Source organism: Oryza sativa, chromosome 4 (assembly GCF_034140825.1).
Source record: "Oryza sativa Japonica Group chromosome 4, ASM3414082v1".
Lineage (NCBI taxonomy): Eukaryota > Viridiplantae > Streptophyta > Magnoliopsida > Poales > Poaceae > Oryza > Oryza sativa.
In genome coordinates this window covers 16,600,698-16,672,786 of record NC_089038.1, presented here as the reverse complement: position 1 = coordinate 16,672,786, position 72,089 = coordinate 16,600,698, and the positions used below count along the sequence as shown (strand labels likewise).

Sequence of the window (72,089 nt, the reverse complement as noted above, 5' to 3'; positions counted from 1 at the left end):
AATTTCTTCTTGGAAAGCTCTCTTTAAGAGTGATCTTTCCCTTTTAGTTTTTAGATTAAATGTTTCTGAGAGACAGTCCCTTTTGAATTGGTTATATCTTTTGTAATTTTTTTTCTATAATAAAGCTATTTAACTGTGGGGGCTTCCCCTACAGTGCATTCCCCCCTAAAAAAAAGGGACATTTACAGGGGTACATAATGTTATGGAGGCTTATGGGCCTCTGATGGGCTGTCGGGCGTTCGCCGGCCCTATAGCCCCTAGGCTTGATGGGCCGGAAAGGCTTCTTCGGCCCTCGCGAGGGCGAACTTGCCATGGCGAAGTCGTCTTCCTTCGGCAGATAATCTTCGCCTTGCACCCTTCGCCTGGGACGCCTCTGGCTTACTCGCACGACCCCTCGCCTCTCGCCGTTCTTGCTCCATTGTCTTCGCCATGGGTTTCGGCAGATTTGGTCGAAGGGCCTCATGCCATCCGCCAACAATAGGTTATTGCAACGATTTTTATTTAGTTGTAATAAATTTTGATATTGCAATAAAATGGATGTGGCAAAAAATATATATTGCAATACTTCACATCGTTGCAATAAATAACTATTGCCACCACTCCATGTGTGGCATTAGTTCTACGTACCAAATTAAATGTTTCAATATTAATTTATCAACCTAACTATTTTCTTTTGATATCCATTTATGGCTGGGATTCGAACCCAAGATCTCTCCCTCACGCGCGCTCTCTCCATGACCAACTCACCTACATATCAATTTTGTTTAAAAATACATATAATTCTATTTGAGACTGCCTAACTGAGATTTGAATCATGAATTTGAGTATTTAAAAGATTTCAAATAAAAAATTTAAGTTGTAGATCTCATTGAGTGCTATAAATTCCATATAAAATTTGTCCTAATCCGTGTGCATATGGAAATAATAAGTTAAATTATGAGATGATAAATTTTTTATTGCAACAAATTTGTTGATCATGGCAATAGAAAATAGAGAAAAGTACCATGTACTATACAAATTGCCACAAAATTAAATTTGTGGCGATAGAACATGTTTTTTGCAATAGTAATGTTTTTTTATGGCGATAGCTCATTTTTTATTGCAACAAAAATACTGAATAAAACAACGATTATAAATCGTTGCAACAAAGTATAGTTATTTAAAAAAAATTATAACTGCGATAGTATAATATATTACCATGAATTATTTTTTATTGTAATAAATTGATGACGATAGTCGATTATCTTGTAGTAACAGTCAATATCCTCAAATACATAGTACACCGGTAACCTTGACACACACAGAAGATCTAAATCCCATGTCAACTGGTTCCCTCGACGCACAGATAAGATGGTGTAGCAGCTCCCTCGACGTTCACGACGAACATCTGTCAACCCCAATGCAGTTTGGTAGTTTGATCGGCTAGGGGTTGGCGTAAAAACTGAGGCTGTGTATAGTTGGATCTTAAGTTTGGATTTTGGTTAAAATTAAAAATAATATGATTAAAAAGTTATGCGTGTATGACAGATTGATGTGATAGAAAAGAACTGAAGTTTGGATCCAAACTTTGAATCTAAACACATCCTGAATACCGCACTCGAAGAGATACAAGGACCGAGAATCCCAAAAGCCAAAAGACACAGTGTTCGGTCATTAGTTTGGTTAGAGGATTGGAAAGACCGACATCGGCACGGTGAGTTCGGTCATCGTATTATGCAAATCGAACTGACCGGACTAATTCAGGCAGCCCAAATTCCCATGAATGATTTGTGTACATTTTCCTGATTTAATTTTGTAAGAAGAATGTTTTGGTTGCTGACAGGTGGGTCCATGGTCGAAGCTGACCAGGTCAAGCTTGACTACAATAGTGGTACGAGGCCCACGTGGCTCTGACATGGAGTTTAATGTGGGTTTTAAGTAGCTTCTATAAAAAATCAGGACCCACATGTCGTTCTAAGAACTAGTCTTGGGTTTACCTTAACGGGATTGTTAGCATTAGTTTCTAAATAGAAAGATAGCCCGCGCATATACGTGGGCACCTTCTTATATATTATAAGTGAAATTTTATTATGAATATTTATGTGTAGGTGAAAACGACGTAATATAACGGGCTAAGACATTTAGGGTTAGCTTTCTCAAACAGCTATAGCGAAAGCTATATCGAGCTAAATGGACCTATAGCGGTTAATTGTATACGAGAGCAAATAGCTAAGAACTCTTTTTAAACTTCATTAGCCGAAGATAGCGGCAACTATATATAGTTGGAGATTTAAAACCACTACGCCAGATCCTCACACCTCTGACGGGATACCTGTGACGGGCAAACGATTTGGTCATTGGTGACCATCACCTTTGACGGGTCATACGGGATGTCGTCATCGGTGAGACATCCGGCCGCGGCCCGTCACAGGTATCCCCTGTGACGGGCCGAAAGGAAAACCCATCACAGGTGAGTCAGTGACGAGTTTTGCTTCCAACCCGTCACTGGTATCCCCTCACCTGTGACGGGCCGAGGCCTTATAAGCCGTGAGAGGTGATGGGCCGCCACCTGTGACGGCTTTCTTTTCTGGCACGTCACAGGTGAGGGGATACCACCTGTGATGGGCTCTAACTATGGGGCCGTCACAGTTGATATCACCTGTGACGGGCCAGAGTATTGGGCCCGTCACAGGTAGCCTCACCTGTGACGGCTCACAGTTAGAGCCCGTCACAGGTGAGTTTGACTACTCGTTGACCTAGAGTTGGACATCTTCTAGATCGATCCAGATCCGGCACCCAGTCACCCACTCTCACTCACTCACTCTCTCGACCGCCGCCTCGCCTCTCTCGACCGCCGCCCTCTACGCCCTCCTCTCCACCGCCGCCTCGACCTCTCCACCGCCGCCCTCGCCACCGCCCTCTCCGCCCTCTCCGCCGCCCTCTCTGCCGCCATCTCCGCCCTCTACGCCGCCCTCTCCACCGCCGCATTGACCTCTCCACCGCCGCCCTATCTGCCGCCATCTCCGCCCTCTACACCGCCCTCTCCACCACCCTCCTTCCCGCCGCCCTCTCCACCGCCGCCGTCCATCTCTTAGTCGCCACGCTAGGACCGTCGTCGCCGCCACCTGGATCTCCTCTCCACCACCTCCTCCTCTCGACCGGGACCTCCACGGTGAGCCCACTCCCCCGCCTCCCCTCGTTTAATATTGGCCGCCGATTAACCCCCTCTTCTCCTCCTCAGCGCCGCTGTGCCAAGAAGCCGCCGCCGCGCCGCCGTGCCGAGAAGCCGTGCGCCGTGCGTTGGCCGGGACTCGTCGTCGCCGTGCGCCGCCTCCTCTGCTCGTTGTCTCCTCTCCAGGTACCCATCTCTCTCTGATGCCTCTGAATGGAATGGTGCAGTGGATGGATGAATAAATGATGCAATGGAATGGATGAATGAATGATGAACTTTAGATGAACGACGAATTTTGGGGATTTAAGTGCCATTTTGACATGTAACCATTCATGGAGTGTATACTGCTTTATATGTTGTTTTGTTCCCTTTTGCTAGAACTATTGAATTTTGGGGATAATGTTTACATTTAGCTGAAAAAGGATGGATTGATAGATTGGCAACAGTGTTTCCAGCTAGGTAGGGTAGCTAGCTAGAAATAGGATGGATTGATAGATTGGTCGCAGATTTAATGTAGTTCCGAGGTTATCAAACCATCACAGAATACAAAATGCATGGGGAATTTTGGTGGATTGGTCAGTGTAGTCCATGGACAGAACCAACCTAGACACCAAAATTCTCCATGCATTTTGTTTTCTGTCATTCTTTGATAATTAAGGAACTTTATTAGGTTTAGGGTTTGAAATTTAGTTCAAATGAAAGAATTGATAGATTGGCCGCAGATTATCTACACTTGTTTATTTATATACCCTTGTTGTCTATGAATAGGTGAATTGCATTAATTGTTGTTTATATACATGATTTATATACCCTTGCTGCTGCTGCCACATAAATGATTGTGGGCTGTTTTATTATCTACACTTGCTTGAATTGAATGGATGAATTGCTGTTTATATACATGATTGTTGTTCATTTTTTTTAATCTACAATTGCTATTGCTGCTGCTGTGTTCCTTGTTAAATGGCCAGTGATGAATTGCTCAATAAGAACAGATTATCTACACTTGTTCATTTTTTTTAACTATACTTGTTCTTTTTTCTGGATTGATATGAGGAGACTATCTAGACATGTTGTTGTAGTTAATTTGCCCCTGTTGTTGCTGTCCCTGTGGAGTATCTTTGCCCCTGCTGTTGCTGCCCAATGTGTTCCTTGTTAAATGGCCAGTGATGAATTACTCAATAAGAACAGATTATCTACACTTGTTCATTTTTTTTATCTATTCTTCTTTTTTCTGGATTGATAAGAGGAGACTATCTAGACATGTTGTTTTAGTTTCCCTTTTCCTGTTGTTGCTGCACCTATGGACTACTTGTTCACCCTGCTATTTTATGTGAATTTCCCCCTGCTGTTGCTGCCCCTGTGGCATAAATACTCCTGCTGCTGCTGTTTTATGTCAATAACATTCTATATGTACCTTTGCTGCTGCTGTTTTTTAAATTTGCATGATTGATTCAGTGGTTATATACCTCTACACTTGTTCTTTATGGATAAGAACAGAGTATCTACACTTGTTCTTTTTTATGCATAAGAACAGATTTTCTGCACTTGCTCTTTTTTCTGGATTGATGCATATTTCTGAGCAAAACTAAGGCCATATCTTTCAGAGTATACCCCGTATTACATTGGATCTAATGCTATTTAGTATAATGGTAGGAAATTTATAAGCTTTTTCGCGAAAATTAGACCATGACAACGTCCGGCGCAAACCCGCCCTCCCCAACACCTGCGAGGATCCAGGAATAAGCAAACCCAGCCACGGAGACAGTTGCCGAAGGTCATCCCTCGACAACGGCGGTCGAACAACCCGAAATTCATGGTAATTTATAGGACAAATTTTCACCACATGACCACATAAATTTTAGCTAGCACCCCTTAGCAAATGTTGCCTTCTGTTTGTGCTGCAGAATTGCCGCAAGAACAACATACATCAATGTCGGGCAAGACAAGTGCAAGTAGGTCGAGTAGAAATCCCCGGTCACAAAATATATGGCCGACCACAGTGCCAGTTATAAGAGAGATTGACGCTAGTGGTAGGCCCACGGCGCCCAGGACTCATTGGAAGATGGTCTAACTGCTGCGGGCTGGCGGCATGTGAGAACTTCGGGATCCTCCATAAAGATATCGGCAAGGTCACAGAAGCCGAGAAAGAGCAAGCTTGGACGGCAATGGAGAAATGGTTCACATTTCCGGCTGAAGCAAAGGATAGGCTCAAGCGGAAGGCATTCCAAAAGATGGGTCAAGCTTGGAAGAACTAGAAGTCGAAGCTCTTCACCGAGTTTGTCAACCCGCCCGGCAATCATACGCCGTTCGATGAATACCCTCAAATAACCAAGGCGGTGTGGGAGGAATTCTGCTCTCAGAAGAACACCCAAGAGTTTAGGGAATCAAGCGAGGCACATCGCCAACTGCAACAGTGGAATGAGCACCCACATCGGCTGGGCACCGCAGGGTACATCGGCAAGGAGGCAATATGGGCCCAAGAAGATGCAGCCGCTGCAGCAGCGAATGTCCCTGCCCCGTTTTTAGACATCCCTGAACAAAGAGCTCGCAACTGGGCGCGGGCAAGGGGTAAGGTCAACCCAGACGGCTCTATCACATTTTAGAACAAAAGTTATGCCGTCGTCTATCAGGAACTGGTGAGTTCACTACTTAACCTAACTAATTTCCATTCGTATAAAGTAGAAGTTTATATAAATGACTCCTTTTTTTCTAGATGGGCTTGGTTGCTGAACAAGCTTCACAAAGCGAGGTTGAGTCCGCGCTGAAGAGGCGCGAAGATGACATCCTCACAAAGGCGCTCGGAACCAAAGAACATCCTGGCCGAACTAGGGGAATTGGTAGCGATGTGCCCTGGAAGCATGGACTCCCGCAGTACAGCTCCCAATACAGGAAACGGAAAGTCTCCAAGGAAGAGAGGGACACTCGTTTGAAGGCCGAACTTAAGGTTGAGGTCATCCAAGAACTAGAAGCTAGCATGAACGCTAGGGTGGAAGAAAGGGTTAAGAAGGTCCTAGCCGACATGAATATACCCCGAGGCACAACACCTGCTGTGCATCCAATTCCTCGTGCACAACACGACGCGAGTCCGTCACAACATAGGAGTAGTTGTGCATCCACAGAGGTGCCGGCCCCTGGTCTCCCGGTCGCACCACTAGCTGCAGTGGACCACATAGAGGTAATTGATGTTATCCAATCCATATCTAATAAAAAAACCTTTACATGTTCCAATATTAAATTCAGACTTTCACATATGCAGGGCGTAGCACAGTGTGTCCTACTGGCGAGGGTCCACCCAACTTTCGCTCCCGAAGTCGCTGAGGGCATGGCTTTCAAGCCCTCGGTTACAGACAAGGTCCACGGCGCAGACCTGCTAGCTGGGTATGCCAAGGTGTCCATCGATACAGTCAAGGACACCTGGTCAGGCTATCCGCTGCCCGTGCCCCCCAATGATGAAATCATGACTTTGGGTGATGCGCGCAAAACGTTCATACAATGGCCCAAACAAGGCATATGTCACGTCCCAAAACGACCCTAAAATATATCCTTTAAAATTATGCCTAGAATAATTAAAATCCTTGTGAAAGCCTCCAAAAATTAAAATGTGCAAAGTTAAAAGTCAAATAAGGCTTGGAGGATTTTTGTATATTTCCTAAAAGCCTAAAATGTGTAAATAAATTTTAGTGGAATTTTCAGAGCACAAATAATAATTATTAAGAAATAAACAAAGTTGAAAAGGTTTTATAAAAAGAAAAACCTTAAAAACCCCTCTCCCCTCTGATGGGCCGGTTTGGCCCATCTCCCTTCCTCTCTGTCTCCTCTCCCCCGCGGCCCACTCGGCCCCTCCGGGCGCGCGCGCCGCTGACGGGCGGGCTCACCCGCCACCCTCACTGACGGGTAGGGCCCACCTGTCATCCCCGTCCTCCCGCCGCTCCCGCCGCCCGCCCGCGCCAAGCGCCGCCGCCGCCGCCGAATCCGCCGCATCCCGCCGTCCCCGCGTGCAACTAAGTGGGGGGAATGATTCCCCGTGATCCCCTCCCCCTTTCCCAACATTTTTCCCTCTCTCTCTCGCATTCAAACGGCCGGATTTGCTCCCGCAAATCTCACCGGCGCCATTGATGGCGGCCGGACCTCCCGCGCCGGTTTCCTTCCCCGCCGGCCGCCCTCTCTCCCTCCCAACCCTATTTAAACCCTCCCAGCACCTCCCTCAGCCGTTTCCGCCACTTGCCGCACCTTCTCCCCGCCGGATTCGAGCTCGCGCCGTCGCCCTCTCTCTCCTCCGTCGCCGACGACCTCCGGCCGGCCCTCTCCGCTCGCCGGGACCGTCTCCCGCCTCGGCGTCGCCTTCTCCGGCTTCGCCACACCGCCGCCGACCCCGTCCACCACCTCGCCGAGCTCGCCGACCGCCATAGCACCGTCGTCCCCGTCCACCCGAGCCGCGCCACCGCCTCCCTCCGCTCCGGCCGCATCCCTTGTCGTCGCCGTTGACCCGGGGTGAGTCGTGGACCGCTGCCTCCTCTCCCTTCCCCTTCCCCTCTCTTGGCCGCCGCTCCGCCGTGCCTATGGCCGCCGCCGGCGACCATAGGGGCGCGGGAGCTGCCTCCAGCCGGCCGCGCCGACGTGGCCGCCTCCGGGTGCGCCGTGCGGCCGCAACGTGAGGCCCGGCTGTCAAGCGCTCGTGCCCTCGGGTGCGGCTGACGCGTGGGGCCCACGGCGCCGGCCGGTGTGAGCCCGGGTGCACCCGGTCCACCGAGGACTGAGAGGCTGCCACGTGGGTCCCACTCTTGTGGACCCGGTCCACGCGCCCCGTCCCCTCGGCTGACGCAATAAATCCTTTTTAAATTAAAATTTAAATGAAGAAATTCGCAAATATTCACTTAAAGAGCACACAAACTTCAAATGGCCATAACTTGGTCATTTGAACTCGGAATTGGACCGTTCAAGTCTCTAATTTTTCCTTAAGAATTCAAGAACCCATTTTTGTGCTTTGTTCCTGCTTGTTATATAGAGTTTATTAGAGTAAAAGACTTTTTCCTTTCTATTGGTTGTGTAGACGCTGCAGCTTCGGAAGATCCGCTCTACGTGGAGGTTGAAGCCGACGTTTGGGAAAGCGAGCAAGGCAAGTCACATCATCCTTGAGCATATTGAATCCCCGTTTCTAAAATTATTTTGATTTAAATTATTACATTATCGCTTTACTTAAATTCCCGCGTTATCACTGTTTTATTTAGCCATGCCTATTTACCTTTGTTATGACCTTATTATTATTGTTATTGTTATTATTACCTTGTTCACCCTAGAATAAACAAAACCTCAGCTAGTGGGTACTCTATTCATGGTACCACTAGTACTCTATTCATATCACTTGGACATTATGGAATGGTTGGATTATTGTGGAATTGGATGCACACCTTCCCCTCTATTCAAAACCCTCGAAATGGTTTTAGGCTGGGCTCGGGGTGCATGGTTTTGATAGTAGCACCTCGGCCATATAAGGACCGGTCTTCGGGCCTCTGTTACAAAGCACTACCGTACTTCCACATGACTAGTGGGTAAGGCTTAGTTCGTGGCTCAGTCTGGTTATAAACAAAAGTACACGGATGGAGATGGATGAAGTCGGGGGTCGATGGACATCTCCAGGACAAATGAAGGCTACACGAGCTGCGGCCCGGTAGTCGAGATGTCATGGCATAGGGCTGGTGTCCTGCTGCTAGGGGCTCGGTCCTGCCTACCTGTCCCGGCGGTTCCGGCCATCGGTGGGGCTGGGTCGGTACTCTTGTCTATGGCTAGGATGGGTTGGGAACTATGTCACGTCTTTCGTCCGTATGCCGTGGTGGTATGTGGCACGTGGTTACACGCGAGGAAGATGTGTCTTGTGGGTAAAGATGTACACCTCTGATCAGAGTATAACCTATTCGAATAGCCGCGCCCTCGGTTATGGGCAATCCTAGCAATGTACCCAAGTTAGTGTTTTAAATTCTTAAAACCTGCTTAACAACTAAAATGTGGAATGGTTGGCCTGGGTTGGCTTGGGACGAGCTGGGACCTAGGGTCGGGTTGCCAGTTCGGTCTGAATCATCGTAGGCCTTGGGTTAAGGCAGGTTCATGTGGGTCCACGGCCTTGATTAATAATATTATATAGCTCTAGGATCGTGTTTAAAAGGTAGCTTTGAGCAACTAAGTGTCTTTTAATGTTGTTTATTGCAAACCCTAACCCCCTATATTATAACTCCCTTGTACTCATTTGCATTTGTTCTGCACTCGTGGGTGTGTCTTGTTGAGTACGGTGGTTGTACTCAGTCTTGCTCAATTTTTTCAAACCCAGAAGAGGAGTTCCTGGAAGATGAAGGCTTTGGTGTCTAGCTCGTGCCTGCCGTCAAGCGCCTGTGGTCGTCGCCCTAGTCTTCCGCTGTTTTTCGCTTATCTTCATGTGTGCTCGGCCTTCGCCGCCCATGTAATAAATTAACTATTTATACTTCCGCTTGTTAAACTCTGTATTGTATCAACTTTTGGTGTACCTTGCCACCTGGGACAAGGAATACTACACGCACGTAAGGAACGCCCATTGGGTTATTTCCGGTCGTGACAAGTTGGTATCAGAGCCTCCTTGACCCTAGGACGAGCCTTAGATCCCAAGCCTTAGCAATATTTTCGAAATAAAAATCCTTTCTTACTTGTGAAAATCCTCTAGTGTCTCTTTGTCCTGCTGCTTCATTTATCGTCAAAAGCTGATCTTTAAAATGTTTTTCTCTTTTGCCTTTGTTTGTACATGGCCGGCAGCATCAACCGTCGTGGCCTAGATCTGACTGGCTTTGTTTTGAAGCTGCGGGGCATGTGCGTTGTCCTGGGGTATCCGCATGGAGTGGACTACCAGGGCAGGAAGCTTCCGGAGCAGGATGGTGACGATGCAGAGCCCCGCGCCGCTTGGGAGGTCACTGCGGTGATCCTCACCGGCTCTCCCGAGAGGATTTCGTTGGCAGTCACCGCGGGCGGAGATTCTTTCCCCGCCGCTTGCCAGAACGCCGCGCTCCTCACCATCGGCACTCTTCACCAGCGCTATCCGGATGAGTTGCAGCACTCGCCCTACCGCTACCACCCTCGTCGAGGAGGAGCCCGCGACTACGCCACCTTCAGGGATGCTAGCTCGGAGGATGACGCTACCATCATGCACCTGGCGTGCATGGTGGAGGCGTACGACGCGGCCCGTATCGACTTCCATCATATGGTGCGCCGTGGGTTGGTCGAGAACAACATGAAGATCCTGGAGCTGCGTCAGGAGAATTTGCAGCTGAAGAAGGACTTGGACGCGGTGAAGGCGCAGCTGTGTCAGCTCAAGATTGCTCAGGGAGAGGTCTGCCGCCCCAAGCGCCGCCGCGTTTGCCGCAGCCTGAAGATCACCGCCCGCAAGAGTACCTCCAGGCCTGAGCTTGTTCGTCAGTCCTTGGCGTGGACCTGCTTCGTGGAGACCCCTTGCGCAGAGCCCGCGCCCTCGGTTCCTCGGGAAGAGGGAGCCTCTGGCGTTGGCAGCACGGAGGATGTGCTATTGCTCACCTTCCGCCCTGGCCCGTCGCAGAAGTAGACGAGCAGCTAGTAGGCTCGCGCGTGTGTTCTTCTCGTTTGTTTTCCTGCTTGAGTCGTGTGGGGCATGGTTATACCGGTGTGTGGTATAACTGTGTCAGAGCCTGTCTTTATTTTATTTGCATAAGCAACTTGAACCTTAATGAACCAATTTAATAGCAGAAATAAATTCAAGAATTATGGTAGTCGTGGGTGGTTAGTTTTAATAGTCAGCTCTCTCTGTTTGCTGGTTCTGTGTGGGATCTTCAGATGGTGACAACAAGGAGAAGCGCTGTTACCGGCGAAGGTAGTCATCCCGAAGGAAGCAACCCTAACAAACATGGCAGCCCACCCCCACCTCCTCCCCAGCCACCACCACCGCCACCTGACACCAACCCCATCCTCACCCAAATCCTCGCCCAGCAGGCCAACATGATGGCTGCTTTCCTCCACCACATCCAGAATCCGCCGCAACACAATGCTCCACTCCCACCACCACCCCCGCAGCACTATAAGCTTGCCGAGTTCCTCCGCACCCGCCCGCCTACCTTCTCTAGCTCCAATAACCCCTTTGATGCTTTGGAATGGTTGCATGCCATGGGGAAAAAGTTGGACACCGTACAGTGCAATGATGAGGAGAAGGTCATCTTGGCCACCCACCAACTGCAGGGGCCCGCATCTCCATGGTGGGACCACTTCCAGGCTACGCAGCAAGAGGGACAGCCTATCACCTGGGCCCGCTTCACTGCCGCCTTCCGGAGGACCCATGTGTCCGCCGGAGTCATGGCCCTTAAGAAGACGGAATTTCGGGAGCTGAAGCAAGGCAACCGCTCCGTGATGGAGTATTTGCAGGAGAAGTTCCTGGCAGGAATGGACCCTGAGCTGTTTGTGCGTCTGGTCTCCGGGGATTATCCTGATTTCCAGCGCCTGGTGGACAAGAGCATCCGCCTAGAAGCCAAGCACAAGGAATTGGAGTCGCACAAGCGTCGCTTGGCGAATTTCCGCAACCAACAGGGGGCTAACCAAAGGATCCGCTACACCAATCCCTATCTAGGGGGATCCTCCTCGCAGCAGCAGCAGCAGCAGCAGCAACCATGCTCCGCGCCCCGAACTCAATTCGTGGTGCGCGTCCCACAGCCGCAGCAGCAGCAGAATCAGCAAGGGACCCGTGCACCCCGCCCTCCTGCATCGGCCGTGCAGCCTGGACAAGGCCGCAGGGATGCTAAAGGTCAACAGCGTCTGTGCTTCAACTGCTTCGAGCCCGGGCACTTTGCGGATAAATGCCCGAAGCCGAGGCGCCAGCAAGGCCAAGCGCCTCCCCGCCCCAACAACGGTGGTAAGCATGTCACTTGGGGTCGTGTGAACCACGTGACTGCCGAGGATGTGCTGACAACTCTAGACGTCATCGTTGGTACGTTCCTCATTCATTCCATCCCTGCTACCATTTTGTTCGACTCTGGAGCTTCCCACTCATTTGTATCTGTGCCATTCGTGGGGATAAATCAGCTAGGGGTAGAAAGGCTTAGGAACTCTCTGCTCATCACCACCCCTGGAGGGGTTATGATGTCACGCCCAGAAATTCCCGAATAGAATTCCAAGCAGAATGTGCATTAAAATCCCCGTCCAGGACCAGCCGGGGTACACAAACGACAATGTTGACATTCAGATCCACGTCTTACAAACATCATAAAAGTCTTACAAAAATGCAGCGGAAAACAAAAGATAACTGGAGCTAAGCCTTGACTAAACTGCAGCGGGAACACCACTCCACAGGCATCCTCGACGGCACGGACAAAGCCTACTCCTCGGAGAAACCTTCATCTGACCCGAACTCGAACTCTGGGGTTGGGAAAAGTAGAGCAAGACTGAGTACTACCCACTGTACTCAGCAAGTCATACCGGAACGGGGGTATGATGCAGGGATTCCACAAGGGATAGCTAAGCAGGTTCATTTGCATAAATACTGCCATTTATAAACAGGAATTGAATGCGAAAACAGTTGTAATAATTAAGCAGTATTAATCATCCACTGTCCAACGCTACACCACGTTGCGACAGGCCCAACCATCCACCTAAACTATCCAAATTCAAAAGATTACACTAGGGTGAGACTAATCACGGTGAATCTGGTTGACCGCCCATAACCGCGGGCACGGCTATTCGAATAGTTTTACTCTGATCAGAGGTGTACAACTGTACCCACAAGACACAGCCCCACGACACGTTTCCGTGCGCCGACATGCCACCACGACATCCCGGAAAGAGGCCGTGACAGGACCATTCGCATGACCCCCTCTAACCAAGCACACCACACCTCAGGTTTCACCCCCACTCCTCGCAAGGCAGCGGGCAGTCCCCTCTCGTGCCTAGGTGAATCCGGAAGCCGCATAGGCCGTCGCAGGGCCCATCCAAACTCCATCACGCCCACCCTTGCCTGGATGCGTCGGCTAGAGGAAAGCCACACTACAAGCCCAGCCGTTGCCCACGCTGGCTTGTGGTAAGTACGATGAATTCTTCCAGGGCATCCCGCGAACCGGTCCTTAACTGCCATGGGTGCGACCAGCAGAACCATGCACCCACAGCCCACCATGTGATTCATTTTAATTAACCAACACCCAAGCGGTGTCACTAATCCAACATTATCACATAAACCTATAGTCTAGGTTTTAAATGAGATCTTCCCATTGTGTGCTAGTTGAACTAAGCATGGCTAAGCAAACCCTAGTCCTAACTCTAATCATGTTATAACCCAAGCTAACAAAGGAGCATGGTATCAAAATAGCATGGCTGTAACAATAGGTAACCATCCCATAGTAATATTGCAAAACAAATGCGGTATTTGAAAGAAAACATTAGGACATTTGCAATATAGGATCAATATGATCAAGTGACAAGCATGACTTGCCTTGCTCTGCTGCTGGAGGAACCTCGGCGACTATCTCGAAGTACACCGGAGCGTCGGAATTGCCGGAATCTAGCGACATACAAGGCAAACATTGCAAACAGGCTATAAGACTACTGAAACAGGGAACAAAACCATTTTTAATGGATTCTACACATTTTTCTTGATTTACTAAGACTTGAATGGGATTAAACGGAGCTCGGATGAATTAGTTATGAATTTTAGAAGATTCACTGTGTTTATTACTATAACAAAAATCCTTAAATAATTTATTACGCAATATTAACCAGGGCTGTCGTCAGCACGGGGCGCGGCGCCGACATGCGGGGCCCACCGGTCAGCGACTCGGGAGAGGGAGGAAGGGCGCCGACACGCGGGACCCACTGGTCAGCGGCGCGGGAGAGAAGGGGCGGCGGCACCGGCTCGGCTTGGCTCACGGCCGGCTGACCGACCGCGGCGACGGCGACGGCGCGCGCGCGAATGCGTTGCCGGCGACGGCAACCGGCGGCGAAGGCGACGGCGCAAAGGCGATGCGGAGGCGGCTGCGCTAACGGCGGCTAGGAAGGGGAGGGAATGGGCGGCGATAAAGGCGGCCGCCGGCTCAGCTCGGCATCAAAACCGACCGGCCGGCTAGGTCTAGCGGCGACGGCACGCGGCCGACGACGGCGGCGACCGGCGGCACGGGAGGCGGCGGCGGCAGTCGAAGGCGACGGCGCGCGACACTAAGAGGAGAGGAAGGGGAAAAGAAGGGAGGGGTGCCTCACCGAGGGTGGCCGGCGCGGAGGAAGACGATGGCGAACGGCGACGGCAAGCCACGGGAGGACGACGTCGGCGAGCGGACGAGCTTCGGGGTGCCCTAAGGAAGGAGGAGAGAGGGATTAGAGAGAGGGAGATGAACCACGGCGACCGGGAGCCATGGCCGAAGGCGGCGGTAGAGGTGGTGCTCACCCGAGTGCGAGGGAACGAGGGCTCCGGCGACGAACCTCGACGGAGGAGAGTTGGACGGGGTGGATCTCGGCCACGCGAATCCGACGGCGGCGACGGCGCGGCCTGGCGGCGACCCTAACGGCGGCTAGCGGCGGCCGGAGTAGCGGAAAATGGCGGCTGCGGAGGTTGCACGACGCGGGGGCGATGGGAAGCTCGAGAGAGTGCGGCGAAATGGGGAAAAAGTGAGAGGGGGCGACGGCGGTGCTTAAAAAAAGGGGAGAGAGAACCGGACGTGGCCGGGAGAGGCGGGAATCGCCGGCCGACGTGGGGAGTGGGGGAGGAGAGAGAGGCGGGATTCGAAAATCGAATCCCGGCCATCTCGGGCGCGGGCGCGAGCGGGAGAGAGAGGGGAGTGGGCGCGGCAGACGCGGCGCACGCGCGGGCGTGGTCGACGTGGCCCGGGGAAGGCGGGGACGTGGGCGCGGCGGCGGTTTCGGCGCGGCGGCGCGAGCGCGAGATCGGCGGGAGGAGGGAGACGGGCCCGACAGGTGGGCCCCACCTGTCGGCGACCCCGAGAGAGGAGGCGGCGGGCTGCCTGGCTGGGCCTCGACCTTCGGCCGGCCCAGTAAGGTCGGAGGGAAGGAAGGAGGGAATGGGCCGGCGGCCCATTCGAAAGAAAGGAGGAAAAAGAGAGGAAAAAGAAAAAGAAAAAGGAAAAAGGATTTTCCCTGGAATTAAAATATTGCTTGCTCAATTTTAATTGGTTAAAATTATTTCTAGAGCTCTGAAAATTCCACTAAAAATCCTGTTAATGAATTTCGACCTGTAGAACTCAAGAAAAAGTTCCACATGTCAAATCCGATTATTATTTGCATTACTTTCGTAGGGTTTTCTCCTGATTTGCACCGGTATTTTCTTAGGGTCATTTATAAATTACAATTTTGGCTTGGGAGGAAAACTTCGGGGTGTGACATATGACCACAAAGTATTATAGCCCTTCCGTTCCTATAGAAATCCAGGGAATTCCTTTCCTCTCGGATCTGATTCTTCTGGACACCAAGAACTTGGATGTGATCCTCGGGATGAATTGGTTGGCTCAATTCCAAGGAGTAGTGGATTGCGCAAGGCGCACTGTCACTCTGTATTGGGGGCCTGATCAACCGGTTGTTTTCTTTGCACCCCCAACTTCTGCCGGCAGTTTAGTATTTCATCAGCTAGGATTGCCAGAAATACCCATCGTCAGTGAGTTCGAAGATGTGTTTCCGGAAGAGCTACCCGGTATGCCGCCCAAGCGAGAGATTGAGTTCCGGATAGATCTTGCTCCAGGAACCACTCCTCTATACAAGCGACCCTACCGTATGGCAGCAAATGAATTGGCCGAAGTCAAGAAGCAGTTGGAAGAGTTGAAGGAGAAGGGGTATATCCGGCCGAGCACTTCCCCCTGGGGTGCTCCCGTGATTTTTGTGGAGAAGAAAGACAAGACAAAGAGGATGTGCGTTGACTACAGAGCCCTCAATGAAGTTACTATCAAAAACAAGTACCCTCTTCCCCGGATCGATGATCTGTTCGATCAGCTTAAAGGTGCGACTGTATTCTCCAAGATTGATCTTCGTTCCGGATATCACCAGTTGCGCATCCGTGAAGAAGATATCCCAAAGACCGCATTCACCACGCGATACAGACTGTATGAATTCACGGTGATGTCATTCGGTCTGACCAATGCTCCTGCCTTCTTCATGAACTTAATGAACAAAGTGTTCATGGAATACCTGGATAAGTTTGTTGTGGTCTTTATTGACGGCATACTGGTGTACTCACGGTCAGAGGAAGACCATCAGCAGCACCTCCGTTTAGTGTTGGGAAAGCTCTGGGAGCACCAATTGTATGCCAAGCTCAGCAAGTGTGAGTTATGGTTGTCCGAAGTCAAGTTCTTAGGGCACGTGATATCTGCTAAAGGAGTTGCTGTGGATCCCGAAACGGTGACCGCCATCACTAATTGGAAGCAACCCAAGACAGTCACTCAGGCTCGCAGCTTTTTGGGTTTGGCAGGATACTACCGAAGATTCATCGAGAATTTCTCCAAAATTGCCAGACCCATGACGTAGCTGCTGAAGAAGGACGAAAAATTTGTATGGAGTCCACAGTGTGAGAAAGCATTCCAAACTCTCAAAGAAAAGCTGGTTACCTCGCCAATGTTAATCTTACCGGATACTCGCAAGGACTTCCTGGTGTACTATGATGCTTCGCGCCAAGGATTGGGGTGCGTATTAATGCAGGAAGGTCACGTGGTAGCCTATGCCTCACGCCAGCTACGGCCCCATGAAGGCAACTACCCTACCCATGATTTGGAGTTGGCCGCTGTGGTTCATGCTCTAAAAATCTGGCGGCATTATCTCATTGGAAATCGCTGCGAAATATATACCGATCATAAGAGTTTGAAATACATCTTCACTTAGTCGGATCTGAATCTTCGGCAGAGAAGATGGTTAGAGCTCATCAAGGATTATGATGTGGGAATCCACTATCACCCTGGTAAGGCCAACGTGGTCGCCGACGCGCTAAGTCGAAAAAGCCATTGCAACACTCTTGGCGTCCGTGGCATTCCACCGGAGCTTAATCAACAATTGGAAGCCTTGAACCTAATCATCGTTAGCCATGGATTCTTGGCTACACTGGAAGCCAAGCCTACCTTGCTCGATCAAATCCACGAGGCTCAGAAAAATGATCCAGATATGCATGGGATCCTCAAGAATATGAAACAGGGTAAAGCCGTTGGTTTCACAGAAGATGAACACGGAACCCTATGGAACGGAAATCGTGTATGCGTTCCGGACGACAAGGAACTTAAACAGTTGATACTCCAGGAAGCTCACGAAAGTCCTTATTCCATCCACCCTGGTAGTACGAAGATGTACTTAGACTTGAAAGAGAAATACTGATGGGTTAGTATGAAGCGCGAAATTGCAGAGTTCGTGGCCCTTTGTGATGTGTGCCAGTGTGTCAAAGCAGAGCACCAACTACCGGCCAGACTTCTCCAACCTCTCCAAGTACCAGAATGAAAATGGGATGAAATTGGGATGGATTTCATCACCGGGCTTCCAAAAACCAAAGGTGGATACGATTCTAAATGGGTAGTCGTGGATCGACTAACCAAGGTAGCTCGGTTTATTCCTGTGAAGACCACCTATGGAGGGAACAAATTAGCTGAACTCTACTTCGCTAGGATCATGAGTCTCCATGGCGTTCCCAAGAAAATTGTATCTGATAGGGGAAGCCAATTCACCTCTCACTTCTGGAAGAAGCTCCAAGAAGAGTTGGGTACCCGATTAAATTTCAGCACCACGTATCACCCGCAAACCGATGGACAGACCGAGCGTCTGAATCAGGTCCCAGAAGACATGCTCCGCGCCTGTGTTCTAGATTTTGGGAAGACCTGGGATAAGAGTCTCCCCTATGCCGAGTTCTCCTACAATAACAGCTACCAAGCCAGCATACAAATGGCACCCTATGAAGCGTTGTATGGCCGCAAATGCCGAACACCACTATTGTGGGACCAAGTCGGGGAAAGCCAAGTGTTCGGGACTGATATCCTGAGAGAAGCTGAAGCCAAAGTCAGAACCATTTGGGATAATCTAAAGGTGGCACAGTCCCGGCAGAAGAGTTATGCAGATAACCGACGCCGTAACCTGGAATTCGCAGTGGACGATTTTATGTACCTTCGGGTCACGCCGTTGCGGGTTGTACACAGGTTTCAGACAAAAGGGAAGCTCGCACCTAGGTTTGTGGGGCCTTTCCGCATCATTGCTCGACGCGGAGAAGTAGCTTACCAGTTGGAGCTGCCCGCATCCTTGGGCAATGTGCATGATGTGTTCGATGTGTCACAACTCAAGAAATGTCTTCGAGTGCCGTCCGAGCAGGCCGATTCAGAGCAAATTGAAGTTCGCGAAGACTTGACCTATGTAGAGAAGCCGGTGAAGATTCTGGACACCATGGAGCGCAGGACCAGGAACCGGGTAATCCGTTTTTGCAAGGTCCAATGGAGCAACCACGCCGAGGAAGAAGCTACTTGGGAACGTGAAGACGAGCTGAAGGCAGCCCATCCCGATCTCTTTGCCAGTTCTTCCGAATCTCGGGGTCGAGATTCCGTTTAAGGGGGGTAGGTTTGTCACGTCCCAAAACGACCCTAAAATATATCCTTTAAAATTATGCCTAGAATAATTAAAATCCTTGTGAAAGCCTCCAAAAATTAAAATGTGCAAAGTTAAAAGTCAAATAAGGCTTGGAGGATTTTTGTATATTTCCTAAAAGCCTAAAATGTGTAAATAAATTATTAAGAAATAAACAAAGTTGAAAAGGTTTTATAAAAAGAAAAACCTTAAAAACCCCTCTGCTCTCTGATGGGCCGGTTCGGCCCATCTCCCTTCCTCTCTCTCTCCTCTCCCCCGCGGCCCACTCGGCCTCTCCGGGCGCGCGCGCCGCTGACGGGCGGGCCCGCCCGCCACCCTCGCTAACGGGTGGGGCCCACCCGTCATCCCCGTCCTCCGGCCGCTCCCGCCGCCCCGCCCGCGCCAAGCGCCGCCGCCGCTACCGAATCCGCCGCATCCCGCCGTCCCCGCATGCAATTAAGTGGGGGGAATTATTCCCCGTGATCCCCTCCCCCTTTCCCCCCATTTTTCACTCTCTCTCTCGCATTCAAACGGCCGGATTTGCTCCCGCAAATCTCGCCGGCGCCATTGATGGCGGCCGGTCCTCCCGCGCCGGTTTCCTTCCCCGCCGGCCGCCCTCTCTCCCTCCCAACCCTATTTAAACCCTCCCCGCACCTCCCTCGGCCGTTTCTGCCACTTGCCGCACCTTCTCCCCGCCGGATTCGAGCTCGCGCCATCGCCCTCTCTCTCCTCCATCGCCGACGACCTCCGGCCGGCCCTCTCCGCTCGCCGGGACCGTCTCCCGCCTCGGCATCGCCTTCTCCGGCTTCGCTGCACCGCCGCCAACCCAGTCCACCACCTCGCCGAGCTCCCCGTCCACCCGAGCCGCGCCACCGCCTCCTTCGTCGTTGCCGTTGACTCGCGGTGAGTCATGGACCGCCGCCTCGTCTCCCTTCCCCTTCCCCTCTCTTGGCCGCCGCTCCGCCGTGCCTATTGCCGCCGCCGGCGACCATAGGGGCGTGGGCGCTGCCTCTCGCCGGCCGCGCCGACGTGGCCGCCTCCGGGTGCGCCGTGCGGCCGCCACGTGGGGCCAGGCCGTCAGCCGCCCGTGCCCTCGGGTGCGGCTGACGCATGGGGCCCACGGCGCCGGCCGGTGTGAGCCCGGGTGCGCCTGGTCCACCGAGGACCGTGAGGCTGATGCGATAAATCCTTTTTAAATTAAAATTTAAATGAGAAATTCACAAATATTCACTTAAAGAGCATATAAATTTCTAATGGCCATAACTTGGCCATTTGAACTCGGAATTGGACCGTTCAAGTCTCTAATTTTTCCTTAAGAAGTCAAGAACCCATTTTTGTGCTTTGTTCCTGCTTTTTATATGGAGTTTATTAGAGTAAAAGACTTTTTCCTTTCCGTTGGTTGTGTAGACGCTGCAGCTTCGGAAGATCCGCTCTACGTGGAGGTTGAAGCCGACGTTTGGGAAAGCGAGCAAGGCAAGTCACATCATCCTTGAGCATATTGAATCCTCGTTTATAAAATTATTTTGATTTAAATTATTGCATTATCGCTTTACTTAAATTCCCGCGTTATCACTGTTTTATTTAGCCATGCCTATTTACCTTTGTTATGACCTTATTATTATTGTTATTGTTATTATTACCTTATTCACCCTAGAATAAACAAAACCCCAACTAGTGGGTACTCTATTCATGGTACCACTAGTATGAATTTAGGTAGATGTTTCGCTGTTTAATTAGGCAACATTAGGTGGTTTTATAACTCTAGACTTTGAGAATATTCATATTACTTGGACATTATGGAATGGTTGGATTATTGTGGAATTGGATGGACACCTTCCCCTCTATTCAAAACCCTCAAAATGGTTTTAGGCTGGGCTCGGGGTGCATGGTTTTGATAGTAGCACCTCGGCCATATAAGGACCGGTCTTCGGGCCTCTGTAGCAAAGCACTACCGTACTTCCACATGTCTAGTGGGTAAGGCTTAGTTTGTGGCTCAGTCTGGTTATAAACAAAAGTACACGGATGGAGATGGACGAAGTCGGGGGTTGATGGACATCTCTAGGACAAATAAAGGCTACACGAGCTGTGGCCCGATAGTCGAGATGTCATGGTACAGGGCTGGTGTCCTGCTGCTAGGGGCTCGGTCCTGCCTACCTGTCCCGGAGGTTCCGACCGTAGGTGGGGCTGGGTCGGTACTCTTGTCTATGGCTTGGATGGGTTGGGAACTATGTCACGTCTTTCGTCCGTATGCCGTGGTGGTATGTGGCACGTGGTTACACGTGAGAAAGATGTGTCTTGTGGGTAAAGATGTATACCTCTGATCAGAGTATAACCTATTCGAATAGCCGCGCCCTCGGTTATGGGCAAGCCTAGCAATGTACCCAAGTTAGTGTTTTAAATTCTTAAAATCTGCTTAACAACTAAAATGTGGAATGGTTGGCCTGGGTTGGCTTGGGACGAGCTGGGACCCAGGGTCGGGTTGCCAGTTCGGTCTGAATCATCGTAGGCCTTGGGTTAAGGTAGGTTCATGTGGGTCCACGGCCTTGATTAATAATATTGTATAGCTCTAGGATCGTGTTTACAAGGTAGCTTTTAGCAACTAAGTGTCTTTTAATGCTGTTTACTGCAAACCCTAACCCCCTATATTATAACTCCCTTGTACTCCTTTGCATTTATTCTACACTCGTGGGTGTGTCTTGTTGAGTACGGTGGTTGTACTCAGTCTTGCTCAATTTTTCCAAACCCTGAAGAGGAGTTCCTGGAAGATGAAGGCTTTGGTGTCTAGCTCGTGCCTGCCGTCAAGCGCCTGTGGTCGTCGCCCTAGTCTTCCGCTGTTTTTCGTTTGTCTTCATGTGTGCTGGGCCTTCGCCGCCCATGTAATAAATTAACTATTTAGGCTTCCGCTTGGTAAACTCTGTATTGTATCAACTTTTGGTTTACCTTGCCTCCTGCGACAAAGAATAATACACACACGTAAGGAATGCCCGTTGGGTTATTTCCGGTCGTGACAACATAGTTGTGAAGATGACTCCTCGTCCAAGTCGACCGACGGAGCTTACACCTCCCAAGTGTAAGCTATCAATTGAGGCTCCCCGTGGACCGGCATTGTCAGTACCTCATTCTCCTGGTGGAGCTGATATGGACTTAGCAGATATAGCTCAAAGCTTGGCTCCAATAAAGACTACAAGAAAGGCCGATAGCTCCCCACCACTTGTCAAAGGCCAGAAGCGTGAACGCGGCAAGGGGAAGGTCGGGGAGTTGGCGCCGGAGCCAAAAAAGGGCAAGGCTGCGATGTCGATGCCGCTGAGCAAAGCGGGGAAGGTCATGAGGGCGCCAGCCCAATTTGAGCTAGGCATGCCATTGGTGGAGGACAATGTGTTAGCTGTGATGGGTATTGCTTGCCGAGAGCTACATAAGCAATACATGGAGCTAAGCAATGCCAAGCGGAAAATGAGGGAGTCATCCATAGTTGGACATCACGAGCACCAACCGTTCCTATCGTCGCCTGCCTATATAACTATAGGCTTTGATGACCTCTTCGACCTTTTCAGGATCCGGAAGTTGGACACTGGTCTTCTAAAATGCTACACCTTGTAAGTGCATACCTTCTATACTTGTGGTATGATTGGACTATATCTCCTAATTAAATTACTTCTAATACGTAAATGTTTTAAGGTTGTGTTGGATCGAGAGTCGTCGCCTTGGTAATCAGGTTGGGTTCCTTGATCCATCCATGGTGAACGAGGTTAATTTACAACAGAGCTTCACTGAGGTGATTGACTATGTCAACCGGCGTTTATGGGCCCATCAAGACAAGGAGTAGATCATGTGCGCACACAACCAAGAGTAAGAGGCCAACCAAGGTTCTTAGTACTAATGCTACATAACCACTGCGCAGGCGACATTGGATTCTCCTAGTCATCGTACCTAAGTGGAGTAAGGTTACCTACCTTACCTCCAATAAGTCCAAAGATTATGATTTCACTGAAATCACCAAGGCATTAAATATGGCTTGGGGCCCATATGTGGAAAAGGGTGGTAGGCACAAGGAGGGCAAGGACGAACTTTACCATGACACCAAGTTCGCATGCGCACAACAGATCGGAGACCAATGTGGTTTCCACGTGTGCCACAACATGTCAACACTTCTAAGAGAGGTGAAAGATTTCGACCCTGAGGTTGTTGCTAATGGCGAATAAGCTCATTTCAATACCAACATTGCTATTCAAAATGTGCTAACATCTTGTTTATTAAACAGAAAGGTAGAGCTGGCCTCAAGATCTCACCCATCAACCCCCCGCTATCAGAGGCGAAGTGTGCGCCTTCATTCTGGCAGAAATAATGAACAAGAAAGGACGTTTTCACGTCAAATAGACTCATGAACTTGTCTAGATAATTTATTGTGATGTAAAAAAGATGTTTTCATAATTTCTTGTGATGTAAAAAAATATGTTTTTATGGAGTACAATGTAATTTACTTTCATATGTGCAATATTTATGGTAGTTTACTAAAGTGTCATCAAATTTGATCAACTACAATTTACGTTGTACTATTCATCTGTTTTCTCTTTTTTTTCCTTATTGACAAGTTGTGGAGGTTAGGACATTATGGCTTTAATCCATTTGGTAAGTATATATGCGGTTATATGAGCAACGACCAAAATTGTGGCTTTCAAGGGGTGTGATTTTGCTGTGCAAAATTGTGGCATTTGAACTGCATATGTGAATGATGAATGGAATGGATGAATTTTTGATATGGATCTGTGTTGTTGGGGATCTGTGATGTTTGAGATGGATCTGTGATGTTATATTGTGGGGGGGAGGGGGTGACCGGAATATTTCTGTGATGTATCTGTGTTTCAGAGGGCATAGTTAGCAAATCCTGAGGCTAGCCAATATTTAGCATTTATTTTTTTCTGGAATTAACTCATCAGTGACGGGTCGGAACAAAAATCCGTCAAAGGTAACAGCACCTGTGACGGACTAGAAAATAAAGGCCCGTCAGAGGTGACCTACCTGTGACGGGCCTTTACTTTTGGGGACGTCACAGGTAGATCGCCTGTGACAGCTTCTAACTACGGAGACCATCACCTCTGACGGCCTTTATTTAAAGGGCCGTCAGAGATAAGTCACCTGTGACGGGTCCCAACTCGCCCTAAGCAAGCAGAGACCAACACCTCTAACGGCCTTCTAGTAACATGCCCGTCAGAGGTGGGAGTCACCTGTGACGGCCGGCCACCCGTCAAAGGTGACTGGACTCACCAGTGACCACTGATCACTGATCATGCATGAAGCCGTCAAAGATGAGGGTTTGGGCCCGTCACAGGTGATCTTGGCCAGTGTAGTGAACCCTGCTGCCTGGAAGGGTGAAAAAGGTTGAGGCGAAGCTGCTTGGTGTGGAATGGCCTGGTCACGAAAGAAGGGCCGTTCGGGGTTTATGGTCGCGGGTGAGCGGAGCGGGTTGTCACCATGAGCGCATGCACCTCCTGGTTAGGTGCAGCAGCGGCACCAATGGGGAAGGCAAGCTCCAGGGCGGCTACCAGAGTCCTAGGGACACATACCGGCGAGGGGGCGATCGATCGACCTACCTGGCTTGCTCGGGCGACGGCAAGCTAGCGCCGCTCCGGTGTCAAGACGTTTACCGATCCGTGGTGGTCCATACATAGGACGCGCGGCACGTCAAGCATGATGGCCCTAGGCCCTAGCGATCCTCTGGCCTAGCGGCAACGATGCTACAGCTAGAGGGCGGAGAGGAATCATCTTGAGGAAGCCGAGAAGCGGCACTGTGTTGGGTGGCGACGTATGTACAGGCTTGGATCGGAATGGTATGTTGGTTGATCGTTTTAGTGTTAATTTTTTCATTTATCCTCTATAACATAAATTAGATATAAGGAATTTATTTGTGACCAGTAACAATAATCTAACGCAATCCTTATCGGGATATATTGGTCACCAAATTAAACTCACCAGCGTATCTATATGTATAACTAATATAAATATTTATATTTTTCCGATCGTCACCTCATAGGTGCAGTGATTTTTTTGTCCCCCTCGCCTCCCCCAAATCCCACTCGGAATTCCATCACCCCCACCCAAAAAGAATTCCCAATCGGAATTCAATCAATCACACAAATAAAATAAAATCGGAGGAAGCATTATACACACAAATATATCCTAAAAAAAAAGATCAAAGGGGAGGTCGCCGTCGAGCCGCTGCTGCCGTCGCAGGGACGCCAGGCCGCCACAGCTCCCCTCCCGCTGGATCCGGCGGAGGGGAGGGGCGCCACCGACGCCTCCCCGGGCACCGCCGGTGGTGGGGGAGGACGCGGCCGCGCTGCGGGTGGTTGGGGAGCCGCCATCACCGCTAGCGGGAGGAGGGCTCCGCCGCCGCCGCTGCTCGGGGGGAGGGTGCCACCGCCGCCGCTTGGGCTCGGCGAGAGAGGAGCCGCCCCCGCCGCCGCTGCTCGGGGGGAGGGCACCGCCGCCACTATCGTTGCTCGGGGGGAGGGCGCCGCCGCCGCCGTCGCTCGGGGGGAAGGCGCCGCGCCGCCGCCGTCGGTGGTGGGGGAGGGCGGCACCGCCGCCGCTCGGGGGCGCGAAGGGGAGGGCGGCGAAGAGAGAGATGCGAGGGAAGGAAATGGGCTAGGGTTTCAGCGGCTGAGGAGAGGGAGGGGGTTTTGTTTCCCCGATATCGACGCTCGGCCGTCCAATCAAAACCCTAGAGATCGGACGGCTGGCGTCGGCCGGGCTGAAATCGGCCTAAGAGGGATTGAGGGTGAGGCCACTTTTCCGACCCAAGCACAGGTTGCGGCCTGGGGAGGGGAAGTGCGCCCGCGCGTGCGCAAAAGGCCGTGGGCCGACCGGCAAGGGCCGAAAATAAGTCTATTTTTTTTGTCCCTCGGGCCGAAAAAAAGAGAATCAGTTCATTTTTAGTGCTTCATTTTTTCAAAAGCATTACAATTATAGTTATTGAATGTGTTTATTTCGAAGCAAACCTAAAAGGAAGTATTTTCTTTCTTTTTCCAATTAAATAATTGTTAAATGATGTTTGTATTAATAAAATTAGCAATTAAGCTCTAAAAATTCCAATAAAATTTCAAAGAGCGTAACTAATCATGGAGAATTTTATAAAATTAAATTTAACCATATCATTTTATTTCTCACACTTGCTTTACTTGTAAATTTATTTAATTATACACACCTACTTAAAAATACCAAATATTTCAACGAATTTGTATTTTAATTAATTGCATATTTTTCTGATATGTACGCTTCACATTACAACGCACGGGTACTTTTGCTAAACGAAACAACACTTTTGGTCAATATACACACTCCGTAATCACCCGGTGCAACGCACGGGCACTTTTGCTAGTCATATATAAGAGAAAAGGCAATGGGAGGAGAGGGACACTAATTCTTTGGTTGATCGATCAATCTTAGGCGCTGGAAGGGGTTCGAAGTGCCAAACCCTAATCAAGCCTACCTAGTTCAAGGCGGCAGTCAAGGAAGAAAACGAGTAGCAGACAAGAAGGCATCGGCATGGCATCTCAAAACAGTCGGTCGTCACCAAATTCTGCAATCTGGGTGATGATGTTGGGCAAAAAAAAAAAAATCATGCATCAGTAAAATAAAATTTTAACACGGCCAAGCTCGTGGTTAGAGTTTCGTTCACGGCTGCAGCATCGTCCTTCATGCGTGGATTGTCCTCGTCCCACACCTGAGTCAGCAGGGCTCATCAAGCGAAGGCGGCATTGCGGCTGTAGTGTGGTGGCGCAGAGCTGATGAGATGGGTCGAGCGCACACCAGGTGCTCGACATGCATATTTTCCGGCGTCGTAGTGGCAACTCGCGCTGTACGCCCTCCTTTTCTCTGGATAAGGCGTGGCCTTCCGGTGTTGCGATCCTGATTAGGTGGAGCTGCAGCGATGGCGGTGGCGTGCTGTGGTGTGTTGCGCTGAACCAAGCAAAGCCGAGCACAGACTAGGTGCTTGACGCGTGATCTCTGGGCGTAGCTGAGACATGTGGTGGGGAGATATACATATATAGCACAATTGCTATACGTCATTTGAGTGAAATTTGGGAATGAAATCTTACGGATTTTGGACCATTGGATCCATGTCAAGATTCACGCATCGGCTTCTCTCCTCCAATTCCGGCGGGCTCTCCTTATTCTTCTTCGGCGCCAGCGACACCCCCAACTCCGGTAGGGAGCTACGGGTTAGGGTTTGGGGTTGGAGTCAGGTAGGAGGGGGGTTGGGGGAGGGGTAAGAGGGGGGTTTCCTCGAGGCTTAGAGGGGTGGTTGTTGGCGGAGGAGGACCGGCGGTGGGCGGTGGACTTCGGTGGGCAGCGAGGCAGCGCCGGCGCCGCCAAAGCCGCAGGGATGGAGGAGGGCGGTAGGCCGGCGTCAGCGGCAAGGACAAAGCAACCTTATGGTTAGGAAGCGGTAGGCGGTGGTTACGGATCCGGCGGCGGGGAGCTGCCAGAGACGGGGAAGACGGCGTGGAGGGGGCACCTCGCCGTCGCCGCCTTGAGGAGAAAGAGAGGGGGAAGGGGGAGAGGAGAGAGGGAAGTGGGAGGGGGCTCCGCCGTGGGGGCCTCGCTAGCGCCGGCGCGGTGGGGCGGTGGCGGCTGCGGCGGTTGGAATCGCACGAGGGACGGGAGGAGGATAGTGACGGCGCGATCTGAACGGGGGGAGGAGGAGAGGAGTTACGTTGGCTCTGCACGAATCTTTAAAGCATATTCAATGGTCCAAATTTTGAATGATAGGAGGTGTAATTTTTTGTCACAAGATATATAGACAGCCCCTACATTAAATTCAAGATTATAAAGTAGTATCATAGGATTGCTATATGATGGCATGTTAATATCATAAAAAAACTCGCTAGCACTTAATAATCAAAACAAAGCATACTTGGCCAAGTTGTTGCACTAAAATATTAAATTATCATGTTCCTACGCTATAACACACTTACCTAGTTACATTTCTTCTACTGTATCGTATCCACATGCTAATTAGTTATTGTACTATAGATATAATTCTAGGACGGTACTCCTCATGTCTCTAAAATAAAATATAAAAAATTTAGGATGAAAAGCTTATCCATCGAAAATTTCTTATGTTTTGGCACGGCTATATTTTAAGACCAAGCAAGTAGTACTTTTTGGCATGGCATCATCAGGTCCTTAGGTTTGCCGTCCATCTCATCGACTCCTTACACATTTCTAACGCCGGAGCTAGTGGATGTGCATCTGAAAACATGTGGACATGTGGTTTGATAGGAACGACCAGCTAAATGGAACTATATAATTTCGTGACATTTAATGCATGATTGACTAATATCATGCTTTACTATAAATAAATATGAATTATCCGCATGCTAGGACTGTTTAGAACATGTGAACAAATTAATTGTGATTTTTTTAAAAAAATATCTAGCTGTAATATCTTCGTACTTATAATAAATTTATACTTTAGGGATGAAATAAGATAGAATCAATATGGTGGTGTTTAAAAGTCCTGAAGACGAAGACGAAGATGAAGATTAAGTGTTTTACGCAAAACAAGGTTGTAATAACGTGTAATTACGCAAAACAAGGATGTAATAAGGTTGTAATAAGATAGAATCAATATGGTGGTGTTTAAAAGTCCTGAAGACGAAGACAAAGATGAAGATTAAGACGAAGATGTGGCCGGTCAGACCGTGCTACTCTACAACGGCTAGTTTTCTAGCCGTTGTAGGGCTGTCATTGGGCCCCACAGCCCTGGCCGGTCAGACCGACATGGGGTGGCCGGTTAGACCGGCCTAGGCTCGGTCAGACCGCCCTCAGCTCGGTCTGACCGAATATGGCTCCGGCAGCTCGGGATCGCCACACCGAGACAACACCATCCTGGCCATATGGCCGGCCGGTCAGACCGCACGAGTGCCGCCAGTCAGACCGGGCAAACATGCCAGTTAGACCGCCACTAGGTGGCCCGTCAGACCGGCCTATGACTTGCGGTCAGACCGGCTTGGGCCACATGGTCAGACCAGCCCGGGTTTGGCCGAACTCAGTGAATGCATGAGTGTGTGTGTGAAGAAATGTTAGCACAAGTCTAAATGCATAATGACCCAATGTGGCAATGAAAATCATCTCTTTTGCTAGGTCATTACCCCTCTTAATAGTACGGCGAAGCTAAAATTAAACTAGGAAATTTGATCGCCCTACGCCTCGATCAATTTAACATTTAAAGCACTAGTTTACCGTCTTCTTTTCGTTCGCTTTGCGTCATCAATTTTAATCCTTCGGTGATCATCCATGTGCACACAATAAGTGAACCTAACTCAAATAAATATCTCAAAAACAACAGTTAATCCACAATTAGTGTTTGTCATTAATTACTAAAATTAACAATGGGGGCCTAGATGCTTAAGTAGTGAACATAGCAACTTCTACACCTATTTTTATGTAATTTCTTCACATACTTTTTTCATAAACGAGTAAACTTTAAAAATTGTCACTATATATAAATATATATTGGTGTAAGTAATAAAAAGATTCATGTTAGAAGTAAAGTGGAAAGTATGTATGAATGTGGGAATGTATCTTCCAAGATAGACAAAAGGTGACTGTGATATAAGTTTATAGAGCTACTAGCTCCGTCCCAGAATATAAGGATTTGTAGGGTTTGACACGAGTATTAAGAAAATAGATAAAATTTAATGGAAGAAGATTGTGATTGATTGGAACGTGGAGGTACATGTCAAAATTGAATGGTGAAGGGTTGTAATTTTCATTTACCCATCTCTCAACAACTTCCTTATAATTTTCATTTACCCCTCTCTCAACAAGCCTTTCAAGAGCTGGATGCTCTGTTAGTCATTTTAAATGATGTGAACCTGTCTCATGATAAGCATATATGGGCATATATTTGGGGTAATTTGAAGTATTCTTCTCAGAAATTGTATGCTCTGAACTTTAGAGCAATGCAGCCGCATCCTCATTCTCTGGTTATGGAAGTGTAAGGCAACTTCGAAAGTCAAAGTCTTTGGGTGGCTGTTATTGATGAATAGACTGAATACAAAGTATATGTTGGATCACAAGCACTGTGCTCCTCCTGATTGTGATCTAAGTTGCATGCTCTGCTTAGTTAATCCTATGGAAGATTAGATTCATCTCTTTTTTCAATGTTCGTTTGCCCAGAGTTGTTGGAATGTTCTTGGTATTTCTTGTGATACTTCTATGAGTATGGAAAGTATGATGGTCAATGCAAAATCACTTTACCAGGGTCAGTGCTTCATGGAAAAAGTTTTATATGGGGCTTGGAATATCTAGAAGTAGAGGAATGGTTTTTTTTTAGCAGAAAATTCATTCTTTGAATTCTTGGAGGCAGCTCTTGAAGCGTGATCTCCTCCTGTGTTGTTTAGAATTAAGGAGAGAGATAATGATGCAATTCTGAACTGGATTAGTTTGTTGTAATTTTCATTTTATTTTTATATTAATATTTTTTTAACAGCGGGGGCTTCCCCGCTGTGATCTCTGAAAAAAGGTTGTAGTTGGTTGGGAAGAAAAATATTGATAAAGAAGTTGTTATATTTTGTGATAAATCTTAATGGACAAAAATTGTTATATTTTGAGATGGTGGGAGTTGTTGTCAATGGGTAGGTAGACATCGTTACATTGTGCTGTGCTATGCGCCATGGAAAAAAAATCAAGAAGATTCACGTGGTCAGTACTATAGTTTGACGTTTCTACAAGCATGTACCCGGAGCTGGCCAGACTTCAATCTATTTTGGCTGTCTCATGACCTTAATCTATCTTAATTATATGCATGTAATAAAAACAATGTTTAATTCTGAATAGATGCTCAACACCTAAACAATGCATGCCTACTGAGGTTCCGAGCACTACTGGAGAAGTCCTTTTCTCTCCCAATTCGTAACCCCTTTACACCCAGGTAGCTAACCGGGAGGGGGAATGTAGAACTTTTCTCTCCCAGTTCGTAATCCCTTTACACCCGGGTAGCCAGCTGGGAGGGAGAATGTGGGACTAAATATGGTGGTCATTAGTGCTGTTTTAAATACCCGGAGTAAAGATTCATGGCTGCGCCATCTTTTGTTCCGGTTGGTCCTTTTTCTTTTTTTTTCATTGTTTCTTTACTACTTGCCAGGGTTAATCCCTGTATTTTCTTCCAAATCGAGTGGTAGGCATATCCTCAAATCAAAACCCAAATCCTCAAATCAGAGTAACATCACAAATCCTAAGTTACTTATACAAACAAATCAAATAGATCACAAATCCTAAAAAAATTACACACAAATCAAATACATCGTAGATTATACATCTCAGATCCATGCAATGAATCACAAATACTAAAAATAGAAATTATACATCTCAGTGAATCAAAAATTATAAAAAAAAGAAGCCGGCAGACGAGAGGGCGTCCGGCCGCCTCCTTGCTTGCGTGTCGGCCGCAGCCGCGCGCGGCCCCACCGGCCGCTGGCCGCCTGCCCGCCGCCGCCGCCGCGCGGCACTACCCGCCTACCCACCGACGCCGGCCGCCGGATGGGAGGAGAGGAGGGGGATGGTAGGGGAGGGGAGGAAGGGGAGGAGGGGGAGAAGGAGAGGGAGGGGAGGGGAGGAGGAAGGAGATGTGAGGGGTAGGAGGAGAGGGGATGATCCAATCTTATGTAAATATCTCGGTGAGGAAAGTCTCGTCTAGGACTTAACCTATCAAAGACAGGAGAGAAATATTTACTCCCGGTTGTTAACTCCAACCGGGACTAAAGATGGTAATACCAACCGGGATTAAAGATCTAAATAATCTTTACTCCTGGATGGTATTACCGATTGTTAGTATCAACCGAGACTAAAGATCCTCGTCTCCCTGACAGGCCTCTGACATGGGATGAACCGGGATTAAAGATGATCTTTAGTCCCGGTTGTGAAATATCAAAAAAAAAATTAGCCGGGACTAAAAACAATCTTTAGTCTAAAATCTGCCGACCCAGTAAAGATCACTTCTCCAGTAGTGGAGTGTCCGATAATAATTTTGCAGTCTACAAAAAATAGATAAAATAAACAGAAAAATAGAAGTATTCTTTGTGATAAGGAACTTGGGCTGATGTACAGATGCAATCATGGATCAGTAAAAAAAAAATCCAATCCAAGTTCGATCTACCAGATCATGCATGACTACGTACTGCTCTCTCCATTTCATATTACAAGTTATTTTTGGTTTGTTGAAAGGCAAACCTATTTAGGTTTGACAGAATTGTAGAAATATATAGCATCAGTTTACTCAAAAGAATATTCAGCTGATATTATAACGAACAGTCTCCAATTTGAATTCCAGAAGGCACGTGCTATTTTAAGTCATTCAGAAGATTGGTTTTTCTTCTCATCTACAACGACACCGAATCTAGACTCATAAGAACTTTGGATACTCCATCGCCCAATCCAATAAATTTCAGGCGTCAAAAGATGCGCATCCACAAAACGAAAACAAATTAATGCTGCACATCTCTATCATCGCATCTGCGACTATTAATTTAGCGGCCTAGTTAGGACACACTCGATTTTGTTTGAAATAACACTAGCACGGGATCAGTCATCTCAATCGGGCAGCAAGACTCATCTCCGTCGGCAAGGGCTCCCGTCAACAAGCAAATGTCACTGATGTGAGAAAATATCTCAATCGAGCATTTGACCATCACGGATGACAGTTATCTTAATCGGGCCAATAATAACGCCCGTCGAAGATAGGTTTGACCCAGCAGATGAGTCAAACTATAATAGTTAGGCGTCTGTCACGGATGACTAATCTCAATCAATCAGGTTTACTGCTATGCTCGTCACGGATGATATTTATCTCAATCGGGCCTTAAACACAAGCCTGTCACGGATAGGCCGGCTTGACCCAGCAGTTGAGTCACTTTTATGAATTATGTTTTTCTTGGAAAAAAGAGAAAAAAAATCATCCCTTTCAACCTCCCACCAAAATAATGAACAGTAGGATAACTACACAGAACAACATGGTGGAGTATTTATAGTGTGTGAAATACATATCGGTTACTGCCAATGAATGGACAAAGGTAACAGGCACTCAATTATCTCAATCGGGCATATTACTAAGCCCGTCGCCGATAACAGACATCGGTGACGGGCCTTAAATTAATCTCAATCAGGCTTAGTTTTAGCGTCCGTCACCGATAACTATCATCCGTAATGGGCTTATGTTTGTGGCCCAACAAAGATTATAAAGATAATTACAATCGGTCCTAAACGTACGTCCGTCACAGAAGAGTCTTATCGGTGATGGGCTCTAGATACATGCAACTCGATTATGTCTGTACGAGTATATATTTGACAGTGTTTATTTTGCCCCGATTGAGATGACTAAGTCGTGACGGCCCCCAAAACCTAGGCATTTGAGAGGCCGTCACAGCTGTGAGAGAATCTGTACCAGTCTAAATAATTCAGTTGAACTTGCATGTTTCTCAGGCATTGTTTAGATGGATCGTATTATTTAAGCACGGATTGTAAAAGCTATTACGCATCATGGCATATTATGCGCCTTTATTCAAACCCCATCCGATCTATGCAACTTTATTAATCTAATCTCACTTGAAGTTATATGATGAATTATTAATAAGTTGAAGCTAATATAGAGTTCCTTTTCATTTTGGTTAGTATAATTAAAAAAAGTGATGTATTCACCATATGATTAGAGTATTGATATTTATAGTATTAGTAGAAATAGTCCGTGCAACGCGCGTGTTAGCGACTAGATAAGTATAATACCTCTAGTTTATGTTTAATGTGGTGGATCACTTTATATAAGTCTATAATCTTCCACCGTATCTCATCGTGATCCAATCTCCATGAATATGCACGACATGCAATTCGAGAACTCCAACATCCAACCTGGAAGGTGGAAGCCGCTCAATCCAGTCATCGCCCTATATCCTAGCTAGTGGGCGGAGGGCGCCGATTAACTGCATCGACGACGCACCCATGGATGATGCACCTGGAGCAACAAAGATCGGTTGCACATCGTGCAACCTGTTAGGGTTTGGTGAAGGGCGAGATCCGTTTGATCCGTTTTCTGGGCACGCCGGCCGCTTGATCTGTTGAAGATCTCCTCATCTGTTCCAGTGAAAGACACGGGTGGATTGAGTTCTGCTACTGTTGGTTGCAGTACCTATAAATTCTGTAAGCTGAATCGCCGTGGTTGCTGAATTTTTCAGATTCCACGTGATCACAATACTAGAAAATATTTTTGCAAACGGGTCAAAAACATTTTTCCAGGCCGGGGAAAGGACTGCCTCAAAGCAAAGGCCCGTAAAATTAGATGATTTTTACAAGAGGATGTAAGCTCCGTCCGTAGGCGGGCATCTATACTTTCATAGGCCGGCCTCCCCCATCGGCCCTCCTTCTCTAACCACCGGCTCTCCTTGCCCTTCGGCCCCTCCTTCTCCGTTCGCTACAGCCACCGGCGGCCAGCTCCCCTCCTTCAGCGGGATCTAGGAGATGGGAGGGAGGGGAACGCTGCCTCCACTGCTTTCGTTGGATCCCCTCCTCCTTTCGTCAATCCGCCACCGCCAGCTGACTACATTCCTCCGGCCATATCTAGGACAGAGAGAGGGAGGCAGGGAGGGGAGCGGCGCCGACCACTGTGACCGTCCCTCCGCTGCTGTTGTTCGCCGCCTCCACCCACCGTGCTGTCGCCGGGTCTGGGAGAGAGGGGAGGGGAGCCGCCTACTGTGGCTGCCGTTAGCTCTTATCCTAGTCGTCGCGCGCCTCCACACTACCGATGGCCGCCGGCTCTCCTTCTAGTCATTGTGCGCCTCCATGCTGCCGGTGGCTGCCGCCTCCACCCTCCACGCCGCCGGCTCTCCTCCTGGTCGCCAGTGGCCGTCGTCTCCAACCTGTGCACCATCGGCTCTCCTCGTGGTCACAGCGCACCTCCCCCCTTCTTCCCCTCCCGGCAAGATCTGGGAGGGAGGGAGGGAGAGGAGCAGCTGCCGCCACCAGGAGCAGCCTCCGCCACCGCCCTCCCCCTTCCCCCCTTCAGCCGGATCTGCGAGGGAGGGGAGGCGAGCCGTGCCGGGGTGCGTCGCCATCTCCCTCTGGCCGGATCTGCACCGGGGATAAGGAAGGAGAGGTGGGCGGGAGAGGTGAGGGGAGGGAGAGTTGGGAAGGGAGAGCCGGAGAGGTGATGGAGAGGAACTTAACGATTTTTGGCTGGGCGTAAGTGGCGTTTTTAAGATGCTTAACCCTTTTGCAGGCGGACCTCTTAATAGATCTACGTGCAAAAATCTATTTTCTCAGTCGTCCCACAGTTGTCATTTTCGTAGGGAGCCATTTAGCTATAAGAGGCCTACCCACCTAGAAAAAAAGTTATCATCTGAAAAACTGGTTTTTTTATATCAATTAACTGCTGTTGATAAATTAATCGGGTTGGTCTTGGATACATGCATGAGACACTCGTACGCTACATATATATTTGCTGGTTATTGAAGTTTGCTCTGGACTTGGTCGTGTCTCTGCTCTGGATAAATCTTGGTAGCCTGACTTCAAGTTCTATGCAACTACACATATATACACTGCTGGTTGATTTTGCTCTTTGTCTAGCCGAGTTATTTACAGCGATATATATAATTTGCTGTTATTTGGTAGCGTGAAAAATCGGGAATACATGGGATATATATTCGGGCACCATGACTCATCAGTGTGGGACATCTCGGCCCAATTATAATTTAGCTTATGTGGCCTATGACAAATATGTGCGCATGTTTAAATATTACCTTACTCCTTCAGTAAGGATGGAACCAACTTATAAGACCGAATGAAACCAACTTATAAGCTCTCTTCTCTCCAACTATATCATTCATGTGTTAAACTTTTTACACGAAACGAGAATAAAAAGTGTAAGTTGTGTGCTATCTGTAAATGGATCTACCGTTAGTTGTACTGGGCTGCGTGGTTTCGGAGGACGGACTATTACAAGTGGTCAATTTTATACACCCTCCGCCACGTTTTAAGTGCAGTTGTGGGTTTCCGTATCTAATGTTTATCCATCTATCATATTTTAGAAAATTAAAAAAAATAAGTCACGCATAAAGTATTATTTATATTTTATCATCTAATAACAAACAAAATACTAATCATAACAAAAATTAAATAAGACGGACGATCAAATGTTGGACACAGAAACCCACGACTGCATTGAAAATGGGATGCACGGAGTAGGCGTTGCTTCATGTCACATCGGTCTTGGTGATGTACTATTTGCCATCACATTTTTCGCTTGGCTGTCTTGGCATCTTATGCTCTTCTTGGTTGAACCTCTACACATGTTGGACCGGTGAGTATCAAAATACAGAAAAGTATCAAGTCGGTGGGGATTGGACATGTTTTGTCCTCTCCATGTACTCCCTCCATCCGAGTAAAAGTCGACTCCTGGAATTCCAGGAGAAAATTAGCACAAGCAGCAAAACTTCTCTGAAAGCTAATAGTACTCCAAACTAGTATGATCGAGTGTGAACACAGGTGTTTTTAATCTATTTCCCGCCTACCGATGTGAAGAGCCCGTTGGAAAAACCAACGTCCACGTCAAGATCAGTCTCTTTTCTAAGAGCAGAGCTAAAAAAATGGAAATTCCAATGATTCTTCGTTCATTAGAATGTCGATTCCTCACAATCGATCACTCTTTGTGATGCTGCCAAACCATGGCAATTAGGATCTCAAGACGCTGCAACACCTATGATGCAAGGAATCATTGACTTACATCACGATATCTTTTTCTTCCTCATTCTGATTTTGGTTTTCGTATCATGGATGTTGGTTCGCGCTTTATGGTATTTCAACGAGCAAACTAATCCAATCCCGCAAAGGATTGTTCATGGAACTACTATCGAAATTATTCGGACCATATTTCCTAGTGTCATTCTTTTGTTCATTGCTATACCATCGTTTGCTCTGTTATACTCAATGGACGGGGTATTAGTAGATCCAGCCAGTACTATCAAAGCTACGGCTAGAGAAGTCAATAGCATCGAATGCTTCTGGTGAAGTTGGTTTTTTACGGCACAAAATCCCTCCCCTCACTAGAAATCGTCTTTGAATCCAGGATGACTAGTACACGCATCCAACCAAATTGATTTACATTCTACAGGGAATTTCTGTCGATGTCTTGCAAGAGAGAGGAGGCATTGACGTACGTGAGACGCCTATGACTAATTGACTATGAGTCAAGGAATCTGCATCCAATGCAGAAACTTCTCTTTATCTTTTTTCCCCCTTTTTTTTTCCGATCAAAAGGTATCACCATACAAGCATGCACGGTGGTACTCCTATATAAATAAAGCAGGCAGTTCATGTTCCCTAGCAACTGAGCTCGAAACAAAACTAATTATAAACAACACATCAAACATGGGTATGGGCACACAAACAGCTGCACCAAGACCTATGTTCTTCGCTGCCCATGTAGGAGTACTTAGCACGGTAAAGATCTCTCCGTGCCCATCAACCATTAGGCCTAATAGGTCTCGGGCCTGCAGGGTTCGGGTGGCGGAGAGCCTGAGTCCGTCTATTGCTTCCGGTGATCCTAATGCTCCTGAAAAGTTGTTCTACTTCGAGCCCTCGGTCTGGGTGAACTTCTTTATCAACCACAACCCGCGACCTCTCCAGGCATGGATGCATATATATATTAATTCCATTACTATTACTATGAATTAAATAGGAAGGTATATATAATAGCCCGCGCGTTTGCATGGGCATCGTGTTAGTTAACTAGTTGATACCCCGCGTTTTGCTGCGGGATATGTGGATTAATGCATATTCTATGTTATAGAAAATGGTAGATGTATATGTTTAAATAATGTGAAAATGATGTGGAGATAATGATTTGACATTGCTTGCATATGGAGTTATAAAAATACAACAAAATTGCAAATCATATGTCATGTTTACATGATATTTAAAATACTCTAATAGATAATAATTGCTAGTGGATGATGATATAGTACACTTATATGTGATTTAAAATACTCTAGCTAATAACTGCAAGTGGATGATGATGTGGCACACTTGCATGTTAAGCTTTAAGAGTTAGCTGAACAGGTTAAAAATTTAAGTTCGAGGTGTTTTCCATTTTTGAATTGAATCTTCAATGTCTTTCTTTTTTCTTGAGAAATGATGAGATAATTTTATTGCTACAGAATAATCCCTCCATCCAAAAAAAAATCAAGCTGGGAGGGGTTAGTCCAAATTCGTTGTCCTAGGAGAGGTCTCTCCTAGGTTGATTTTTTTTATGGAGGGAATATATCTTATTTGTACCATCATGTTATTAACCCCTCTCTTTAATTCGTTCATATGCATGCAAGCTGTTTTGTGCTTGCAAGTCAATAAAGACGGAATAAATGTACAAATTAAATCTTAGATGCTGATAACATGAGTCTTAAAATATAAATTTAATAGGAAGAAATTTAACTTTTAATCATGCCATGATAAGAAAATGTACTTGTAACACCCTAAGGGTGTGTTCGGAATCCCCTTTCCCAACTCACCCCTCTCTTTTTCCACGCGCACACTTTTCAAACTGCTAAACGGTGCGTTTTTTTTAAAAAAAAGTTTCTATATGAAGTTGCTTAAAAAAAATCATATTGATCCATTTTTGAAAAAAAATAGCTAATACTTAATTAATCATGTGCTAATGGACTGTTCCGTTTTCCGTGCAGAGAGTTTAGTTACAAATTCCCCACAGTGAACACACCCTAGGTATCCACATAACTAGAATGCCACCCAACAAATAGAAAAGAACCTCTTTTTTCAGAATTTGTTCTTTTAAATCAAAATACTTAATTTAATCGTGGGGTATTACATTATTCCCTTAAATTCATCCTTAAACTCATTCGTTCATTCTAGAACTTGAGTCAGCAAAACAAGAAAAAACATATTTCTCAAGCGGGAATACTCTGTAAGCATGAACAATGTTAGACGTGCAAAGCAAAGGTAAATTCCATGTTGTATCTAGAAAGTCACTTCTTCTCGAGGTAATAACACATGCTTCACACACCAAGACAGAAACTTCTTGTTAACTAATAATAGAAAAATATAAACCTCAAGTAACTATTTTTTTTGCCAGTGGCATTAGAATTCATGTGGGACATGAATAAATCTGTGGAAATATTAAGTTTGGAATAATCAAGAAATTGGTTTAGTTGAAAGGAGAGCAACCAAATTGTCAAACACAATACTGACACAAGGCCAGGTTAAAGAAAAGAAACATTCTTCATAAGCTCATTCATGAGCTTTGAAAATATTTTAGAAAATACAAAGGATAGGAGTTTAGTGAGTTCACTGAGTCTTCATCTCCTCGTATGTATCAAAGCAAAAATTGACTTTATGAACAGAAATTAGTACAAAAATTCTAAAAGAATTAGGACGTAATTAAATCAGTCTTTTCACAATAGTGAAGGGAGTAAACTGATTCAATTGTAGCCTACGGGCTAAGTGCTCAACTACCCGGCTTTAGTACAGGTGGCTGCACGTTTGAGCCGCATCTGAAAAAGGTTTGTTCAGATGCAACAAAATATCAGATATGTAGTATTGCATTGAATATCGTTATTAAATGATTCGAGGTAATAATCTATGATGCAACATATGTTGTTAACTGATTTCATAATTTTGTATGATAATTTGGATGAATTGCAAAGTGTGGAGTGTGGTCCCTAAATTTATTGAAGTCTGTAGATAAATTATTTTTTATAGTTTTAAATTGATTCATGGTTGAAATTATATATTTTGGTTTCAATAGTAAAAATCTAATTTAGCTAATAATGTTTTTTGGATGATTTGGGAAGGCATAATACATGTCCAATTTTTAAAACTATTTCATTCATATTTGGTTGGTATGTTAAGGATGTGGTCTACATCCAAGTGATGTATTATAATTTTTATATAGAATACGGGTATCTTAAATTACGTACTATTTCATTGTAAATAAAATAACAGTTCAAACTAATTGAGAAAAAGATATGTAACTAGAGAGTTGTGATCATTGAATTATCTAATTGTTGTTTTCAATATATTAAATGTAAGCTCAAAAAATGGATATGTTAGCTAGAAAATAGGAGAGGAAGAGAGAGTTGGAGCTGGAAGGAGTATGTACCTTTGCACTGTACTTTCTGAGGGTCATCCATAGGTTTTTTTTCCTCTTTTCAGTGAGATATAATGGTTAAAATTATGATCTATGTTCGTTGCTGTAATTTCGTACTGCTTTTGACAAATTATGACTGCTATTCAAGCAGATTGTGGAAACACATTTTATATCTACACACAGACATTTTATGGTTTGTTCTAACGAATCCAAACTATATGCATGCTGCAGAGGTCAGACGAATGGATGAGGCATAAGGCCGATAAACTCAAAGAGAATGTTCGCAAACTGATTTGGACTTCCAATGACGTGGTTGCAAAGATGAACTTAGTGGATGCAATCCAACGCCTCGGAATTGGTCACCTCTTTGAAGATGAGATAAGCTGCATTCTAAGTGACATACACAAAAGTGAATTTACTAGCTCTAGCCTCCACGAGGTTGCTCTTCGGTTTCACTTGCTTAGAGAGCATGGCCTATGGGTATCTCCAGGTACATATCAGTGTATAAGTTGACGCTGACCAGTGATTTAGTAATCCAAAGTTTAGTGAGGTTTAACAATACAACTGTAGGCATACAAAATTCTATAGAACTTTAATTTTCTATTCTAGAGTTTTAGCAATCCACGCAAAATGTATATATTTTTCAACCTTTTTTTTATCAAGACATATTGGCTTATGAAGTGAATATTTATTTGTTTACATTGCACACCATTATTTATTTCAGTCCAGAGCAAACAGCATAATAAAGGAAACATATGTGGGTAAAGAAAATAAACTTTTGTTCTGTATAAGAAAATTCAAGTCACCTTATGCACGGGAATTCGTCACAAAGTCCAGAATTCAATTAATTAGTCTAAAATTAAACATTCTGTGCCTTGCAGATGTATTTAACAAATTCAAGGCTGATGACGGGAAATTCATCGATGAAGTAGCTAATGAACCCAGGGATTTATTAAGTCTATATAATGCAGCTGACCTCCTTGTTCACGACGAGCCAGAACTCGAAGAGGCCATCTCTTTTTCTAGGTACCATCTTAAAACAATGATGCAGCACAATGACTTGAAACAGCCTTTATTTGATAAATTCAGCCGTGCCCTTCACTTACCACTACCAAGGACATACAAAAGAGTAGAAACATTGCATTATTTCTTAGAGTATGGACAGGAGGAAGGGCATATTCCAATTCTTTTGGATCTCACAAAACTAGATTTTAACATTCTGCAGAGGGTCCACTTGAAGGAGCTCAAAGCCATTTCAGAGTAAGTGTGTATCTATCATATTAATACAATATATATGCACCAATGAACTAAATAATTGTTACAATGTGTATATACCAGTGTTAGTTTCTTGAATCCATATATTATATAACACCTATGTTTAATCCGTATTAATCCTATCATATATAACGATACTCACAATATATCATAAAAATAATATCTAATCATGCACCTGAAATACTTTTATTTTAGGTGGTGGAAAGACCTCTACAAATATATAGGACTAACTTACATTAGCGATCGTGCGGTGGAGAGCTATATATGGTCACACACAATGTTGTTTGGGGAAGGCTTAGCACTCACAAGGATGATTTGTGCCAAGATAATTATACTGTTAGTCATAATGGATGACACATATGACGCCCATGCCACCATCGAGGAAAGCCGGAAGCTAAATGAAGCCATACAAAGGTTGGCTTAGTATATGTTAAATTAATGTACATATGCTTGCTTGATTAATTTTTATGCAAATTAACGTTGCAGATGGGATGAGAGTGCTATCCCTCGCGTACCTGAGTACTTGAAAAAGTTCTACATTAAATTGTTGAATAATTTCAAGGAGATTGAGGATCAGGTGATGGACAATGAGAAGTATAAGGTTGCTTACGCTAAAAAAGAGGTACACTTGTACTACAAGATGATTGAGCTATCTCCACCAATTTATTACAACGAAAAATAATTCGTGGCAATATATTGTACTATCGCAATGATATTTTTTCTGTGGCAAATAACTATACTTAATTTGTTGCAACGATTTACAATCATTGTTTTATTCATTATTTTTGTTGTAATAGGAAATGAGCTATCGCCACAAAAAACATTACTATTGCAAAAAAAATGTTCTATCGCCACACATTTAATTTTTGTGGCAATTTGCATAGTACATGGTACTTTTCACTATTTTCTATTGCCATGATCAACAAATTCATTGCAATAAAAAATTTATCATCTCATAATTTAACTTATTCTTTTCATATGGACACGGATTAGGACAAATTTTATATGAAATTTATAGCTCTCGATGAGATCTACAACTTAAATTTTCATTTGAAATCTTTTAAATACTTAAATTCATGATTCAAATCTCAGTTAGACAGTCTCAAATGGAATTGTATGCATTTTTAAACAAAATTGATGTATAGGTGAGTTGGTCATGGAGAGCGCGCATGAGAGAGAGATCTTGGGTTCGAATCCTGGCCATGACAAGATATCAAAAGAAAACAGTTAGGATGATAAATTAATATTAAACATTTAATTTGGTACGTAGAACTAATGCCACATATGGAGCGGTGGCAATTGTTATTTATTGCAACGATGTGAAGTGTTGCAATATATATTTTTTGCCACATCCATTTTATGGCAATATCAAATTTTATTACAACTAAATAAAAATCATTGTAATAACCTATTACCACGCTATTTATTACCACGGTTAGTAATGATTTTAAGATTATGGCAACATGTATCTATTGCCACAATTTTAGGTTTGATGCTACGATTTTTTTCGTGGCGATAAATTATTTTTCTAGTATACTAAGTGTTTTCCATACATCTATTTTGGAACTCCTTCCTCTGTGTTTTTTTTCTTTTTATGTTTTGAGATCTTCATCAGGTTTCAAACTAGAGTACTATTAATTTTTACAACTTTATTTTTTAAAGTAAATATACTGACATTTGTCATCTTACTCCCCTAGTTCCAGGTTATTTGTTATTTTTTGCAAATTTAGCACCAAACAAAACCTGATGTCAAAAATTACGTTGTTACCCTCGTTAATGACATCCTAATGGTTTATCAAAGCATTATTTACTCTGATTAATAGTTGTTCATGGCTTTCATTCAAAAAAAATAGTTGTTGATGGCTGCATTGATGAAATGTAGAGATAGCAGGTCAAACTACTAAAAAATGGTTTTTCAACGTGGCTAAAGACTAATTTTGCAAGAGGTCAGGCCTTTGGAAATGATCGATTTCCAGAGGCAGGTGGCCGGCTGTCTACAGTCACAGGCGGACAAAACGTATGGCATGAATTTTGCAGGCGGCTGAATTATGTGCATGCTGCCGCCTGTGCAGATTTCATGCTAATTTCAGAATGTTCCCACCAATTTTAATTTTATCTTTCAGACTAGTTTTTAACCGGCTTCTACCATTTTTAATCAATCGGTACATTGCTCCATGAACACAAGTGCATCTGAACAAAACAAATAAACTTGGCCTATCATAAATCCATGCCCTGACTATTATTTGTATGTTCAATTGAAATATTTATGCATCTATCAATTCATATAAAAAATATCGCTCTTTCCTTACTGTACAAATAAAAAGTACTGCTTATTTTAAAATCGAGACAAGCCGATTAATTCAAAACTATCTCAAAGGAACGGTGCAAATATATATTACAAATGCAATCTCTAAGTACTTCATTAATAATTAAATAATTCACATATTTAATATATTTACTATACAAACCAAAATTGTTTGCTATGCAAACAATATTTTTTTTTATGAAAAGTAGGCAAAGTAAATCCACATTACAAAACAATATGAGTTAGCCTAAATAACATGATAAAGTGCCATCGGTCTAGATGTTTGCCTATATCTATCTATCTATCTATCTATCTATCTCTCTGTCTCTCTATCTCTCTCTCTCTCTCTCAGACACACACACATAGTTAGATCCAGAAATTGACCTACATCTTAATCTGAAATAAAATAGTCTTAAATACATCAAATTTGAGAACACACCATTCAAGAAAATTGCAAACAAACCTGGTCTAAGTTGAGCTGAAAGTTGCAATTTAAAATTTATAGACATAGACCAATAATAATACCATTCCTAGCTATATCCATCTCAATAGAGAAATGACTTTAGAAGGAAAACAACTCTCTAACCTTGGGCATTTTCCCATGCGGTTGGCATAGGTGGCCTCTTGTAGAAACATTTTTCCGTGCCATCATTTTCACATCGATCTAGTCGATATTGACAAGCTGCCTGTGGTAATTGCTTTCATATAGCCGGTTGGTTCTGCCGACTGCTTGAGAAAATGGTGGCATTTCTGCAGATGGTGGGTATAGTTGGATGCTTGTTCAAATGTTCATACATAGGCGGTCCTTGATGCCCCCTAGACAATCTTAGGATTGTATTGTCAACTCAAAAAATGCTTTGGATTGTGACAATGACAAATACATTTGAATGCTAGAATGTAATTTCAATCAAAGGAAGTAGATTGTTTTTCAAATAATTAGTGACAAACTTTAGAAATGACGATGCCATGTGTCCTATTGAATCAAGGACAAATTGGAGGTGCAACATCATATATAGTTACAGTATTGCCATGGATAGCTACTTTTGTGGTTAATTTCCTTCACTTATGTGCAGTTCCAGAAGCTGTCCCATTATTATCTCCAGGAAGTTGAATGGTTACACCAGAATCACAAGCCAAGCTTTCAAGAGCAGGTGGATTTATCTACCAAGACATCGACGGCACATTTAATGTTTGTGTCTACTACTGTTGGCCTTGGTGATGCAGTAACAAAGGAAGCATTGGAGTGGGCTGAAAGCAGTACCGCAATTGTAGCCGTTGGAAAAATAATGCGTTTCATGAATGACATTGCAGCATTTAAGGTACAATTTACTCATATTAACTAATGTGTTCAGCTTATTAAAAGTAAGCTTTTAATGCATACGAGATTGTTCCACAAAAGATTGATCATCATAATTTCCAAATTCATCTTGCGGTTTCCCTAAAAAAAGTCAATTTGCGGAGAAACGGCAAATATTCACACAAACGAAAGAAAAACATAGCAATCAAACAAATGAGTATAGGCATGTAGCGGTGAGCGCGAGCTACATGTGCCACATGCAGTGAGCGCGTTTGTGAGTGATTCGTGCAAAGGCACTGTTGTTGGGTTGTGTCTCATGGCTCAATGGATTGTTTTTCTTGATTGCTAACCACAATTGGCGGGCGTTCACTCTTCAACACTAGCAATCACATCCACAAGGGATGCTAGCGTGATGTGGGCGGTGACGGTGCGCATGTGCAGGCGAGGGGAGGGTGTGGTGTGGGTGATGGTGCACTATTATGGTAGGTACTTTGTGCAGCGATCGGGGAGAGGTGGTCAGTGGAGGCATGGCTGGCAAGCTAAGGTGGCGAGGGTGCAAGGCAGTGGCAGAGCCACCACCTAGTGACCCATGTTGGCGGCCCGAGCTCGTCGGTGAACATAGTGTATAATTTTTATATTATTATAGGAATTGAAAGTAGAATTTCTGTATCAAATACACTAGTCATAGTTATTTCCTAGGCTAAAAAAATGTTTTGGCTCCACCACTAGTGCAAGGCACCTTGGGCAGCCTTAGCCAGTAGACGATGATGATGTGCAGAGAAACTGGCAGCTGGGGGCTGTTACAGGTCCAGCGCAGCAAGAGAAATGTGGTTAGGGAAGCTGAATTCTGTAGGCAGGCCAGCTACCAGCGGGGATCTATGGTTTCTCACATTCTCTAGTTGTGAATTGTTAATTTTTTATCGCTGTTTTTTATTTGAGATTTGAGGAAACATATAAAGAGAAAAGGGATAGATGCCTTTAGATTTTAACTTTTTTAATGTTATCTATCCCTAAACACGTGACATTGCTATTATATCTTCTCTATTTTATATATCCATATTCTACAAATTAGTAAGCTCAATGAGTTGGTGACCTCTTGTTTTGCATTCTCATTTGTTGTGATACTTTTTAATGGCTTACTTCGTCATGCATGTCTGCAAATTGATTGTACTTGCTTACTTCGTCATGCATGTCTGCAAATTGATTGTACTTGATCATTGGGCCACACCTAGTGTTAGTTCATCCTCCACCACTGACTATACATGATTCATCTAAATAGGATGCTAGAACTGCTTTGTGACTTTTAAGTACTTTGCTAAATTATGGATGGATAGTGTAATTATTATAATTTGTATTTCATGTACATGCAGCATGGAAAGAACAAAGGGGATGTAACTAGCACCATGGAATGCTACATGAATGAGCACAAGGTCATAAGCGACGTAGCCTTCATGAAGCTCACTTCATTGATAGAACATGAATATAGAACAATAAATCAGGCCCGCTTCGAACTACACAAGTCTCTCCCAGCAGCACAACGAGTTGTGATCCTTGCTGTTGTTTCGTTAATGTTCTTCTACGATAATAGGAAGGACGTATATACATTATGCTCAGATCTACGGGAGACTATCAGGAGTCTCTATGTCGAGCATGCTCCCATGTAGCCATGTTGTATTATCTTATATTTTCCTTTTACTTTAAGATGGATACATATCATAATAATTTATATCTTCTAGTTATTTCAGAAATTTCCACAAAGCTAAAGTCATTATTCACACCTAAGTGTTGACCCGATCCTTTTATTTAAGTAACATCTGAGTGTTACATCCACATGTCAGTGACTCAACATGGATAAATAATAGGTTGTGTTTTTGGTACGAATAAGCAATGATCCATTTTCTTAACCATATGGACATGATGCAACAAATGTGGTGCATGCATGCTCCGTGGCTTAAAAATATTTACATGTTTCTTCTTCCACTTGTACGTACATTCTATGATCTCTATTGACTGATTGATTTTGTTGACATTGTCGAATGGCATGGAATTCTTACGCCCTCGGAATTATAATAACTCCATAAGTGCACAAAGGTATCACTATAATGTTTCATCCAGGAAATTTTAAGGTCTCACATTTTCCTCAAGGATGCAGTATTGGTTAACATGTATTGAGAGATAGTATGCAGTATCCTAGCCATTATAGTTTATCAATCTATTCCAAATGAGGGGTTACCCAAGAGAGATATGTATGACAAAATGAAGTGAAAACTAAACCAAACAAACCTTTCCAGGCCTAAGTGATAATTGAGAGCTAAATGAGAGAGTTTTGGAGTGAGTGCTTGATCCCCAATAATGGTCAACTACTAAGATACACGACCTAGCGTAGCAAACTTCAGAGGACAGACATGGCTTGATGCCACGTCTATGGCTTTCTACCTCACACCACAAGAAATAACTTACATAGAGACACTTCTCTATAGGCAATTTGGCATCCACCATAAAAGTCAAGAGTTCTATATAGTCTAGTGTTATACATTTAGAGGCATTTTAAAAATTGCCCTACAATAGCTTTATTGTAGAAACAATCTCAGCATATGCTGGTAAAACTAACTACTCCCCCCCGTTTCATATTATAAGTGGTTTTAATTTTTTTCTAGTCGAACATTTTTAAGTTTGACCAAGTTTATGGACAAATTTAGCAACTTCTAAAACACTAAATTAGTTTAATTAAATCTAACATTGAATATGTTGTGATAATATGTTTGTTTTTTGGTGAAAATGCTACTACAATCTTGGTTAAATTTTAAAAAATAGACTAGGAAAAAAGTTAACCCAACTTATATTATGAAACAGAGGGAGCATTACTTAAATCCTTTTGGCATTCTATGTTTTACATCATATATAAAGGTATTTTAATCTCTACAGAGGCGCTTTTTATGAGTTCAATATATGCGTTAAGTAACTCTATATAACAAACACATGGAACATACAAGCATGTAATGACATGAGGCAGAGATTGCTATGTGTTGAAGATAAGACTGAATTTATCATGAGGTTGATGAGTTCGAGGGTTGGCTAGAGTTATGAAACCCTTTGGACAAAAATGTCATTTCGCGTTAAAATTTTTTGGCTCGGTGCGAATTGGTTCCCGCCACGCTAGGCCGAAAGCTTGGCATAGAAGTTCCAAATTTCCCTTCTTTGCAAAGAAAAAATACATGTAATATCCAAAAATAATTACTATTGAAACAAAAAAATTTCATAAATATTTATGCCACACAACTTCATTACTAATTATTATATGCATGTACTCTTTTATACGTGTGTGTATTATGAATTTAAACTAATCCCATTAAAAAGGTAGAAATATATTATTAGATAAATACTAATAATTAAACTTTAGCACAAAAAAACTATATATTGTTTGATATTCAATTTCAACCGAATTCAATCGGAAGGTAACCTTTCACAGATATTTATACCATGAAACCTCATTACTAACTATATGCATGTTCTTGCATACATATATATGTATTACAATTTAAGAATCTTGTTCACCCGACATATAGTTGAAATTTAAAGAAATCCCTATAAAAATATAGTATTGGATGAAAAAACTAACAATTAAACTTTTCACACAAACAAATATTTGAAAGCAACATGATCTACTGAAAAACATAGTACTAAGTACAGAATTGACTGCGAGGATAAACTTACAAATGAAGACATGGAATTAGCTCATTTCTATTGAGATTAGAATAAACTCACATGACAATTGAAAAATACACACATGACATGTTGGTTATGTGTACAAGATATATGTTGTAATGAAATAATTTAAATCAAAATAATTTTATAAACTGGGATTCAATATGATCAAGGTTTATATGATTTGCCTTGCTGACAGAAAACGGTATCCCAAACCTTCAGCGATGACCATGGTGGATCAAGTGCATAGAGAGTCCACGTGCCAATGAAAGTGTACCCTACGTGTCAATCGAGGCGAGTAGCCGACAAGCAGACCCACTTGACACCACGCGGGCTGCACATGTGGACACCATGTCGCCGCCACGTGGGCAAACGAACACAACCACCAAACGTGCACACAAAGACCGTGCGAACGACTACCGATACCAGGGACAACTTGGGCAGACCGGCAGTGACCAAAGGACGAAGGCAAGACGAGGCCAGCACAAGGCTTGACGATGCAGAGCCGAGGACGAAGACGAGACGAGGGCAGCAGCACACTTGATGTAACAGGGACGACGACCGGGGACGGCATAGCGAAGTAAGGGTCACCGACGACGACAAGGACAATGGACAAGAATGGCTTGACAGAGGGAGGGCGACAACGAGGACGACAACCAGGAACAGCTTGGAACAGCAAGGTGGTGACGACGGAAGACGACTTCGGCTTGCCAAAGACCTGGAGCGGCGAGAGTTTGACAATGGTAGAGCCGACGGAGAGGCCGAGATGGAGATCGGTGTTGCGAGGCCGAAGACGGTGGTGGCGCAGCGGGGTGGCACTCCGGTGATGTTTGAGCAAAGGGGAGACGACCCCGAGGACAGCCTTGCTGCTGCGATGCTGGAGGTGGCGATGGCGCAGCCGACTGGCACTTGGGCGAGGAGGAAGGGCCAACCGGAGCTATGCCGGCGAGACGGTTGGAGAGGCCGGCGCCGGGAATCATGGCCGGCGGCCATGGAGCACGGCCGTTCCGGTTGATTTTGAGCACGATTCGCGGGGTAAATTGAGTTGTATTGAAGAGGAAACAAAGGGAAATAAATCGCCCTAATTAATTTGGAATTAAGGGATTTGAGTTGGCGGATTTGAAGTACAAGGACAAAGCTATAGGTTTTCGGGTGAGAAGGCCGGGCGGGCGGGTGGAAGACAACGACCGCGCGTGGGTGTTGGCGCAGAGGGGAGCAGCGCATCTCGGCTAGGCCGGCTGGTTGGGTGACACGGCCCAGGAACGAGGAGAGTAGGCCTAGGCATGAGGGGCCGAGGTGGGCCAAGGAAGAGAAGAGGGAAACTGGGAGACAGAAGGGAGGGGGGAGGAGGAGAAAGGCTGAGCAGGCTGGTAGTGAGGAGAATCGGACTTTGGGTCCGATTCGGCCCGAAGGACAAAGGAGGATTATTTTTACTATTTTTTAATAAAGTTTGTTAATTGTTTTTGTTGCTAAATAAATATTCAAGTGCTCTAAAAATTCAAGTAAAAATCCAGGATGCTTTTTAGATCGAGGTGAATTTACGAAAAATACTTTGGGCCACATTTGAATTTTTCTTGTATGTTTGTCATTTTCTTTTCAGATTTTAGTAAATTATATTATTCATTTTAGAGAATGATTTTTAATTTGGAATGAATTTATTAGGATGTATAAATAATTTTAGAGTGTTACAAAGGGAGTTCAATCACTCATCATTTTAAAAAAATAAAAATAAAACTTACGATACACCAATAAGTTATGAACTTGTGATGTATGACAAAATAATATTCGTCACAATATCACTGGAATTGTTTATGACGATCTGTATTTGGTCTTAGTGATGACCACCTCATTTTAGTCACTAATCAACACCACCCCCTATTCAACGTCATAAAACGAAATGGCATAGTGACGAATAGCTCCAGTGTCATGAGAAATTCATCATAGAAGGTGATATATGTTGTAGTGTTTATTTATATAATTATTCGACCACAGACTTTAGTTCATACTTGTCCCGTGATAATTATGTACCTAGCTTACTAGATATATGCAATGGCATTGGTTTGGTGTTCATTTATTTGATTGCTCTATGTCATCCGCGGAGATATAGAGTATAGAGTAGTATTTAGTAATGTAACCGCGGTGATTAGATTATTAGATACCATTAAATGGTGCTATATGCCATGGATCTGTAGAGGTGGGCCGCTGACGGTGACTGTTCGGTACGGGTATTCCTCCACGTGCGTATATTGGCCTAAGAGATTTTCCTGGTGTGGGTACTCCTCCGTATCTATTACTAGTTGGAAGGCTATAATTGATTGTTGTAAGGAACTCGGCAATCAGGGGTGGTTTCTCGATATAGCATGAGGGCATAGTTAGGAGGTATTGGTTGCATAATTGTACAATAGCAAGTGTAGACTAAAATGACTATATACTATAAGTACATAAATGATCTTTTCTTATTCTTTCTCTACTATATACTATAAGTACAGAAATGATGCTTTTCTTATTCTTTCTCCACTTAGCTTAGATTATTATTTTAGTGAAAGTATTCTGTTTAGTTCCTTATGTGCTCAATCTATCCTTATACGTGAATTGATGTTGTAGGCTCTCTGGACCTTCCATTATATTTGAGTGATGAAGTGAATAATTCAAGTCATCAAACAAACATAATGAAATATCCGACACCTCGTGAGAATAATATTAGAGACATTGCTGAGCCTTTAACCTGCCAGTTAACTTCAGCCTGAGATGTGCCCGTCAAACCACTCGAAGGCAGTAACCAGATGAGTTACACATTCAGGAGACTTAACAAAAATGGCTAAAGATTTACAACATTTCAAATATTCTTAACTCATACTCATGTGAATCTAGTTCCCAGGATGTGCATTAGATTCACACTTTCATCATAAGCATGGACATACATAGCAAACACAAATAAGATAAAAGGGACTGAAAAGACTTACATCAACTTAATAGTTACATAGGCCAACCGGCCAAATAAACATATTAGAGAATAGCGGAAGCTTGACTACCCAAACACAAGGACACCGACTAGGGGTTCATCCCATTAAGTTCTCATCCTAGAAGAAGCAATCGAAACCCGTATTGTCGGTGACATGGGACCGGGAGTATCATGACTTTGAGACTTGAGGCAGACACGATCACCCACGTGGCCTAACCCCCTCGGGGGGGTCGGGCCCGAGGGTGATACGGCCGCCCTTCTCTTTGTCTCCCCGAGGGGTCGGACCGCTCCCGTCTCGGCCCCGAGGGCCGAGGCGCCCCGACCCCTTGTGGGTTTTGCGCCGCGTATATGGGGTAGGTGAGCATAGCGGGGCTCACCTAGCCGCATTTATTGCGGTTTGGACGAGCGCGTCACGCCACATGTAGCGCAGTATGGCACGCTCGTTTATCCGGTCTGTGACCGGTCACAGATCGGTCAGATTGCGGGTTAGGTGGCAACAGGCGATCTGACACACGCCTCGCCCCGTCCCGTCAGGATGAGAGTCTCTAGGCACTCGTCCCTAGCCGGAGCCAGCGTGCTAGCTCCTGGAGATGGCACGTTGGTCCTGGTCAGATATATGCCAGGCTTTATCCCAACCATTATAAGCAAGACGTTGTATGAAGAAGGGCGAACATGCAAATTGCTAAACTGACACGTGGTGGACAAAGGTGACCGGTCTGTGACTGGTCTGACACTGGTTATGTCGCCGGAGGACAACCGTGTTCCCACGTTGAACCTGCTTCCGGCGGAGTGGAGGTAGGTATGGGCCGTCCCATTAGAAGGGTCACTCGGGCAGCAGCCGTTGCAAATGTCCGCCCATTTATGAAGAGATGACAGGGTGATCCCCGAGGTCAGACGAACGACGACGCGTGGCCACACTCAAAAACAAGCAGTGTTTCAGCTTCCAAGAGAAGGCAAGCCAAGTTTTACTATAGATAGGATGGGCCCCCACCCAAAAAGAGAGAGAGGGAGAAGTGGTGCATGTGGTATCCCCTTGAGATATAAAAGGAGGACCTTGCCCACTTAAGAGAGGGGGCTGAAAAGGGGGGGAGGATCTGGAGAGTAGATCCCACGAGAGGAAAAAAGGGGAGAAGAGGGTTTCTAGAGTAAGAGCTCTCTGGCTCTCCAGCTCTTTGTAGCTTATTCATACACAGATCCACCAGAACACTGGAGTAGGGTATTACGCTTCTCAGCGGCCCGAACCTGTATACATCGCCCGTGTCTTGTGCTTTTTCCATTCTCGCGAACTTTCCACAGACTAGGAGCTTAGAATCTCACCCAGGGCCCCCGGCCGAACCGGCAAAGGGGGGCCTGCGCGGTCTCCCGATGAGGAGCCCCACGCTCCGTCATCTGGCGCGCCAGGTAGGGGACTCTGCGTGTGTTTTTCTAAGCTCTCGCATTCTTTCGTGTGCGCCAAGCTTTTCCTGTTCAGCCCAATGGCCGAACAAGCAAAGGCGCACAACCTCTCTCCGAGTGTTAGCGGTGACGACGGGGAACCGAACCCACGCCGTCGAGCTCGTACTCCTAGGCGGGAGGAGGCGCTCGAGAGGGTCGAAGGATCCGCGACTTCGACATCCACGGGTGATGGAGAAGGGCGGCGAGATGGGGAGCGTCGCCTCCTCGTCTACGGCGACGGCAGCACGCCCCAGGGCGCGCTCCAAGCTGTGGGCACGCTCCTACGACACCCGCCCATTGTCCCTGACCCGGAGTCTCCAGCCCAACGTTGGCTGGACGACGTGGCCAACTTGGTCAAGACAGCGCGGCAGCGCCTAGATGCTGGTGGGCGGTCCTCCGCCACCAAGACCTCTGGTACTGCTACCACCGGCTCCGCGTCGTCAAGACGGAGGGCGCGGCGAGCGGCGGCCGCTGTTCGCCATTCGGCCGCCACTCCTTCATCAGCGCCTCCGACCCGGGAAGATCTGCGTGGGGGGCCGGATGTCCGCATCAGTATCGAGCGCCGGCGTAATGGCCGACGTGCTGCCCACGCAACGGAGGGCGCCTCCTCGTCCGGAGTGTCACCTCAACACGGACGCGGGGATCAGCCCTCCGTGCCCCCGATTGGTGGTGTCGGCTGTAGAGCCTTTGTGGCGAGCCTTCGGAACGTCCGTTGGCCCCCAAGGTTCCGGCCCACCATCGCCGAAAAATATGACGGGAACGTCAACCCCGCCGAGTTTCTCCAGGTCTACACGACCGGGATCGAGGCCGCCGGGGGTGACGACAGGGTCATGGCGAATTTCTTTCCCATGGCCCTGAAGGGACAGGCGCGGGGTTGGCTAATGAACTTGCCACCCGCGTCCGTCCACTCTTGGGAGGACTTGTGGCAACAGTTCACCATGAACTTTCAAGGCACATATCCGCGCCCAGGTGAGGAAGTGGACTTGCACGCAATACAGCGAAGGGATGATGAGTCACTTCGCTCATACATTCAGCGGTTCTGTCAAGTCCGCAACACCATACCATGCATCCCTGCACACGCGGTGATCTACGCGTTTAGGGGGGGGTGTGCGGCACAACCGCATGCTCGAAAAGATCGCCTCCAAGGAGCCCCAGACTACCGCGGAGCTTTTTCAGCTCGCGGACCGAGTGGCTCGTAAGGATGAGTCATGGACCTGGAACCCCTCCGGTTCCGGTGTGGCAGCTTCGGCCGCCCCCGGATCCGCTGCTCGGACAGGGTGGCGTGACAGGAGGAGGAAGAAAAGGTCAGCCCATTCCGACGACGAGGGTCATGTCCTCGCCGTCGAGGGTGCTTCGCGGGCCACCCGAAAGGGGAGGCCTGCGAGCGACAAAAAGGAGGCCAGCGCTCCCAGCAGGAAGCGCCCAACCGGCAAGTGGTGCACCGTCCACAACACCTCCCTTCACGACCTCGCGGACTGCCGTGCAGTCAAAAGTTTGGCTGAGCGGACGAGGAAGTGGGAGGAGGAGAGGAGGCAGGAGCGCCGAGAGGGCAAGTCCCCGGCGGTTCCTTCCGGCAATCGGCAAACAGAGGCCAAACAGAAGGCCCCCGCCGAGGACATTGATGACGGCGATGATGACCTAGGTTTCCAAGAGCCTGGGGCCACCATTGCCACTGTCGATGGGGGAGCGTGTGCTCACGTTTCTCGCCGGAGCCTCAAGGCCATGAAGCGAGAGCTTCTGGCCGCGGCCCCTACTCATGAGGCGACGCGCCGGGCGCGGTGGTCGGAGGTTGCCCTCACCTTCGACCAGACCGACCACCCACCGTGCGTTGCCCGGGGAGGACAGGTCGCAATGGTGGTTTCCCCCACTGTTTGCAACGTGAAGCTGGGGCGTGTCCTCATTGATGGGGGAGCAGCCCTCAACATCCTTTCCCCCACAGCTTTTGACGCCATCAAGGCCCCGGGGATGGTGCTCCGGCCGTCCCAGCCGATTATCGGTGTGACGCCGGGGCACACTTGGCCGCTAGGTCATATCGACCTCCCGGTCACCTTCGGTGGATCCGCCAACTTCCGCACGGAACGGGTGAACTTTGATGTGGCGGACCTCAGTCTGCCCTACAACGCGGTCCTAGGGAGGCCCGCGTTGGTGAAGTTCATGGCGGCGGTCCATTACGCCTACCTCCAGATGAAGATGCCGGGCCTCGGTGGCCCCATCTCTGTCCATGGCGACCTCAAAGTCGCGCTCGCTTGTATGGAACAGCGCGCGGACCACCTCGCCGCTGCGTCCAAGCCCGAGGGTGGCGACGAGAGGCTTGGCACCTCCGTCCCCGCCGCCCCGAGGCAGCGGATAGTCACGTGCGACGAGGTCCCGGTCAAGGAGGTTGCCCTAGGCGACGGCCCGTCTAACACCACACGAATCGGTGGTCTTCTGGATGGCAAATAGGAAGACGCGCTCGTCTCCTTCCTGCGGGCATACGCTGATGTCTTCGCATGGAGACCGGCGGATATGCCCGGGGTCCCCAGGGAGGTGATTGAGCACCGTCTCGCCGTGCGGCCGGGCGCAAAGCCGGTCCGGCAGAAAGTGCGCCGGCAGGCCCCGGAACGTCAAGTTTTCATCCGCGAGGAGGTGGCGCGACTTCTGGAGGCCTGATTCATCCGCGAGGTCATCCATCCGGAGTGGCTGGCGAACCCGGTGGTCGTTCCCAAGGCGAACGGCAAGCTTCGGATGTGCATCGACTACACCGACCTTAACAAGGCATGTCCTAAGGACCCTTACCCCCTTCCTCGCATAGATCAGATTGTCGACTCCACAGCGGGGTGCGACCTTTTGTGTTTTCTAGATGCATACTCTGGTTACCATCAGATTCGCATGGCTAGGGAGGATGAGGAAAAAACTGCATTCATTACCCCCATAGGAACTTATTGTTATACGACAATGCCATTCGGGTTAAAGAATGCAGGTCCTACTTTTCAACGTACTACTCGAATTTCTTTGGGTAGCCAAATAGGACGTAATGTTGAGGCTTATGTCGATGACTTGGTTGTGAAGACGCGCGACCGAGAAACTTTACTTTCAGATCTGGCGGAAACTTTCGAGAGTCTCCGCTCCACCCGCATAAAGCTGAACCCCGATAAGTGCGTGTTCGGTGTACCTGCGGGCAAGCTTCTCGGTTTCTTGGTTTCTGCCCGAGGCATTGAGGCCAACCCCGAGAAGATACGAGCTATAGAACGGATGCGCCCCCCCAGCAAGCTTAGGGATGTGCAATGCGTCACCGATTGCATGGCCGCCCTAAGTCGGTTCATATCGAGGCTGGGAGAGAAGGCGCTACCCTTATTTAAGCTCCTCAAACGCTCCGGGCCGTTTACCTGGACAGAGGAAGCTGAACGTGCCCTCACTCAGTTGAAGGCGTATCTTAGCTCTCCCCCAGTTCTGGTCGCCCCGGAGCTAGGTGAACCCTTGCTACTCTACTTAGCGGCGACCCCGCAGGTGGTTAGTGCGGCGTTAGTTGTGGAGCGCGATGAGGACAACCCTCATTCCGCGCATCCCCACTCTGTGTTGGCTTGGCCCGGGAGAGAGCAGGGAGGAGAGGCTCCCGAGCCGAACGGTGGCCCAAGGCCCCCGACGACCGGAGCTGGCCCTCTGCCCGCTTGTCAGACGGTGCCAGGTGCCCCCGACCCCCAGGATGGCCCGAGGGCCACTGCGGGAAGGCCGCACCTATCGCCCTCTGACCCCGAGGTTAACCCTGTGCCGACTTGACCCGGGAGAGAGCAGGGAGAAGAGGCCCCCGAGCCGAACGGTGGCCTAAGGCTCCTGACGACCGGGGTTGACCCTTTGCCCGCTTGTCCGACGACGCCAGGAGCCCCCGACCCCCAGGACGGCCCTGAGGCCACTGTGGGAAGGCCGCACCTGTCGTCCTCCGACCCCGAGGTCTTCGGCACAGAAGACAAGTGCGCCCCGCGAGGCCGCTTGGACGAAGAGCGCCCCAGGGATGCGGCCCCTGGCGAAGAGAATCGGCCCCACCGAAAGGTTCAGCGGCCCGTCTACTTTGTTAGTGAGGCCCTCCGGGACGCCAAGACCCGATACCCTCAGGCCCAGAAGATGCTTTACGCTATTCTGATGACTTCGAGGAAACTACGCCATTATTTCCAGGCGCATCGGGTCACGGTGGTTACGTCTTACCCCCTCGCCCAAATCTTGCATAATCGAGAGGTTACAGGACGGGTGGTGAAATGGGCAATTGAACTTTCTGAGTTCGATTTGCACTTTGAACCACGTCACGCTATCAAGAGCCAGGCCCTCGCCGATTTTGTGGCAGAGTGCACCCCGGCTCCCGAGCCCGTCTCAGTCCCCAAGGCCAGCTCGGGCCCCTCGCAGCTGCCTCACACCGCCCACTGGGTGATGCAGTTCGACGGCTCCCTGTCTCTTCAGGGCGCCGGTGCGGGGGTCACATTGACCTCGCCGAGCGGAGACGTCCTCAGATACCTGGTTCGCCTTGACTTTCGGGCGACCAATAATATGGCAGAGTACGCGGGACTCCTTGCGGGACTCAGGGTGGCAGCTAGACTGGGGATCCGCCGCCTCCTGGTGTTAGGCGACTCCCAGCTGGTTGTTAACCTGGTCTGTAAGGAATACCGGTGCTCTGACCTATAGATGGATGCTTACGTACGCCAAGTACGGCGTATGGAGCGCCATTTCGACGGGATAGAGCTTCGGCACGTGCCCAGACGGGATAACACGATTGCCGACGAACTCTCACGGCTCGCTTCCTCGCGAGCCCAGACCCCACCGGGCGCCTTTGAAGAAAGGCTTGCCCAGCCGTCGGCGCGACCTGACCCCTTAGGGGAGACGGACGCGCCTGACCGGCCCCCGAGGCCCGTCGGAGTCCAGGCCTCGGGACCCGAGGGGAGCGCTCCCAGATCCCTTAGATTGATTGCTTGGATCGTTGAGATCCAAGCATACCTCACAGATAAGACTCTACCCGAGGACTGCGAAGGAAGTGAACGCGTCCAGCGCGTCTCCAAACGCTACGTGCTGATAGAAGGGACCCTCTATCGGCGCGCGGCTAACGGAATCCTCCTGAAGTGCATTCCTCGGGAACAAGGCGTCGAGCTTCTTGCTGATATCCATGAAGGCGAATGCGGAGCCCACTCCGCCTCGCGCACCTTGGTTGGCAAAGCCTTTCGTCAAGGTTTCTTTTGGCCAACAGCTCTCAATGATGCGGTCGACCTGGTCCAGCGATGCAGAGCGTGTCAGTTCCACGCCAAGCAAATCCATCAGCCGGCCCAGGCACTGCAGATCATACCACTTTCATGGCCGTTTGCTGTCTGGGGGCTCGATATCCTGGGACCGTTTAGGCGGGCAAGTTCACTAAGTGGCCCGAGGCTTATCCGGTCGTCAAGATCGATAAGCACTCCGCACTTAAATTCATTAAGGGCATCACAGCCCGGTTTGGGGTGCCTAACCGTATTATTACGGATAACGGCACCCAATTCACTAGTGAGCTTTTCGGTGACTACTGCAAAGACATGGGCATCAAACTCTGCTTCGCCTCACCCGCCCACCCCAGAAGCAATGGCCAAGTGGAGCGCGCCAATGCGGAAATCCTCAAGGGCCTTAAAACCAAGACCTTCAACATCCTCAAGAAGCACGGCGATTCGTGGATCGAGGAGTTGCCAGCGGTGCTCTAGGCAAACCGAACCACACCAAGCCGAGCAACCGGGGAAACGCCTTTCTTCCTCGTCTACGGTGCGGAGGCGGTTCTCCTATCCGAGCTCACCCTGAAGTCCCCTCGGGCCACCATGTACTGTGAGGCTGATCAAGATCAGCTTCGCAGAGATGACCTCGACTACTTGGAAGAGCGAAGGTGGCGCTCGGCCCTCCGAGCCGCACGCTACCAGCAGAGCCTGCGGCGCTACCATCAGCGCCACGTCCGGGCTCGATCACTCTGCGTCGACGACCTCGTCCTACGCCGCGTCCAAACGCGTGCTGGATTGAGCAAGCTCTCACCAATGTGGGAGGGTCCGTATCGAGTGATCGGCGTCCCCCGGCCGGGCTCCGTTCGGCTGGCCACGGGCGACGGCACAGAGCTGCCTAACCCGTGGAACATCGAACACCTTCGTCGCTTCTACCCCTAATGGAGTTCGGGTGTCAGGTTTCGGGCTCGGGCCAACCCCGCACCCCCTTCAGGCGTGCAGGGTTGGCCGGGGGCTACCACATATGCATATTTTTTCTTCTATCTGTATTTCAATAAAAGCATTTTTGATTTCCTAAAGGTTGTATCTGTGCTGTTGTTTCCTTTTGAAGAATCTTGACTTGAAATAGGTCACTTGTGCTCAATCCTGCCCTCGGGGGCTTGGGTCGGCTAAAATCGCCAAAAGGGGCCCAGAACCGAGCCGTGCTCCGGGGCGTGGTGAACTCCGGGGGGGAATCGGCAAAAACCCACAATCGGGTCACCCATAACCCTCGGTCACCACGCTCCCGGCCTGGCCAGTCTCGACACGTGGATCTCCCCAGGCACTAGCCCCGACCCGCGCCTTTTGAGGACTGGGACCTGGGCACGAGCCCTTAATCAAGTTAAGACATAAAAGGACCACGGCACAGATCATCCTCATCTCATACACATAGCAAAATGAAATTGACACAGAAATTTCTTTATTTTGATTGCAGATTAAGTTAATCTATACAAAAAGGAGGCCCGAAGGCCTTGGAAGAAAGAAAAGAAGAAAAAACTGAAGATTGGCGGGGGCCTGGGGGCTCACTCCGATGCGCCCGGGTCGCCAGCCTCGTCGCCACTGTCGCCAACACCGCCGTCATCGCCCTCCTCGTCGGAGTCGAGGGCGAACGCGAGCCGAGGGGCCGAACCCTCGAAGCTGTGGACGATATGATCGGCGGCATCCCGGACCCCCGCGCGCGCGCCGTCCTCGGTCCCGGGAGGGAACTCGTCCAGCGCCGTCCATGGGGAGAAGTCGGGGTCCCTGGCCTGGTAGCTCGCCAGTACGAGCTCCACCGCTCCTCGGGCGAGGTCCCTCGAGGATGACTTAATCGTCCCCTCGAGCTCCTCGGGGAGCCGCTGGAGAGTCCCGGCCATCTCCGAGAGGCGCTGGGCGAGGCCCCCCTGGTTGGCGGCGTACTTCACAGTCCGCCCGCCCCAGAGGCCCGCCTGCCGCCCGGCGCGGTCTAAACGGGACACGGCGTCGCGAAGCATGCTGGGCCCTATCTCGCCTGCCAGGCGAAGGGCCTCGACCTCCCCGGTGGACGAATCCAGTGCGCCCTGCAGATCCGCGATGGTGTGTTCGGCAGCTGCGAGGCGGGCGGCTAAGTCGCTGTCGCCCGTGGCCGCCCCGCCGCTACGTGCCCTTGCATCTAGCTCCCTTGCCTGCGCCTCGAGTTCAGCGGCCCGCTGGTTCAGTGCGGCCCTCTCGGCGCGGGCACTTTCCAGATTGCGGCGCGCTTGGTCCTCTAGCGCAGCCTCACGGAGGGACGCGCTCTCTGCCAGCCTTTGCGCCGCGACCTCGGCCTCCTCGAGGGCTCGCTCCCGCTCGGTGAGCACATCTTCGCGGAGGCGGAGCGCGGACTCCTCTTCGGCACAGGCGGCTTCGTGCGCCGCCAGTGTGGCCTCCCGAATGGCAACGGCGGCCTCGCGGTCCGCCAGGTCCCTCTCCACGACGCAGGCACGCTCTTCCAGCGCCATGGCACGGGCCTCAAGGGTTTTTTCGAGCCGCCGGGATGCCACCTCGGTCTCCGCCGCCCGCAGTTCTCGGGCAGCGGCAGCGTCAAGGACCCCCCGGGCGGCGTCGAGCTTCTTCCCTAGCTCCACCTCCCAGCTCCCGTATTGAAGGCGGAGGTCGTCCTGCGCCTCGTTCATCACGGTAGTGGCGATGAGGGCAGCCCCCCTCTCCTCCTCCACCTCCCTGGCGATCTCCCCCAGCATCTTCCGACGGGCTTCGAGCTCTGAGACGTGCCGGCGGTGTGCGTCCCTCGCCCAGCGAGACTATCTCCCGGCCGGTGGCAGATTCCGGCATGAAGCGGCGCGGCAGCCCGGCCTGTCTCTCGCTCACGATGCGGGAAGGCGGCAGCACGCTACCGTCAAGCGGAGCGGAGCCCTGTGCCATGACGCCGAAAGAAGAGATGTTTGAGAGCGAGCGCGTGTGGCGAAGGTAGGGCACAGGAAACAAGGAGTTAGGGCGCAAGCGGCGAAGACAAGGGGAATAATGGCGAGAGGAAGGAAGCAAATCTCTTTCTCGGCGACTTTATACCCTTGCCAACACTGTGCCCGGCTCCTCGTTTCTCGCGCCCACTATCTCGCCCCCTCGTTTCTCGCGCCCACGCTTCCACTAATCCCATTCGCCCGTTTGCGGTGCATGAGGTGGATATGCGGCTGTGGCAGTCGAGATGGAACATATCGTGCGCGCGTTAATTACGCTCGCCGACCGAAGCGCCATCACCATATCTCCAGGAAAAACGAACCGGCTTGTCCCGATTTTTGTGAGTAATGTGGCAGTCTTGAAGAGACCAATCATTATTGACAGTCGAGTTACCAATGCCGATATGCGTGATTTGCGACCGATTGGTTTTCTTTCCAACTGTGGAGACCGGCACCACCTGTCACCAGGCCTTAGGAAGTGGCGTCACGCCCAACCGCTTCCCTCGAGGAGGGCGATCGCCCTGGCATAACGCCGGGGGCTACTGTCGGTGACATGGGACCGGGAGTATCTTGACTTTGAGACTTGAGGCAGACACGATCACCCACGTGGCCTAACCCCCTCGGGGGGGTCGGGCCCGAGGGTGATACGGCCGCCCTTCTCTTTGTCTCCCCGAGGGGTCGGACCGCTCCCGTCTCGGCCCCGAGGGCCGAGGCGCCCCAACCCCTTGTGGGTTTTGCGCCGCGTATATGGGGTAGGTGAGCATAGCGGGGCTCACCTAGCCGCATTTATTGCGGTTTGGACGAGCGCGTCACGCCACATGTAGCGCAGTATGGCACGCTCGTTTATCCGGTCTGTGACCGGTCACAGATCGGTCAGATTGCGGGTTAGGTGGCAACAGGCGATCTGACACACGCCTCGCCCCGTCCCGTCAGGATGAGAGTCTCTAGGCACTCGTCCCTAGCCAGAGCCAGCGTGCTAGCTCCTGGAGATGGTACGTTGGTCCTGGTCAGATATATGCCAGGCTTTATCCCAACCATTATAAGCAAGACGTTGTATGAAGAAGGGCGAACATGCAGATTGCTAAACTGACACGTGGTGGACAAAGGTGACCGGTCTGTGACTGGTCTGACACTGGTTATGTCGTCGGAAGACAACCGTGTTCCCACGTTGAACCTGCTTCCGGCGGAGTGGAGGTAGGTATGGGCCGTCCCATTAGAAGGGTCACTCGGGCAGCAGCCGTTGCAAATCTCCGCCCATTTATGAAGAGATGACAGGGTGATCCCCGAGGTCAGACGAACGAGGATGCGTGGCCACACTCAAAAACAAGCAGTGTTTCAGCTTCCAAGAGAAGGCAAGCCAAGTTTTACTATAGATAGGATGGGCCCCCACCCAAAAAGAGAGAGAGGGAGAAGTGGTGCATGTGGTATCCCCTTGAGATATAAAAGGAGGACCTTGCCCACTTAAGAGAGGGGGCTGAAAAGGGGGGGAGGATCTGGAGAGTAGATCCCACGAGAGGAAAAAAGGGGAGAAGAGGGTTTCTAGAGTAAGAGCTCTCTGGCTCTCCAGCTCTTTGTAGCTTCTTCATACACAGATCCACCAGAACACAGGAGTAGGGTATTACGCTTCTCAGCGGCCCGAACCTGTATACATCGCCCGTGTCTTGTGCTTTTTCCATTCTCGCGAACTTTCCACAGACTAGGAGCTTAGAATCTCACCCAGGGCCCCCGGTCGAACCGGCAAAGGGGGGCCTGCGCGGTCTCCCGGTGAGGAGCCCCACGCTCCGTCACGTATCACTCAAAGTCTAAATCTAAAACCTGCAAGCAAAAGGTTAATTCAACAGTAAGAGTCAGTACATTAATCAAATTAATGTAATGGCAAGCACAAGACAATCCTACCATATTACATGTAAGGCATATATTCAAGAAGGGCAATATGTAGTTCAATTTCAGCATAAAGCAAGTTTTGTTTCACAATTCTTTTATAAATGAGTTGATGATTCAGTTAACAAAATATGCTTTGTAAGTTCATCATATACATCATTATATCATCGTAAGCATACTCTTGTTGTCTTCCTTGGCAACAAGTCATATAATCATCATCACACTCACACAACTCAACACATTTCATCCATTCCAAATCCAAATTTCATAACACATTTTAAAACATAAGTCTATACTCATGATACTTCACCAAAGTGCTCAAGACCGTAAGCACGGCTAATCGATTAGTTTTTAGAACTCTGCATGACGAATAACTTCTTATTATCATGGCAACAGACATTGTAAACCTACTTTTCCTACCTCCAGATGAGGATGCCTTAGGACAAACATTCCGAAGGGCAGAGTTTGTACAGCTTTACCCACAGAAGCCCGGAGGCTACACTCTAGTTGGTTCAGTGCCAGCCTAGCACCCCACACTCTACATTATGAGCACGGACTAGAGGTCAGAACGAAGCCTTTACACTACTTAGAGCCTAGCCTTGCACCAGCACAATACGTGTTCCTCTATTCTAGGCATACTTGGAATATGTCTAGAACCATTAAGTGGTGGGCCCACGTCTTAAACTTAACACCGTGGTGGCAGACACGACGGGAACTCACCACGTGGCACAATACCGTTGTATTGGACAGACTTAATCACCTAAACTACCACGTCGGGGTAAATAGGAAGTTCCTCTGAGTTATCCAAACTCATACACACCAGTCTACCAGAATGCAGGGCTAATTCTAAATAGTTTAATTAGCTAAGGCCATCCCATACTAGCACATGTGGATGTAAGTTAAGTTGGTGACACAAGTTCGGTCCTTACGGACTTGGGCAAACACTCCCCCTATCGGTATGCAAGTAACACCATATGCATACCACTTGCCGCCCAGGTCTAAAATCACATTTTACACATTTTAGTTCACAAATACACATCACATTCATTTTATTCCAGCAAAGGTTCATGTATCAAAATCAGATGGAATGAGAATTTGCATATTTCTACGCATGGCTAAGCAAGTAGTTGCATATACATCATATATAAACCCATTTGAACACAAGGAATGCACTCTAACCAGTTCTAGGGTTACAAACAGCAAGGATCACAATTATTCAAGGAGGGATATACAGCAAATAGGACATAACTACCATAACCAAGTTTTGAAATACCGATATAGTCTAAATTCATATGCAACTTTAACAATAAATATTTTCATTCGTCAAATCATGGGATTCAATGTGATCAAAAGATGGGAGGACAAACTTGCCTTGATCTTGAGAAATGTTAGCACATAATCCACTCCTTCACCGTTTATGCAATTATCTAAATAAAGTACACGCTTGCAATTAAATACCAAAATAGGCAAAAATCCAAAATGCTCTAAAATGCATGATTTATACACTGTGAGTAGGTACTGATCTAAAATTAATTTAGGTGAAATAATTTCTATTTTATCTCTTTTTATTTGAAAGTTATTAATTTTAGAAGTATACTCGGTATAAGATAGTATTTACTTAGGTAGTGTTTTAAAATGTCTCTATAACTTGATTTTTTTAACTTTGATTTCAAAGAGGTGAAGAGATATGTTTTATAAGATTAACACATTTAATTTCACAATTTTTGAAGTTATAATGAATTTTCTATGTACTTAATAAGTTATAATAATAAGTTATAATGTCTTTTAGGTATATAGTGTTCTATATGTGCATAACTCTAGAGTGGTATGTTCAGAACATGTTACCCCTTTATTTAGTTGAGTAATCTGAATATATTTGCTATTTATTCCACTTTAAGTCTACAAGTTTAGAGCTTTTATTACTTTACTTCATACTTTGCAAACTAGAAGTGTTCTATGTTATTGTTTTAACATTCTAACCTAGATATTGTTATATGAGCTAAGTGTTCTAAATCTTGGTGAATGAGATTGGAACTATGGCCTCACTGGTCTAACAAGTTTTATTTAAGTTTATTTAGAGCTAAAGTGCATATATACTTATACATATCTATGTATTTCTTTAACAACACTATGTGTTTAAATTTAGCTATGTTCCCTACAAAAGGTGCCAAATTTTATTTTACTATGTTGAAGTGTGTTATTTGCTGGTTTTATAGAAACTTAGTTCACTCTAGTTGGACTAAAGATAAATTTTCTATAAATTTTACAATTTGAAGTATACCTTAATTTATTTAATCCTTATATAAATATTTAGAAGGTATTGCTATACAGTAAGCATATATTTTTATTTTATAATTCGAAAGTATATGTTTTGGTGATTTTAAAGAACTTGAGTTTACCCAAAAATGAGTTAAAATGAATTTTAGATAAATTTTTAAAGTCTAGCTTTTCTAAATCTCATCATTTTAATTACAGTAGTTTTAAAGGCATTTAATGCAAAGTAAGTAATTACTTTTATTTCACATAACCAGAGAGTGCATGATGATGAATTTGTAGAATTTGAGTTTGTTTCAAAATGAGTTGAGATGAACTTTAATTGTATTTTATATATTTGTGTATGTTTTATGTATGATTTATCTTTGTACAGTTAGTGTCAAGTTTTATGTTTCTAAAATAAAGCTCATAACTTTGTGAATTTATAGAAACTGGAATCACCTCAAAATGAGCTATATTTGATTTTGCCTTGATTTTATATAGAATTTGCAAATTTGCATGATTTTCTGTGGATAACATATTAGTCTGTGTATTTGTTTTATAAATTTTCCAGATTTTAAATAATTGGGTCCACAGTCCTCACACGTGTGTATTGGCAAATTCATTAAGAGTCCTCGAGTTTTACAGTTTTCACTAATAGGTCTTTGGTCCTACATGTCATAGAGGGCATTCTTACTAATTGAACCTTAGAACTTTTAAACCATCTACTAACACAATCCTCAGGGCCTAATCATGTGGGGCCCGCTGGACAGTGGCACAGCTGCTGGGGAAGCAGAGGCAGCAGCACTCCAGCGAGCTTCTCGCCGGCGCCGGCGGCGAATGGCGGCTGATCTCATGGCGCGGCTGATCTCACCGTCACCTGCATGATTTAAAACTTTTAAAAATTGTAAGTATCGCATATAACTAGCATATACATGATTTAAACTTGTTAAAACCTCTAATAATCGTGCGTAATTAACATATGCCATACATCAATTGATTTATATGGATAATCAATACATCCAAAATAGTTTACATCGTGTACACAATAATTACGGCAATACATCGGCGGTGACGGTTGACCGCACGTACTTTCTCTTCACTATTGTTCCCTCCTTGTGATCACTACGTGAGTAAGGGGTGTCTTCATTTGATAGAAGGATGCTAGGGTCAATCGTCACCGTGAAAGGGGGTTGCCCATCCAACTGATCGTAATCCTTGTCAATCTTGTCCTCAACTCCGACGATTTTTCTTTCGCCTGGGAGAACCACGTGATGCTTAGGCTCGTCAGGCCCTCTGCCCTTCTTTCCTTTGCTAGACATGTCCTTCACGAAAAAGACTTGCGTTACATCATTGGCAAGGACAAAAGGTTCGTCCGAGTATCCAACCTTGTGAAGGTCAACCGTTGTCATCCCACTATCATCAATCATTACGCCTCCATCAGTCAACCTAACCCATTGGCACCGGAACAGAGGGACCTTGAGAGGACTATAGTCAAGTTCCCATATGTCCTCGATGGCACCGTAATACGTGCCAGTTGTTCCATCGTGTCCCATTGCATCGACAGGAACAGCGCTGTTTTGGTTCGTGCTCTTCATGTCTTGGGCTCTCGTGTAGAATGTGCACCCATTAATCTCATATCCTTGGAATGTCGCGATCGACCCAGACGGTCCCCTCGCCAGGAAGGCAAGTTGTTGGTTGATCGACTCGTTACCCATGAGATGTTGTCGTAGCCACGTGGGGAAAGTAGCAAAGTGATGCCGTGTAATCCATGCATCGGACTTACCGATGTTCCTGGCGCGAACTAGAGCCAAGTGCTCCTCGATGTAAGGAGCTACCAATGAAGATTGTTGCAGAACCGTGAAATGGGCTTTACGGAATAAATTGTTGTTGACCATCATTATTGCTTTCCTTCCGAGAGTTCCCTTTCCCCGTAGTCTCCCTTCATGGCGTGATTTAGGTACCCCGATTGGGCGAAGATCTTCGATAAATTCTACACAAAATTCGATGACCTCCTCTGTTCCATAACCCTTGGCGATGCTTGCCTCTGGACGAGTACAGTTACGAACATACTTCTTCAGAACGCCCATGTACCTCTCGAAAGGAAACATGTTGTGTAGGTACACAGGCCCGAGAATACTGATCTCTTTCACAAGGTGACAAAGCAGATGCGTCATTATATTGAAAAATGAAGGTGGAAATATCAACTCAAAACTGACGAGACATTGCACCACATCATTTTGAAGGACTTCTAATCTATCCGGATCGATGACCTTCTGCGAAATTGCGTTCATGAATGCACATAGCATTGTTATTGTTGCCCGGACATTGTCTGGAAGGATACCCCTTATTACAACTGGTAGCAGTTGTGTCATCAACACGTGACAGTCATGAGACTTTAGGTTTGTGATCTTCTTCTCCTTCGTGCCTATTATTCGCTTGATATTCGTGGAGTATCCAGACGGTACCTTTATGCTCTCCAAGCATTCAAACATACTTTCTTTCTCTGTTTTGTTAAGAGTGTAGCTGGCTGGACTCAAGTAATGGCTTCCTTTCTCCTTTGGTTCCAGGTGAAGGTCGCCGCGTTGTTCCATATGCTTCAGATCATTACGTGCTTCTAGTGTATCTTTCGACTTTCCGTATACACCTAGGAAGCCAAGAAGGTTTACGCAAAGTTTCTTAGTGAGGTGCATCACGTCGATTGCGTGGCGTACGTCCAAGAATTCCCAATAGGGTAACTCCCAGAATATAGAGTTCTTTTTCCACATCGCCGCGTGACCATCTTCGCTCTCTATAGGCTGGCTTCCAGGCCCCTTTCCGAACACTACTTTAAGATCTTTAACCATAGCAAACATTGTTTTCCCGCTGCGATGTTTAGGCTTCGTATGGTGGTCAGCCTTATGTTCGAAGTGCTTGCCTTTCTTCCGTACCGGGTGGTTTGCTGCAAGGAATTGACGATGACCCTTGTATACAACCTTCCTACAGTGCTTAAGATACGTACTTTCTGTTTCATCCATACAGTGAGTGCAAGCCTTGTACCCCTTATTGGACTGTCCGGATAGGTTGCTAAGTGCAGGCCAATCGTTGATGGTTACGAATAGCAGCGCTCGTAGGTTAAACTCCTCCTGTTTGTCCTCGTCCCACATGGGGACACCTTTCTTCTTCCACAACAGTTTAGGATCTTCGACCAGTGGTCTTAGGTACACATCGATGTCGTTACCAGGTTGCTTGGGGCCTTGAATAATAATCGGCATCATTATGTACTTCCTCTTCATGCATAGCCAGGGGGGAGGTTGTAGATACACATCGTAACGGGCCAAGTGCTATGGCCGCTGCTCATCTCTCCAAAAGGATTCATGCCATCCGTACTCAAACCAAACCGTATGTTTCGTGCGTCCTTTCCAAATTCTTTAAATTTTCTGTCGATGTTTCGCCACTGCGAACCATTGGCGGGGTGTCTCAGCATCCCGTCCTGTTGACGCTCTTCAGCGTGCCATCGCATCATTCTAGCATTCCCCTTGTTCCTGAACAAACGCCTTAGCCGTGGTATTATAGGGAAATACCACATCACCTTAGCAGGAATTCTCTTCTTTGTTAGCTGCCCGTCAGCTTCTCCTGGATCGTCTCGTCTAATCTTGTATCGTAGTGCTTTGCAAACAGGGCATGCTTCTAGGTTCTCATACTCCTCACTGCGATATAGGATACAATCATTCGGACATGCATGAATCTTCTGAACTTCTAGTCCTAGCGGGCAGACTATCTTCTTAGCCTCGTACGTTGTCTCGGCCAATTTGTTTCCCTCCGGAAGAATGTTCTTGACAAGTTTCAATAAATCGCCAAATGCCTTGTCACTAACCCCATTTTTTGCCTTCCATTGCAAGAACTCCAGAGTGGTATCCAACTTTTTGTGCCCCTGCTCGCAACCTGGGTACAACGAAGTTCTGTGGTCCTCTAACATCTTGTCCAATTTATGGGCCCCCTTTTCACTTTCGCAGTCCTCCTTGGCGTCCTGCAACATCTGACCAAGATCATCCGCAACGTCGTTACCATCAGCATCACTTTCCTCCTCACCCGTTTGATTTCCTTCAAATCCAACGTACTGACCAAAGTCCGGAATATTGTCGTCTTCCACTTCATCTTCTTCCATTTCAACACTTTGCTCTCCGTGGGATGTCCAACAATTATAGCTTGGTATGAACCCCGACTCAGACAAGTGGAAATGAATAGTCCTGGATGCAGAATATTACTTCTGATTCTTACACTTATTGCATGGACAACAAATAAAACCCCTTTGCCTGTTAGCTTCGGCTACTCTCAAAAAATAGTGCACGCCGTCAATAAACTCTTTAGACCGCCGGTTAGCGTACATCCATTGCCGATCCATCTACATGAGTCGAAAAAAAATCGTACACAAATAATTATTCTTACAATAATGACAGTCATACAATAATTATAAGATAATTACAAACTGTTTCAACAGTCATACAATAATGACATATCTTTATTCATACAAAAATCATAAAATATTACACCAAATAATTCTTATTTACTATTTCTAAAGTTTTAAACTAATTTTAATGTGTTTTTCTTCTTTTAATTTTCATTTTAGTTTGTTTTCTAGTATTCAAGATTAACTTTCACTATAGTTTTCCTTCTCAACTATTTTATAAAACCTTCTTTAGCAAATCAACTAAATTTCTATATATTCTTTCTTCCCACACAAATTTTCTCTCTCATCAACTTACAACTAAATTTTGGAGACAAAAAAGTGTGCAAAATATAGATGCAAATGTAATATGACAAAAAAAACATTGGAGGATGAAGTTGCAAACCTTTTAGGCACCTCCGATTTGTATGTAATCACCAAAATAAATTCATTAGAAATTTTAGCATGACCTCCCCTCTTTTTTGAAGAAATTTTGAAGCTTGCTCGGACAGCTGGAGGAGGAAGAAGACATATATATAGGGGTGGGATTTTAGTCCCGGTTGGTGTTACCAGCTGGGGCTAAAGATCCACGAGATCTTTAGTCCCGGTTGGTATTACCAACCGAGACTAAAGTTACGATCTTTAGTCCCGGTTGGTATTACCAACCGGGACTAAAGATCCCGGGGGGCCTGACAGGCCCTGACAGCATTTGAACCGGGACTAAAGATCATCTTTAGCCCCGTTTTTTATTGCATCCGGGACTATTGTGGAATTCGGCCGACCGACGAAAGATGGTTTCTCCACCAGTGCATCTACCCAGGTTGGTTTCGTACATCCCATGCGTATATACCCATGGCGCAGCAGAGCAAACATTTCGCACGCATCCATACCAATCCTCTCTCGCTGATCCCTCCGATCGATCTTGTAGCAAAACGTTCTCAAATTTCTGGGAAATTGATCAACCATGTCGTCGTATTGCCTCTCTTTCCTCTCCCATGGGGGAAATTGATCAACCATGTCGTCGTATTCCTCTCTTTCCTCTCCCATGGTGTCGGCTTTCATGACAAGGCATTTCGAAAGCCGACACAGGTTCACCATATGCCAACGAGAGGGGTCCCAGACCAACACCAGATTAGGTCCCAGACCATACTGTGCCAGGAAGCCCAGGGGTCCTCCCCGACACCACCCCGGCGAATCCACATGTCTCTTAGCATCATGGCTCCCCCGATAAGCTAGTTACTCAGCCAGGGGTGTCCCATTCCGCCCATGTGGTCGTACTTGTCTTATGTTCAGATGAAATTCCAAGGAAACGGTCCTTAAGTGCAAGAGCGGGAAACCGTACACCCGGTACGTTCCCCGGTCCGCGGTTTTGGAAATTCATTTAGTTCGAAGCACCGACCCAGGTGTCGGGTTTTCCAAGTCTTTTGTAAAACCCAAGTTTTACCCAAGATGGTTCTCAGATTTTAAGTTTGAAGGCGACCGTCGATACCCGTGCAGAGGGCACGATTACCGAGGCGCAACTAGGTGGGTACAAGGGAACATGGTATAACAATTACAATGGAAGGGTCAAATGCAACAAATTAGGTAGGTCCGCCAATCTGCCTTGCAGACGGGACAAGCAGATTAAGTGCGATCCTATCAATACATAATATTTTTCAAGCAACATAATTAAGTTCAAATATAGGCTCAAGATGTTCAAAGGTGGCTTGCCTTGCTCGAGATCTTGAGCTTGATCCTCGAAATCCTCGCACTGCGGGTCTTCGGGCTCCGAAACTATACGCAAAACGGGACAACTCAACAAACGGCGAAAATAAAGCCTTATTAATGACCTCTAAGCGTGCCATTAGATAGATCTCGAGATTTGAGGAATTTTGGAAGTTGAACGGAGTCAAACGGACTTACGGTTGGAAAGATATTGAGTTTCTAAGATTATTGGATTTTTGGTCTAAAGAAAAAAGGATTTATTTAAATCCTTTTTGAAAAAGAAAAGAAAAGAAAAGAAGGAGGGAGAGAAATTAGACTTCCCTCGGGCGGCTAGGGCGCGGCCCGAGAGAATGGGGCGGCTCGGCCGAGCTTAATGGGCCGGCCGGCCCAAGAAGGCGGGGCAGGCGCGCGCGCGGGCGGGGAGGGGAGAGAGAGAGCCAGTGGGCCGGGTCCATCCGCGTGGTCCCGGGTGGGACCCGCTTATCGGCGACTCGGCTCACTGTGAGCGAGGTGCACGCGGGACGTGCTAGGGTTTGGGGAGGGAGGCGCGGCGCATGCGCGTGGTTCGCGGAGGACGCGGTGCGGCGGGCCCACGCGCAGCCTCACGGCTCACCGCGGACCATGCGCACGGGGGAAAAACGGAGGGAGCGACTGGCCGGGTCAGCCGATCCGGTCGCGGCCGAGGTGGCGCCGACGTGGCGCCTACGTGGCTGCCACGCGGGCCGGCGGGAGGTAGACGACGACGCCAGCCGGAACGGACGGCGGACGACAGCGGCAAGCGGCGGAGTGAACCATGGCGATGCAGGCGAAGGTGAGCACACCGGGATGTTGCACAGGACGAGGGGAGACGAGCCAACGG

The 72,089-nt window shown here is 47.2% G+C and overlaps 2 protein-coding genes across 3 annotated transcripts; one reads left to right on the top strand and one right to left on the bottom strand.

Annotated features, from left to right (window-relative positions):
* The first annotated feature begins 37,092 nt into the window (after positions 1-37,092).
* Positions 37,093-46,497, top strand: LOC107277734 (tau-cadinol synthase). 2 transcript variants are annotated; one of them, XM_066310020.1, is made up of 7 exons: positions 37,093-37,375; positions 40,077-40,335; positions 40,727-40,871; positions 41,316-41,534; positions 41,607-41,742; positions 44,499-44,744; positions 46,093-46,497. In XM_066310020.1, exons 1-7 carry the CDS (start codon positions 37,118-37,120, stop codon positions 46,384-46,386), a joined length of 1,557 nt encoding a protein of 518 aa, XP_066166117.1. In that variant the 5' UTR covers positions 37,093-37,117; the 3' UTR covers positions 46,387-46,497. The 2 variants fall into 2 exon arrangements, with proteins under 2 accessions (XP_066166117.1, XP_015634627.3); XM_015779141.3 differs by having other exon boundaries at positions 40,727-41,105.
* Positions 46,498-50,285: 3,788 nt separating this feature from the next.
* On the bottom strand, positions 50,286-60,513 carry LOC136356198 (uncharacterized). The gene is made up of 2 exons (XM_066309788.1): positions 60,045-60,513; positions 50,286-50,302 (listed from the first exon to the last, which is right to left on the bottom strand). Exons 1-2 carry the CDS (start codon positions 60,511-60,513, stop codon positions 50,286-50,288), a joined length of 486 nt encoding a protein of 161 aa, XP_066165885.1.
* Positions 60,514-72,089: the final 11,576 nt, after the last annotated feature.

Coding starts and splice junctions, on each gene's coding strand:
- LOC136356198 (XM_066309788.1), bottom strand. CDS start 60,513: ATGGCGCTGGAAGAGCGTGCCTGCGTCGTGGAGAGGGACCTGGCGGAC.
- LOC107277734 (XM_015779141.3), top strand. CDS start 37,118: ATGGGTATGGGCACACAAACAGCTGCACCAAGACCTATGTTCTTCGCT. Junction 40,336..40,726: donor TGGCCTATGGGTATCTCCAG/GTACATATCAGT, acceptor TGTGCCTTGCAG/ATGTATTTAACAAATTCAAG. Junction 44,745..46,092: donor ATGACATTGCAGCATTTAAG/GTACAATTTACT, acceptor ATGTACATGCAG/CATGGAAAGAACAAAGGGGA.